At 57.1% G+C, this 65,624-nt stretch overlaps 6 protein-coding genes across 13 annotated transcripts in view; 3 read left to right on the forward strand and 3 right to left on the reverse strand.

Annotated features, from left to right (window-relative positions):
* The first annotated feature begins 332 nt into the window (after positions 1–332).
* GPX3 (glutathione peroxidase 3) lies at positions 333–3,349 on the forward strand. Its single transcript, XM_066329192.1, has 5 exons — positions 333–716; positions 1,732–1,885; positions 2,105–2,222; positions 2,412–2,511; positions 2,599–3,349. Exons 1-5 carry the CDS (start codon positions 348–350, stop codon positions 2,809–2,811), a joined length of 954 nt encoding a protein of 317 aa, XP_066185289.1. The 5' UTR covers positions 333–347; the 3' UTR covers positions 2,812–3,349.
* A 672-nt stretch (positions 3,350–4,021) lies between these two features.
* TNIP1 (TNFAIP3 interacting protein 1) lies at positions 4,022–19,430 on the reverse strand. Of its 7 annotated transcripts, none has more exons than XM_066329186.1 (18): positions 19,412–19,430; positions 12,052–12,222; positions 10,920–11,042; positions 10,531–10,613; positions 10,236–10,304; positions 8,347–8,538; positions 8,083–8,177; positions 7,929–8,004; positions 7,600–7,692; positions 7,289–7,354; positions 6,993–7,124; positions 6,779–6,907; positions 6,346–6,462; positions 5,903–6,028; positions 5,522–5,602; positions 5,205–5,399; positions 4,865–4,955; positions 4,022–4,504 (listed from the first exon to the last, which is right to left on the reverse strand). In XM_066329186.1, the coding sequence occupies exons 2-18, from the start codon at positions 12,182–12,184 to the stop codon at positions 4,440–4,442; spliced, it is 1,866 nt and encodes a 621-aa protein (XP_066185283.1). In that variant the 5' UTR covers positions 12,185–12,222; positions 19,412–19,430; the 3' UTR covers positions 4,022–4,439. The 7 variants fall into 7 exon arrangements, with proteins under 7 accessions (XP_066185283.1, XP_066185284.1, XP_066185282.1 ...); XM_066329187.1 differs by lacking the exon at positions 19,412–19,430 and adding an exon at positions 17,917–18,055 and having other exon boundaries at positions 7,600–7,689; XM_066329185.1 differs by lacking the exon at positions 19,412–19,430 and adding an exon at positions 17,917–18,055.
* Positions 19,431–24,431: 5,001 nt separating this feature from the next.
* Positions 24,432–40,572, reverse strand: ANXA6 (annexin A6). Of its 2 annotated transcripts, XM_066329196.1 has the most exons (26): positions 40,456–40,572; positions 38,059–38,119; positions 35,377–35,461; positions 35,052–35,146; positions 34,780–34,893; positions 34,606–34,696; positions 34,413–34,492; positions 34,280–34,336; positions 34,037–34,130; positions 33,859–33,954; positions 33,547–33,605; positions 33,147–33,269; positions 32,889–32,947; positions 32,384–32,459; positions 31,406–31,487; positions 31,097–31,191; positions 30,539–30,652; positions 30,074–30,164; positions 29,552–29,631; positions 29,301–29,354; positions 27,554–27,571; positions 26,632–26,728; positions 26,243–26,338; positions 25,924–25,982; positions 25,095–25,217; positions 24,432–24,790 (listed from the first exon to the last, which is right to left on the reverse strand). In XM_066329196.1, the coding sequence occupies exons 2-26, from the start codon at positions 38,074–38,076 to the stop codon at positions 24,731–24,733; spliced, it is 2,016 nt and encodes a 671-aa protein (XP_066185293.1). In that variant the 5' UTR covers positions 38,077–38,119; positions 40,456–40,572; the 3' UTR covers positions 24,432–24,730. The 2 variants fall into 2 exon arrangements, with proteins under 2 accessions (XP_066185293.1, XP_066185294.1); XM_066329197.1 differs by lacking the exon at positions 27,554–27,571.
* A 3,536-nt stretch (positions 40,573–44,108) lies between these two features.
* On the forward strand, positions 44,109–49,227 carry LOC136367765 (cationic amino acid transporter 2-like). Its single transcript, XM_066329561.1, has 11 exons — positions 44,109–44,481; positions 44,586–44,741; positions 44,980–45,148; positions 45,401–45,537; positions 45,903–46,125; positions 46,557–46,693; positions 47,045–47,147; positions 47,272–47,414; positions 47,758–47,924; positions 48,489–48,597; positions 48,853–49,227. The coding sequence occupies exons 1-11, from the start codon at positions 44,109–44,111 to the stop codon at positions 49,005–49,007; spliced, it is 1,872 nt and encodes a 623-aa protein (XP_066185658.1). The 3' UTR covers positions 49,008–49,227.
* A 264-nt stretch (positions 49,228–49,491) lies between these two features.
* CCDC69 (coiled-coil domain containing 69) lies at positions 49,492–58,643 on the reverse strand. Its single transcript, XM_066329194.1, has 9 exons — positions 58,499–58,643; positions 53,419–53,488; positions 52,858–53,018; positions 52,585–52,660; positions 52,336–52,409; positions 52,044–52,145; positions 51,760–51,879; positions 51,426–51,523; positions 49,492–51,252 (listed from the first exon to the last, which is right to left on the reverse strand). Exons 1-9 carry the CDS (start codon positions 58,544–58,546, stop codon positions 51,084–51,086), a joined length of 918 nt encoding a protein of 305 aa, XP_066185291.1. The 5' UTR covers positions 58,547–58,643; the 3' UTR covers positions 49,492–51,083.
* Positions 58,644–63,408: 4,765 nt separating this feature from the next.
* GM2A (ganglioside GM2 activator) overlaps positions 63,409–65,624 on the forward strand; it is a 4,984-nt gene continuing 2,768 nt past the window's right edge. Inside the window, exons 1-2 of the mRNA XM_066329195.1 lie at positions 63,409–63,706; positions 65,580–65,624. The exon at positions 65,580–65,624 is cut by the window's right edge and continues 112 nt beyond it. Of these exons, the coding sequence (XP_066185292.1) occupies positions 63,590–63,706; positions 65,580–65,624 (162 nt within the window). The 5' untranslated portion in view covers positions 63,409–63,589. The remainder of the gene's footprint in view (positions 63,707–65,579) is intronic.

A 65,624-nucleotide genomic window follows, 5' to 3' on the forward strand; every position in this document is an offset into this window, starting at 1 on the left:
CAAAGGAGAGGAGCGGGATCAGCCTTCCCCAGCCCAGCCCGAGCAGCCACTGCGGGGGCACCCACCGAACCCCAGCCCGGCGTCCCCGAGGCTGCTCCTGGGGGGGTCTGGCCCCTGCTTCTCGGGTGCCAACACCCCACTCGGGGGGAAATGTCATCCTGCCCGGGTGGCCCGCACAGGACGGGGCACCTCTCCCCCGAGACACCTCTGCCCCTCATCCCCTCTCCCACCCTGGCCCCTCTCCATCCCCCGTCACTTCTTCCCCCCCCTCTCCCACCCGATATCTCTCCCCCCACCTTGCGGGTTTAATCCCGGCTCGGGTAACACGTTGCATAAACCCTTGGCACATGCCGCTGCCCCGTGTCCCCGTGGGTGCCCCGTGTCTCCGCCAGGCCGTGGTGCCACCCCCGGGCGGTGTCCGTCCGTATGTCCCTGTGTCCGTCCCAGAGCCCACACGGTTAACGCGGCCCTGGCCCGGCCCCCCCCGGCCATTGGCTCCCCCCTCGCAGCCCCGCCGCTATTTCTCGGCCGCCGGGAGCGGAGGTGACAGCAAGCGACAGCGGCGCTTGTCCCCGCCGCTCGCCGCGGGCTGTCAGGGGGTGCCGGCACCCCGCACCCCGCGCCCAGCCATGGGGGGCTGCTCCCGCAGCAGCTGGATTTTGCCCTTTTTCTTGGCTGGGCTCGTCCAGCTGGGGCGAAGTGAGGAGAGGGAGAAGGTAAGAGGAGGGGGACACCCCCCGGGGCTTTCAGGGGGGTCTAGGGGCTGTGTGACACCCTCGGGACGCGCCTGTTCCCAAGGCTCTCTGCAGGACTCTCCGGAGCAGGGGTGCGGCACGGTGGCCCCCCTCCTTCCCCCTCCAATCCCGGTGCTTGGATCACGGAGGGATTTTCTGAGTTAGTTCTTGCCAAGGGCCAAGAATCGCTGTCCTGGGGCTGGGGACAGAGGGGGACGGAGCCATGGGTTCCCCAAGTGACCTCCCCCGGGGCAGAGCACGGGGACTTTTTCCCATGCAATGTCCGGGAGGGTTTCCCCATGTTTGGAAGGTGTGGAACCCATCGTGTCCCTACAGCCCAGCGAGCAGGGACATTGCCAAAGCCAGGCTCCCCTCCTTGCCACCGAGACCCCACAGTTCCACAGAGCCTTCACTCCTCGAGCGCAGCCCCTGTGACTTCACCTCTTGCCAGCTCCCAAAATAGCCCCCCGGTGGCATTTGGCTGAGGCTGGGTACCCCGGTGGGGTACCCTGGTGGGGACAGGAAATGCGCTCCTCTGGTTAACCCCTGTGGCCCCGGATGCAGGGGCTGCTCCAGCCCGACCCTTCTCGGCCCGTCCCCCATCCCGCCGGAACCCCCTGCACTGCCCGTCCCCCGGGGGTTCCAGGGATGGTGGGTCCTGCTCACTGCCCACGGGATTCTGGTACTGGCCTTCCCTTACACTCCGGCTGTTTTGCAGCCCCTCGCCCTCCTGCTGCTCCCTGTTCGGTAAACATTTTCCCGGCTTCAGCCAGACCCATGTGCATCCACACGTCCCGCTCCGCCTGTCCCACCAGCGCGACCTTGGCATGCAGGATCCTGGCTGCTGCCAGCGGCATTCAGGGCAGGGGACACAACGCTGGCAGCCGTCCCCGCAGCCAGCAGCAGGGCTGGCCCCATTGCTGCTGGCCGTGGGGATGGGGAGCGGGGTGGCCGACAGCCCCCAGCCTGCTCCCACGGGATGCTTCTCACCCCACAGGTGGACTGCTACCCCACGGTGAATGACACCATCTACAGCTACGGGGCCCTGACCCTCGATGGGGACGAGTACATCCCCTTTGAGAGGTACAAGGGGAAGACAGTGCTCTTCGTCAACGTAGCCACATACTGAGGCCTGACCCTGCAGTATGTTGGTAAGGGTTTAGGGGCATGGGCACCTTGGGGTCAGGGCAGGGCTGATGAGTGCAGCCTTTGGCATGTCTCCATGGTGCATTCTGCTTCAGGGAGCTGGGGAAAGGGTTAATACTGCTCCCCAGGGCCGAGCCTGACTGGAATGGTCCCAGGGGTAGAGTGCAGGTGTGGAGGTGTGCCCAGTCCTCTGCTAACCCACTTCTGCCTCTCCTTGCATGCAGAACTGAATGCACTACAAGATGAACTGAGAGACCAGGGGTTTGTGGTCCTTGGCTTCCCCTCCAACCAATTTGGGAAGCAGGAACCTGGCCAGAACTCAGAGATCCTCCCTGCACTTAAGTGAGTACTGTGCTGGGGGCTGTGGGACACCTCCCCCAGCTCTGCTGTGGTCCCAGACAGGCAGTGGGAGCATAGGCTGCAGCTGCTGCTGGCTCTGGCCCCCTAACAAGGGGTTTGGGGTCCTGTCACCAGCCCTATGCTGCACACAGAGCTGTCCATTGCACAACATCCTGTTTCCCTGCCTTGTAGATATGTCCGGCCAGGAGGTGGCTTTGTTCCCAATTTCCAGCTGTTTCAGAAAGGGGATGTGAACGGGGCCAAGGAGCAGAAGATCTTCACCTTCCTAAAGGTGGGTGAGGCAAGGGGAGATGAGTGGGGCACACCCACCTTGCTTTTTGGAGGGGCAAGGCAGTGATGCACTGGCTCCCCATTGCAGAACGCCTGTCCCCCGGTGGCGGAGGAGTTTGGGAACCCCAACAAGCTCTTCTGGGAGCCTCTGCGGAACCATGACATCAAGTGGAACTTTGAGAAGTTCCTGGTGAGCCCCGAGGGCGTGCCCATCATGCGCTGGTACCATCGCACCAACATCGCTGCCGTGAAGAATCACATCGTGACCTACCTTAGGCGGCGGCAGCAGGGAGAAACATGAAGAGTAGGACCACTAGGGCCTCGGGCCGCTGGCACGAGAGCCAGCATCTCCCCAGCTGCTTCCCATTCCACTCCCTCCCCAGATGTTCCCCAGCAGCCGGAATCACGCACTGTCCCCTCCATTGCTGTCATCTCTGGCACCTCCCAGTCAGCCCAGTTGTGCTGGGCTGGACAATCTCGTGGCAGAGACCTCAGTGATGGCAGTGAGATGCTTCCAATATCCCTGTGTCCCACCTCCACCCCTGGTGGCGACATCTCCTGGCCTCCAGCTTGCCCCCTCCTCTCCACCATTCCGGGCAGTGGGAGGATGCAGGGGCTGGCTGTCCCTGGAGCAGGAGACGACATCTCCATGAAGGCTTGGCCCGAAAGCCCCTGGCTGGGGCGGGCCTGGCCTGACCGTGCCGAGCACGGAGCAGCTCTTCAGTGCATTCAGGCTGCCCGTGGTCCTGGCACGGAGATGTGCTGCTCTCCTGGTTGGGGGTGGCCAGCCCCTCGCCACCCACCATAGAAACACCAAATAAAGGCTCTGCAAATGTGCAGCCCCACTTGTTGGCCAGGGCTAGGAGGGGTAGAGTGGGGGGCACAGTGGGTAGAGTGGCCAGCCTGTGGGTAGCAGTGCCTGACTGGAGAAACTCAATTTTTTTCTGCAGTAACTACAAACATGGACTTATCATCATAGCCCAGTATTTGGGGACAAGATGGGGAGTGACTGCAGAGGACATGAGGGCAAAAGGGGCTGGGACCAGGGACAACTCCCAGTGCGGAGCATCCTGGAATCCCATGCCTCCTGCTGTCATTCCTGTGACAGCCATGCTTAACAGAAACTGGGTTGTATTCGTTTTTTCCCCTCCAGACCTATTTCGTGGAGCAAGACTTGCTATGTGCAATGTCAAAGACTGTCCCCAAGGCCACTGCTGCATGGAAAAGCAGAGGGGGCAGCAGGGTCTTCCCTGCCCTGGCAGAGGTGGAGGCAGAAGAGGGGAGGGTGAGGGGCTGAGCTCAGCACACAGAGGGAGGTGGGGGGCATGCACTTGGGGCAATAGATCCTGGGGTGCCCAAGCAAGGGCTGGGGTCCCCTTGCACTCAGTCTGTGTCTATGGCTAGACCCGAGCACATAGACCAACAGCCCTGGTATCCCTCCCTCTCCCTGTGCCCACGCAGAGGCTGCCCCACAGGAAGCAGCTTTCAGGACAAAACCAGAGAGACTCAGCCACACTTCAGTCCTTAAATAAATACGAAGACACCAACCACCCTCAGGCTGGGCCACGGCTGTGGCCAGCACCTGCCTGCGAGTGTGGGGTCTCCCACCACTGGGAGAGCCCCCGCTGTTACCCGCTCCTCCAGGGGCTCTGGACTGGGACAGCTCCTGGGAAACACTGGGTCCTCTTCCCTGAAGACCTGGCTCAGGTCTACAGTGATGCCAGGCCTGGCTCCTCGTGGGGAAGGGGATGGCTGTAGGGGACTGACCCCATGCTGGCTGCCACCACGATGGCACCTTTAGTCCCTCCTTCATGATTTCCCTGTGGAAAGGCGCTGCTGGGTCCCCCACGTGCAGCACATGTCCTTGCAGAGGCATTGGCAGCCCGGAGGAAGCTCCTGGACACACACACACGGGCACACACACACACCCTACTCCTCTTCCACTGGTGTCGGAGCGTGGCCGGTCCTTGGCATTAGGGCAATCCGGGACCTGCCTGTTCTGAGACACAAGAGAGGGGTGGCACAGGGTAAGTACAGTTCTTCATTCTCACACAAGGCCCACAGAAGGGATGCTAGCCATGGCATGGCTGGTATTCCTGAGCATCAACTGCCATAACTCCATGAGCTGTTTGGGCTCAGCTTGACTTTAGGTGCTGTGGGGATGCTGGCAGGGATGCAGCACGGACCAACCCCATGGCAAAACCACCCCCTCAGCTGATGAGAGGTGGAGGCTAAGGGAAAATGGCCACTGCCTGGAAAGTTGTGCCCCCATCCCTCCCCCATGTGTTTAGCCAACTGCCCCAAGTTTCAGGGTGAAGAATGGGCACCCCTGTCAGGGAGGGTCTGAGCCTTACCCAAGTCCTTGGGGACTGGTTTCACCCCAGCCACTTGTTGTGTGTTCTGGCTGTGAGCCATGGCACAGGGCGGGCGCCAGGGGTACTCGGGCTGCAGAAGGAGGTGGAACAAAAACAAGGAATTACCTGGGATGTGAATCATGAGGCTGCACTCTGCGATTGACTGACAGTATGAGGAGGAGAAGGAAGGGGAGGAAAGGACTAAGCAGTCACATGCCAAAAGGACAGAAGTGCTCAGCTCCCTGCTCTGGGACTCCATGACCTTGGAGGGCAGTGAGTCCCAGACCCACCCACATGTCACCCTCTCCTCCCCCTCCTGCTGGCACAGGTAGAGTCTCACCGGGGGAAAATGGTGGAAGTTCTGTCCTTGAGTGTGCTCGCCCGGCATGGCTGGTGGGTATCGGATCTGCTGCCACTCATCGTAGCCGTGGTACATGGGGTGAGCCATGGGGGGGCTGTACTGGTACTGGTACATGGGGCAGGCTGGGCCCAGTGGCCCTGGCCCTGGCTCGGCATGCAGCCTCTCTCCAGAAGCCTGCAAGGAGCCAGGACAGATGCTGGGGAGATCCCAATGGCAACCCACCACCACTCCCACCACCACCCATTACCTGCAGCCCCCCGCCCCTCTGCCCAAGGAGGGCTTCCTCCCATCCCTACCTGTTTATGCTGTTTCAGCAGCTTCTTCAGCTTCTCCTTCTCCTCCTTCTCCCTCTGGCAGTCATCCTTGGAGGCTCGCAGCTGAGAGGAAGAGGGGTTAGTGCCAAGCCCACCCTGCCACCCTCCATCTTCATGGGTTAGGGATGGCCTAGGGAATTCCTGCACCTGTCTTCCCCCATCACATCCCCAGGAGAGGTTCAGAAAGAGGAGATGCTGCGGCAGTGACGAGCAGCAGAAAAACACCCCTCTGACTTTCCTGTCTCCTTCAGCCCCTACTCTTAGGCATGTACAGGGACTGTGACACAGGGTGAGCATTTCCAAGACACATGGGGTTGACATGGGGCTCCCAGAGTGCTGCCCGTAGCACCCAGCACTGCTCACCTGGTTGTTGGAGAGGACCAACTGCTTCTGCAGCTTTTCCAGCTGCTGCTTCAGCTCTTCCTTTTCCTCATTCATCCTCTCCCTGTCACTCCGCTCCCGCTGGAAGTCTTCCTCAAAAATTTTCACCTGACAGGAAGGAAGAATGTGGGTGCACCTGGCTGAGAGCAGACACCTTCCCCTAAGCAACCCCATCATTGTGCTGCCATCCTTGAGTCCACCAGCCATTCCAAGCCCCAGGCATATGGGCTGGCTCGATGGCCCATGGCTGAGGTCCTTCCAGATGAATGCCTGGAGGATGCTGAGTTGGGTCCCCAACCCCCACCACCCCAGCACTGACACCTGCCCGGCTGCTGGGCTGCTGCTGGCACACAGGGCTCTTTGCTGTGGAGATTCAGGACATGTATTTCCTTGCCTGTCTCCAGTGGCTCCATGTCCTGCCCTACCTGCTGCTTAAGTAGCTCATTCTGGGTCAGCAGCTCCTGCTGTGGCAGCTTCCCTGCCGGCTCCATGGCAAAGATGGGTGGTGGAGAGGCTTGGACATTCAGGGCCTCTTCTAGTGCCTACAGAGGAAGAGGAGGAAGCAGGGTCAGGGCAAGTTCAGTGCCCATGATGTCACCGGAGGACCCCAGGCAAGTGCCCAGCGTGGGAAGTGGGTATAACTGTGCAGAGACAAGAAGGACAACAGACCCTCCTTGAAACCCCCCTTCCTTGGAGCCCAGAGGGATATGGTGGGCCTCATACAAGTGGTGGGCCTGACACAGGTCTCTGCCTGGGCAAGAGTGGGGGATCAGGGTCAGTTTTGGAGTTGAGAGAGGTGAAGAGACTGGAGAACATTAAAAGACATTTTGCAGTGAGGGGTTGTGCCCTGGCCCCCACCTTGTTCAGCCTCTGGATCTCCTTTTCCTGGTATTCCCGCTGCCTGGTGACCGGAGCCAGCTGCTCCTGCAGGAACCGCATCCTCTGCTGCAGGTCCCTCACCTCCATGGCCAGCCTCTCCTTCTCCGCCTGCAGGACCCAGGGTTGGGGGGAGATCAGCCAGGGCAGGGCGACAGGGCTGGCAGCTCCCTGTCACCCTTCCTAAGGGACTTGCCTCCTCTGTTTCAATCCGGGACTTGGCCAGGAGCAGCTTGCGGTCAAAATCCCGTTGCTTTTGCTCCCGCTCTGACTCCAGCTCGGTCACTGCCCTGCGGGCCTCAGCCAGCTCCTGGTGTAGGTCCGTGACCTGCCAGGAGGGAGTGGGGGCGTTGGCCTGGAAGGACCCACACTGGGGAAAAGGAGACACAGGCAGCCCCCAAACCTCCCTACACCATCTCCTCTGCATCCCCACAGGCAGCACCCAGCAGGAATGTGCCCTCCAAGCACCCAGCCCTGGGCACCCAGCCCTACCTTCTGCTCATACTTCTGCTTCATGGAGCGGAAATGCTGATCCCATTGTTTATTCACCTCCAGCAGCTGCAGGGAGAGAGGGATGGCTGAACAGGAGCCCAAACTCTGCTATGAACCAGCTGTGGTGGTCCCCAGCAGACTCCTGTCATGAAAGCACTTTGGGGACCAGCTGGATGAAGATCCCAGCTCCAGCAGTGCTTTCCTGCAGCTCTGAAGCCCTGCCACAGTCTCTCGGTGCCATCCCAGCCCTGTGCCCACTCTGCCCACTCCCCGCCTCCTTAGTGGTGCCTCCCTCCCAGCCTGGTCCTCACCTCCCTGCGCTGGTGCTCCAGGATCTTCACCTTCTTTTCCTTGGCCTCCAGCTCTTCTCTGCCCGGCGCCTTCTCCACCATGGCCCCGCTCTGCTGGACGCGCACGGGGGGGACCCTCAGGGCTTTTGTGGAAGCTGTGCCCAAGGCCGGCTAAACTCGAGCCAGTTCCCCTCCCACTGCCTCCTCCATCCCCTTGAGACCCTGAGTAGTCCTGCTGGTCATACTGAGACAAACTGGGGGCTCGATTAAAATGAGGCCATCTTTGCTGATGTGTCAGCAGGCTCCCTGCCTCCTTCCCAGTCCTCTCCAAGGTGATGCTGCCTCCTCACCTGTTCAGCAGCTTCCCTCTTCCCACTGTCCTGGCTGCTCAGCGTGACCATCCTCCGGAGCTCCTGGTTCTCACACCTGTAGGCAGGAAGAGATGGGTCAGAAAGAAGAAGCTTCCAGGGCAGTACTGTCCCCATCCATATAGCCCACCCTCACCTGAGCTTCTCCAGAGCCTGGTTTCTCTGCTCCAGGTCATGCTCCAGCTTGGTGCGCAGCTCCTTGTTTTCACTGTGCAGTGTCTCACACAGTGTCTGGAGGGTGAACACCGGCAGTGTGAGCACCATGACCAGCCCTCAGCCACCCACACCTCCCACCAAGCCACACTAAGGAGCTGGGTGTCCACCTCAGGATGGGCAGGAGGGGTTTGGTGGGAAAAAACAGAAGGGGGAAAATCTCCATGCAGTGCCAGGCCTCACTCACCTGCAGGAACGATGTTCTCTGCTCATTCTTGTGCACCTTGGAGGCCAAGCGCTTGAGCTCGGAGGCCATGTAGCCCATGCGCACAAAGACCTGGTCCTTACTGGCCTCCTTGGCACAGCCACTCAGCGTGTTCTCCAGCTGCTGCAGCTGTGGCAGCAGGTTGGCATCCTCGTTCGGTGGCTGCTCCAAATCCTGGGAATGGGGAGGGGATCAGTTGTGGTCAGACCAGTTAAAGGAGCATTGTAAAATTCCTCTTGGGGAAAATCAACTTCACGTCCCATCTGTGGCTGTGGTTGGGAGCTGGGCCAGCACCAAGACACTCTGCAGCACCTCAGTATGCTGAAAAACTGTGTCAGCTTTGTAAAGGTCTGATTCCCAGCTGCTGGATATGGTACACCGAGTCCCCGGGTGGAGGAGGACATAGCAGCAGCTCATGGCTTCCCTGTGCCCCTTGGCAGCCTGAGCAGAACACACTCTCAAATCGCTGACAGCAACGGAGGTATCTCCACCCTTGGTCTCTTCTCCACCTGAGCTCTTCCCATCTGCACCAAGACTAAAAATCCCAGCTTCTGAGACTGTCCTCTCTACGTACACCCTGGTCTGTGCTGGAAGGGGTGGTGGTCTTACCCCAACTCCCATGTCCTCTTTCCACTTGTCCTACTTCTGTGCTCCCTGCTGCTGTGGCACGCCAGGCACCAGGAACTCGAGCCCTTTGGCAAGTGACAGCCAAGTGGGTGATGCATGGGATTTAAACAATGTCTGGGAAAGCCCAGGTCAGGGCACACCCACCAGTGTCAGGGTGTACCCTGCCCATGGGGAGTGTCCCCAAGAGGTTTATGATGTGGTTGGTTAACTCCTCCATAGCCTAGGAGGTGCTGCTGGCACAACAGCTGGCACATATGGCACTGCTGGGAGGAGCTGCGGATGTGCTGGCACACCTACACCTGCTCTGCTCCCAGCCCCACTGACTCACCTGCTGCCTGTCAGAATGTCCCAGATTGCACCACAGGGCAGCACAGTGTGTCCCCAGCACCCTGACCCCGGAGTTTACAGCCCCAGACCTGCTGTGGGAGGGTGTGTGTGGGGCACGAAACAGCCAGCTCCTCCCACCCATGTCTGCTGGCAAGGGAGGCAGTGAGGACCCAAGCTGGGAGAATCCAGGTGTGAGCATAGGACTTGGACTTGGCTCAGGAACCAGCTGCTGGTGGCCAAGCAGATCCCATTCTCTTCTCCATCACCTCATAGCTGCACCTCAGGAGTGTCCAGTAAGACTCAATTCCTCAAAGAGCATCTCTGGCCAATGTGAACAGAGATGGGCAACGAGAGCATGTCCTCTTACTGGTACCATGTGGTGCCAGCTGATTTCATTCCCCTTGGGCTCCCCATTCCTTTCACCCCTCCATTCCAGCACACAAACAACCAGAACAGGACAGGATGGGGCAATGACAATTCAGGTGGCAGCAAATGGAGCACACAGAGCTGTTTTGGCTAGGGGAGACCCTGTCAGCATTTAAAGGGCTTGGAGGCCTGGTCCTCCCACCCAGTGAGGTCACCAGCTAAATATCAGAGCATCCTTGACAGCTACTCGAGTTGTTACAGCTCTTCCTGTCATGTGGCATCTGCAGACATTGGTGTCCCCATCTGCCTGGGGCTGCTTCACTGGCCCCTCGCCCATAGGCCCAGCCAGGCCAGATATGTTTGGGGGAAGACCCTTGCCCAGTTTATCCCTCCTCTGTGATTTGCCCAAGGGTTGCCTTGACATGGGTCAGCCAGCCCTGCTGGTGCCTGCCTGGGCACAGAACTGCAGCCCTGCACACCCTCAAACCCCTGACACTGGCTTGACTCCTCACCCACCAGCACCAAACCCTGCAGGCACCAGGGCCACTCACCGCTCTCCTGCTCTCCTGGGGAAACCCCTGCACTTCGATGGCAACGATCTCAAACTCTGAGGAGGATCCCTGCAAGGGGAGGCAGCCAGGTCAGAGCTCCCCAGGGAATGGCAGCTCAAGATGCCCACCACACAAAGAGAGGGACAACTAGGTGTACAGCAGGGAAGCTGACCCCTCCTTTCAGGTTCACCCCTGTTTCTAAAGGCTAAGGTCTGCCTCCTTTTGCTTTAATTAGATGGACAGTGCCTCCCCGTTCAGCCATGCCAGCAGCAGCTTTCACATTCAGCAGACTCACACTTGGGGGTGATTTCCGTGCTTCCACGTCCGGCTGGGCACTGCCTGGGGCTGCCCGTGCAAAGCTGGGGTCAGGGCCGACGGCTGTGGAGAGGGGAGAGGATGCAGCATGAGCCTTTTGGAGAGCAGGGTCTCTCTCCACCTGGCACAGGGATGCTGACAGCAGATCCCTGCAAGGTCAGGTACTGATGGATGATTTCCAGCCCACTTATGGGGGTGGGACAGAAACCTCTTTCTAGAAGAGAGGATGGCAGTGGTTTGATACATTCCAGAGATGACATGGCTGCAAGGAACCTTCATTAAAGTCTCTTGCACGGCCTTTCCCTTCCCCCAAGCTCAGGATTCTGAGCCATCAGGTTATTCCTCTCCTATGAGCCTCACATTTCCTACCTCCAGTTTCCACCAAGTCCTCCAAGGAAGATGATCCAATCAGCATTTTGTTGTCCTTCACGAGGTCCTCTGCCTTCTGCCTCAGCTTGGATGCCTCCACCTGGGACTCTTCCAGAAGCTCTCCTGTTGTGGGCAACAGAAGGATTCTCAGCCTCCTTCCCCTAGGGCCTGTCCTGCTATAGCCCCATCCACCAGCACCAGAAACCCTGTCTGGCTGGAGCAGTGCCCAGAATAGTCCTTCTTCATCTGGAAACAACTATTCTGGGATAAATCCAACAGCAAAGCTGGATCAGTGGCTCACTGGTTTCAGAAATGCTCATGCTGACATATAGAGGACTGGTTACAGGAGGCAGAAGGCGCTGCTGTGGCTCTCACAGGTCTCCTCTGCTTTCCCAGAGGAGACAAATTTAAGCCTGGGTGGTGGACTTAGAGGTCCAACCTCCCCCTTTGGGGTCTAGCATGAACAATGCTATCCTCCCTGGATGAGGAGGGGGCTGCTGTGACACCAGTGAGTCCTTGTCCCAGGTAAGGGCATGGTGACACAACAGGAATCACGAGGCAGGTGGAAATTCAGCTGCAGAAGCAGGACTCAAAGGAGGAAGCTGGCTCATGAGACAGAAAGCAAAACTGGGGGTGTGAGCGGGGGAAGGCTGACAAGGAGAAGAAAGAGGGTGGCACAACTCAGCTGGAACATTTCAACACTGGCATGTTCCTGCTGCCGCAGGGAGCACTCAACATCAGGTTCCTTGAGAAACACCTGGGAAAAGCCTTTGGCCCAACAGGGCTTGCAGGAGGTGGGGATTTTTATCAAAAGCAGAACAGATCCCAGCACCTATGACCTCCAAGGAGCTGTCCTTCCTTCAGCACTTGTTTTCTCTTTCCAGCCATTTATTCTGCCATAAAACACCTCAGAAGTTCAGCAAAATTCTTGCTCCCTCTGCATCACCATGTGAAAAAGCTCAGACATCCTGCTCAACCCTCCAGGACAGGGAGAACTTTGCTGCTGCCCCAGTGCCAAGAACCCCAGCTTCTACCAGAACCCTTCCTCAACCAAACAAGAAATCTCTGGCTTTGTGGGCAAAGGTTTGGCTGCCCCAAAGGCAAATCTCAGCCCCTGGCACACAGCAGTTACCGATAGACTTGATCCCTTGCATCTTCTCCTTCAGCCGGGCATTCTCCTCCACCAGCCGCTCCAAGGCCGTGGATCCATTCTCCTCTGAGCCCCCACCAGGGTCATAGATATGATAGGGTCCTCTCCCTTCCATGCCTGCTCTTCAGTCGCCTACCTCCCAGCCAGGCATCCCTGCAAGGCAATGGAGCACAGTGTCACCTTCCTCTGGCTCCAGATGGTGCCACAGTCCCCTGCTCCCAGCCGTGTGGGGGTCTGGGGTGCTGTGCTGGTGCCCCACTGCTCGCCAGCCAGCCAACAAGTGACCCAGGTGAAGGCACTTCCCCCTCCAGCCCTGCTTGGGGCAAACGTGTCAGGGTGACTCACGGCCATGAGAACTGTCACACGAGGAGGCATCACCAGCAGCCCCACTTGGGGCTGGTTCTCACCCATAAAGGGCACTGGAGTCACAGAGAAGGCTGCAATCCCTGGTTGCTGCATCCCTGGAGAGATGGAGATGAAGCCCAGGAGCATTCACCCACACCAGAGAAAACCTGAGCACTGTCACCAGGTCATTCTGTCAACATATAGTATTTCTGGGGTGCATAAAGGCTTGTGAGGGGCTGTTTGGGGAGGGGCAGTGTCTGCAACTCCAAAAGCCTTAACCAGCAGCTGGGGGGAAGCTTGGGCTGTATTGGGGGATGAGCCCCAGGAGCCAGGCAGGGACCCCCTCTGTCCTCCTGCTCAGCCAGAAAAACTGGCTTCCAGAAGGACAGCTTCCTGAATTGGGCACAGGAAACATCCGGGCAGGTGCTGGGCTGGGAGCAAAGCTCAAGGAGACAAAACATCCACAAGCAGTGTGCTAATTGCTTTTCCAACTCCTTGCACTGGCGGGTGGCCTAAGGCCTCCCCCTTGCTGCAGTCTGGCCTGGGGACAGCTGGCAGGATCCTGGCTCCAGGTCTCACCCATCTCCTGGGGGGATAAAGCAGCAGCTGTGAATCACAGCACAACTTATCAGAACTATCCCCCCCGATGCCAGCTTGTTACATAGAGCAGAGCAGCAGCTGAGAAGGTCCTGGTGCCAGCTGAAGCTGAGATGCTCCCTGGGGGCACAACAGGAGCACCAAAAATTGTTCTTCTCTCAGCCAAGACAGCTGGAAAGCAGGAAGGGGCTGAGAGGAGGCATTTAGAAAGGCCAAGGGGGTATCCTGTGTCCGAAACTGTCTCAACCTCAGACTAATGCTCATGCCATGAGCGATGCAGGCTGCTCTCCAGTTAGGATGACCTGCCTGCCAGGGAGCGGCAGGGACTTTCCAGATGACAACTGCCACCTGGCAACATCCACAACTGGAGCAGCAATTAACGCCTGCCTCAGCGACTGGGAATTGGGCCTGGCCTCAGCAGCACTCTGCTTCTGGGAGATGCACTGGTGTGTCTCATCATCATCCTGTTCTGTGGGTGCTGCCAAGCCCCCCATGGAGAGCCAGTGACATTGTCCCAAACAGCTGGAACTGCCCAACTGTGGTGGTATGGGGTGAGCTGAGAAGAGGCTATTCCTGGAGCCCAGAGCAGCTGACAGGAAGCTGTGGAAGAACCAGGGCTGTGGGTGCCAGCGATGGCAGCACTGTCACAGCCAGTCTTAAATAGAGGGCAGGTTTGGGTTAGGTATAAGGGAGAGATTCTTTACTGTGAGGGCATGAGACACCAGAACAGGGCGCCCAGTGCAGCTGTGGATGCCCCATCCCTAGAAGTGATCAAGGCCAGGTTGGATGAGCCCAGCACGCAGCGCAGTGGGACCCTTACAGCTGGGAAATGCCATCACCTGGCCAGCCTGGCAGAGGATGGGGATGGCGTCACACCTGGCTGGGGACCTGAGCCTGCTTCTCACTGCTGTCCACATGCTGCTCCAGATCTGGGGCTCTGGGAGGAGCTGGGTACCAAACCCACCCTGCAGTGACCATCTTGTGGGGCATCTGAATCTTGCACTAGGATGAGCCCAGATGTGTGTCAGGGAAGGTAGGGAGAGGAGGAAGAAGAGGGAAGAGCTGCCCTCTCCTGTGGTACCATCTCCCCATGTGGCTTGGAAGCATCCTGAAATACCAGTCCTCATTCTCTTATTGCCAGACCTCAAACCTGGAGGTTTTCTGCCTTCTGTCATAGCACATGGGAGGTACCTGTCCCCTGTGCACCCCTGCAGGAATCCCTCAGCGTCCTGCTGCACTGACCACCCTGCCAAACAGCAGAGCTCACTCACAGGGATCCCATATTCTCCCAGATGGATGGAGCCACTGCAAGCCTCTGATATTCCCTATTCTCAAGATTCTATCAAGAACTTCTCTACTCAAGGTCTGAACCCTACCAGGGAGGTTGTAGCAAAGGGACCACAGGAGCTGTTTTCAAACAACAGCTGGGGAGAGGAACTGGACTATCTCCAGCTGACGGAAGCACAGACTAACCACAAATTCACCAACGAACAATAGCCAGCGAGAGGGAGGGGCTTCCACAGCATTCCAGGCCATCACTGGGGACAGGGTGGGTTTTCCTGGGGTGGAGGCACAGACCAATTTCTGCAAGGCACCGCTGGAACAGAGAGGTCACCCTGGGGACATGAGACCAAGTCACTGATCCCAGTCTTGGTTTGTTATGTTGTTGTTGTTTTTTTTCTTAAGAGTTCTGACAGGTGAGATTTAAAGTGAAAAATCTCATTTCGATAAAACCACAAGAGGAGGAGAGAGGGGACCATACACCAGCACCTAACGGTGGTTGGATACACAAAGAAAACACGGACTACCACAAACGCCAGCAGAAACCACCAAACCACCAGAAAACACTTCCCTCTGTGCCAGTCAACAGTTTCTAAGACGCTCTGACAGTGTTTCACAGCCTTGAGGACCAGGCTCAGAGCTCAGACCATGGCTCCCTGGCTGCAGCTCGCTGGCTCCATGCCCAGCTGCTGTCAGAGATTGCCAGACGGGCACCCGTGGGCGTCGCTGGTTCCATGCGGGACACCAAGACCTTTAGGTAGCAAATTTTTATGGCAACTCAGCAAAAGCAGAGAATGAGAGTGTGGGTGGGCAGGCGAGGCTCACGGGCAGAGATGAAAGCAGAGTGGTGTTTAAATAGCTGTGCTGTGGCTTGGGAGTGAGCTGGAGCTGTCACTGCTGTCACCCAGAACAACACGCACCAGTGCCACAGCCATCACTGTACCAGCCATGCAGAAGTGGCAGAAGGATGTGATTCCTACTTTAAAATTACTGAACACTGAAGACACCAAGGCTGTAAAGCCTGTGCAGGAGGGGGCTGGCACTGCTGGGGGTTTGCTCTGGGCAGTGACCCCAGGGTGGGGAGCAGTCTCCCAAAGCTGCAGGCTTGGCAGCTCTTCAATTCCCATCCTTCTCCAGCCCTAAGGAGAAGGGGGTTTTCCTTACTCCAGTGCACAGTATTCACAGGAAGCCTCCTCCGCACCAGGATCACAGGAGGTGAAAGCAAATCCCTGCAGGCTGCCAGCATAATTTTCCCATGACTGGGGCTGCTGGGTCCCCAGCATGCCTCCTCAGATGGAAAGCAAAAGCCACTTGATAGACACCATAAAACGATTTCTTTTTGTTTGTTTGATCATTTTACAGGAAAACACTGTAGCCCCCAGACTGGTTTTCTTCTACAGGGCTCCAGCAGCTTCCCATACAAGGGACAACAATTCCTGGACTGCTGGACTGGTCTCATTTGCAGGAAGCAAAAGCAGAGATGGCCTTAGGAGGCAGCAATAATGAGACTCTTTGGGCACTGCAGTCCACTGAGCTGGGAGTAATAAAAGAAGAGGAAAGCAGGCATTGCAAGGCTCAGGTCTCAAAGTGAACCTCCACTTGCAGTGTGCTCCTTTTCAGCCAGTTTAGCCACAAAGAGAGGGTGGGAGAGGCAAGAACCCTACCCAAAACACAGCAGGTGTTAAAGATGTCCCCCAGCAAGAAAGCCCACTCTCACCCGAAAAACCCACCTCCCGAAGAGGCTTCACAAAACAACCTGCTTCTGATGAGGCTGCTCACAAAGAAAATGAAGCATTTCCCTGGCTCTGCCAGGTTTACAAACACAGGTAACCACGCACAGCTGCAGAGTTTCTTGGGATGGGCCCAAGCTTCAATGCAGGCAGGACAAGCAGCCAGGCACGGTGGTGGTGCTCTGGTGGCAGCACGGCGGGGGGATTTACGCAAAACCCTGTCTTCTGCTGCAAAGACATCTGGCTCATCCTGCCTGCTCCACTTCTCCCTGCAGAGCTCAGCAGCATCATGGCTGCTTGTCACAGCACTCTAAGGCAGAACAAGGCACAGCCACCCCTTTCCTTGTAGCCTTTTTCTTGCTTCCAAGCTACTCCTGTCCAACTTGGTGTGCTTCAGCAGGCAACAACCAAGCCGGCAGTAGATAGTGACACCACAAAGCTATACCAGCAAAGTGCCACCCAAAGTGTAAGAACTGCTGCTTTAAAACAAAATCTGCAATGCCACAAGAGAGGATGGTTCGGTTTCCTCCACCCAAGAGAGTTTTGTACCAGCTGCTGGCAAGCAACAACCCACGGCCCTGTGCTAAATAGGTCTGTCTGGCGTAGGTCGGGCCGAAAGGGCGTCGTGGGATTTCTTGCAGACCCAGGAACGATGCCAAAGGCAGCAAAAAGGCTCTCCTGTTTTTTTCTTGCTTCCTTCACCTCCCCACAGAGATAGCTCTCAAGGACGTGCCCGGTTGGAGCCTTCCTGTCTCCAGAACTCATGCCAGTGCCCCAAGTCCAGTCTCCGGAATGCTTCAGCCGACAGCTCTCCATGAAATGTGCACTCCAAAAGAGATTGTGCCAGCACAACACCTCCCATTCCCCCGAGTGGTGAAAATAACCCATCCAAGTGATGGGAATAACCCATCCAAATGATGGGAATAACCAGCTCAAGGGAAAAAGCTGCATTTGACTTCTTGATACAAGGGGCAACCTGTGTGCCAGGGACATAGGAACAGGATAGCCAGATCTCTGAGAGGTTGTAGATCCCCATGAGTCCCATCTGGAGCTATTCTCACCCAAAAGCAGCAGTGACAGGCAGCATTTTTTCTATTTTTCTTTTCTCTCTGCCCTCCGTCAGGATCTTAGGATGGAACTGAGGCAGGGAAAAGGGGGAGACAAGCTGTACCTCCCTCCCAAAAGAGGAGGATGCTGCCATCCCTGCTCCAGCTATTCCAGCCTCTGGATCATCATCCGATGCGGACACACACGGCTGGACCGGTGGTAAAGAGTCAAAGGGAAAGGAAAACAGCACGGACAGGAGGGTCCCGGAGGCCGCAGCCCCCCGGCGGGGCCCAGGAGCCGGCCCTGCCCGGGGGGCACGGCAAACCGGGGACAGCGGGGAGGCAGCCGCGCGGGCCCGGGGAAACGCCGGGGTTGTGCAAGGCGGGGCGAGGGAGGAGCGGGGCCGCCCCGGGCCATCAGCGCCGCCCGGGGGGCTGCGGGACCCCCACCCGCACCCCGCCGAGCCTCCTCCTCTGCCCGCGGGAGTCCGGGAACACGGACACGCAGCCTGGCCCCCGCGAGGGGCGGCGGCAGCCCCCGCCCCGGCCGGGAGAGGGGAAACTGAGGCACGGCACGATCACCGCCACAGCCCGCGACACCGGGCGGCTCCAGGACAAATCCCCGGGGGACGGCGCGGCCCTGGCCCCCTCCGGGGTCTCACCGCGACCACCCGGAGCCCGAGAATGAGCCAGATAGGGGCAACGCGCAGCCCCGATCCCGGCGGTTCCCTCCGGCCCGGGCCCCCTTGGCTGCGGCGGCGCGACCCCGGTGCCCGGTAAGACCCCGGTGCCCCGCGTAGGGCTCCTGTCCGCGAGGGCGGCAGGGCCCCGCAGCGATCCGAGCTCACCTGCCGTGCGCCTCACGGCGGGGCCGCCGCCGGGATCGCGGTGGGGATCGGGGTCGGGGCCGGGATCAGGGTCGCGATCGGGGTCTCGGTCCGGGTCCCTCCGCTCCGCCACCAGCGCCGGGGCTGGTTCCGCCCCCGGGAAATTCCCAGCCTGACGGACAGGCGGCGCAGCCAATCGGCGCGAGGCGGGGGGTATAAAGGGGAGGGCGGGGAGGTGGTGAGGAGGGTGTTTGTGATGGCGGAGTCGCCGTCTGTTCCTGTGTCTCCTGTGGGTTCCCTGGGGCCGCACGGTAGTCTCGCCCGGCTCTGAGGGGCGGTATAAGCCGGCCTACACGTTATTCCTGCGGGAGGTTGTGCTCGTAGAGGAGCGGCGAGGCCGAGCCCTGCAGCGGCTCCCCCGGCTTGTGCAGACACAAAATGGCGGGGCCGAGGGGGGCCCCTCGTGTGCCCCCGGCGTGGAGGAGCAATGGCTGAGGGGCGGCTGTGCTGGAGCTCTCTGGTGGCCTCGGCCCCGCGAAGGAGGAGCGTGGTGCTGCCGGCCGGCCGAGGCTGACGTTCCTCTGAGGCAAGGAGAATTCCCCACCGAGCCTCGACGTTAATGTTAAATGAGGAAATTCCACGGATCCTTTTCCTCTGTGCTGCTACTGGAATTGTGCCGTGGTGAACCACCGAAATCAGCCAGAGGGGCACCAAGCACAGGGAACACCTGGGTTCACTCTGCGCTTCGGGAGTCGCTCAACAGCTAGATTTTCTTTCTTCTGTTGGTTTTGCCACAAAGCGAAGGTGGTGGGGTTTTATAAAATACACGTGTAAATAAAAGCAGCGAACCGGGAGCGAAGAAATCTCACTGTAAGCAGCTGTGCTGCTCTTTGCCAGTACTCCAGAAATGTCTTCCTTAGGTGACCTGGTGCTGGGTTCATCAAGCTCGTTCACTGGAGATCAAGCTGTTTCCAGCTGCCCCAGTCCTGGCTTCTTATTCAGCTGTATTCACATAGCTCCACCACTTCTTGGGAATTTGATGTTTTGGGTCGTAAAAATGAAAACCTCAGAAACTCCTTTTCCTGACTGCCCTTCACTGGCAGCAGGACGTCACCCTGACAGCCTGGCTGGGTTATGAGAGCTCAGTGCTGGTGAGACTGATGAGTTGTTTGTGCTCATGTCTGAAGTCTCAGCTGGAGATGAGACAGCAGGACCCCACACGTACCCAGTATCTTCCCTTTTGTTCCTGAAAGTCTCGTTTTACCTCAATGAGAGGCCCAATGCTGTTCTGTAAGCCCCCAGAAAACCTGTCTTCAAAGCTAAATGCAGTCCCACAGAACCAGAAAACACCTTGTTTATAAATTAATGCCTCAGCCTGCATGAAATAACAAAACCCTGCTTATTTCTGTGAGGAGCAAAAAGGGTGACTTGGTTTTGCAGCGCTCCAGAAGCTGCCTGCCTTCCCCTCGCTCCATCCCAGGCACTCTAGCACCGAAAAGATCATCGCTTTACTCACCAGGCTGGGTCCTGGAGGGGCTGGGGGGAAGTGAGAGCCCTTTAGAGCAGGAGCTCTGTGCCTGCAATCCCCCAATTGCAGGAAGGTTGGCCCAGCTGAGCTTACTTTTAGGCATGGAGAAGGGGAATTCCCCATGATGGAGGTCCCAGACAGCCTCTGTGTGGTTTTGATATGGAGCCAGGCACCACTTAAAGGGCTCTCCTGTGCCGTTCCTCCCAGGGGCCCATTGTGTCAGGTATTAGTCAGCAAAAAGGGGAGGGGGGGAGCTGTCGTGGAGGCTGTGATTCACTTTTGGACAACTGGAGAGCCTTGTTACATCATTTTCCTTGCCTGGTTTCTGGGCAACTTCATTGGGATTGCAAACATGCTTTTCCTCAGAGAAACTGCTGTGTCTTGCAAGAGGCATTGCTGTTCTTTGTTCCTATCTGGAGTCAGAACAGGTTGCATCTTCCTGAGGGAGCAAGGAAGAGCTGGGTCTGTTGATGGAGGTGCACAGGTGATGGTTTTCCTGGGTTGCAGAGAATCCCTGGAAACCATCCATCAGGAGAACTGGTGGTCAGAACCAAGGCTGGAGCCAGCTGGTACTAGAAGAAACACCAAGGCTTTAAATGTTTCTATTTTATAGAGGCTGACTCTAGCTCTCCAGCTCCTTGCCAGGATGTACAGTGGTACCTGGCAAGGTCTATGCTTGCCAGGTGTGAACTGCAAGACCTGAAGAGGGCCCAGCTTTAGTCCATCTGGTTTGGATGGTAGGAATGTGAAGATGAGAGGTGAGAAGCTGTGGGTCAGGAATCTGTCTGCACCTGGGAACACTGGATGATGGCACACCCTCACTCAGTGCCTCTCCACCTCTCTAGCCAGCTGGTCTTTGCATTTTTACCTGAGGTTGCCAGCTCAGGCTGGCCCAAATGCCAGCGTGAATTTCACTATGAAAATGAAAAGGAAAGGCTCCTGCTGGTCCTTCCTCATTCCTTTGGTCCCACCATGCTCCCAGGGGAGAAAACTCCCCTGATGGCAGCTGTGGTTTATGAGCACGCCTGTGTGGCTGTGAGAGTGTGTTCACAGCTGACACGTTGACACACTAGGGGTTTTGGGTGGTTTTTTTGGCACGGAAGGTTGGGTTCAGCACCTTCAGTTTCAGCTTACTTCCGTGAATGTGCCCTGATTGCTGCTGTGCTGTGGAGAATGGGCTGAGAAGGAGCACAGGCTGTGGATAGGGTGTGGTGGAACTCCCCTCTCCTCAGGTCCTGCTTGTCTCCGATCAGGTCTGGCTTCCTTCAAGCTGATCCCACTCTGGAGTGAGCAGGGTGGCCCCAGTGGTGTGAATTCAAAGTGGCATTGGCTCAACAGCTCTTATTGCCCAAACAATTCCCCTGCCCTCTCTGCTGCTGGGCAAACGGAGCTCACTTGAACCCTGATGGGGCAATAGGGCCAGCCAGGACCAGGTTGTCATGGATGGCTGTGCCTGGAGCTGGCCCTGGAGCAAGGTGGGAGCAGGGCAAGCAGTGGATGCAGCTGGTTTGGCACAGCATTCCAGGGCCCCTCGTGGGCTCAGCTCTGCAGGGCTGCCGATGGATCCCTCTTGGCATCAGCAGCTGGGACCTGCCGTTTGTGCTGTGCCGGTCAGATACATCCCGGTGCTCCGGCAGCGAAAGGAAGCAGAAGGCCAACAGTGACGCTGTGAGAGCGGGGAGGAAGCTCTGGCTGCAGGAGGGGATTTCCAGAACATTGTGATCTGCTGCTTATGCAAATCAGAAACTCAAATTAACCTGGCAGGATGGGAGGGCTCTGGGATGGAGGGCACGGGAGAGGCAGGGCAGGGAGCCTGGGATAGTTGGCTGCTGGGAGGGCAGAAGGGAGTGTGGAAGGGATCAAGATAGAGAAGGGAGGTATTGGGGAACAGTCCCACTCCACCAAGCCTCTGCAGTACCCTGCCTTCACAGGAGGTTAGATCACACCCTGGCTTTCCAGGGATATTGGGCTGTGCTCACTTTGTTGGGCTTACCATCTCACTGAATGAGGGCTCCCTTCTTCCTCTACATCTGGCATGTGAGGCTGGACTCAGTGTCACCCATTTCACGGGAGATCACCACCTCCTGCCATCCTCTCCTTCATCCACAGTCAGCCAGGGATGGGTTGTGGTGGGAGTTGGTGCAGTCCCACAGTGGCGGTAAAACTGTGGGAACCAGGTTTGCAGTTGCTCAGAGGATTTCCTTGCATGCCTTAAGCTTTGAATCATTTGGAGTCTCAATGTACAAAACCAGCTATAGGCACAGAGGGGATTTTCCCCTTTTCCTCTCTTCCCAGGCCGTGTCTCATCCAGTTGCTATGCCTGAGAACAGGGCTCAGCAGCAGTCATCATGTCCTGTAGAGCTGCTCCAGAGATTTGGAAAGAGTCCTGGAGAGCTCAGCTGTTTCCCCAGTCCCAGCTCGCCACCTCCCAAGACTGAAGGCTGGGTTTCTCCCCTCAGAGGAAGGGGAGGACGACAGGTGGGATGGAAGCTGCTCGCCTTGTGTTAGGGGTTAAGGCCGACATCCCATCTGCCTTTGTGGCTCCTCCTCTCCAGGGGCTGGCAGCAAAGAGGATCTGCAGTGGCTGACTCAGAGCAGAGGTCCGTCCCTCTCTGCGCAGCAAACATAGGTTCCTGGGGTTTTCTGGATGTTGCAACCTATGAAATCTGGCCTTGGCTTTGCCTGGAAGTGAGTCCTTGCCCCCGACATTGCTGATCAACATGCCAAGTGTAAATCCCAGACTCTTCCCTGCAGTAGCCCTGAAAGCTAAAGTGTGCATGGCCAGCACAGACCTGTCTCCAGCCCTTACCCTGCTCATAGCCTTGCTAATTTTTTCCCCTTCCTTTCCTAGCCTTCCTTGAAATGCTCACCTCCTTGTTGATCACAGAGGTTAGGCATTAAATTTGTCACTGACTGCTCTCAGATTGAGTGGGTTGGAGCCAGCAGAAGGAGCAGAGGTGTTCCTGGACAGTGGTGCTTTGGAGTGTATTTTCTCTGGAGACCAGGGTGCTACAGGGATGAAGCCGCTTTTTGAGTGAGTCCCAGAGACCATGCTAGTGCTTCCCAAGATCCCATCACCCTCCTGGCATTGCCTTAGGCTAGGTAGCTCTGCTGAGCTCAGGCCAGTTTGTGGTTCTTTGTAGGGCAGACCCAACCCCAGCATGGGACAGGTGCTGAAATAACCTGTGCCCAAATGTCGTACTGACTGTGCCGAGTGTTTGCAGCAATTAAAATACCACTGGCTGTTTTCTGCTCTAGCTGAAACAGCAGCTGCTGCAGGAGATTGATTGCTATGGCACTGGGGCAAGACAGGCTTTTTGGCTGCAGGATGTTTCCAGAGGAGGGGGCTGCTCAAGGAGGAAACTCCATCTCACTCTCCATTCCTGTCACCATACACTGTGTGACTCTGCCATCTTGTCTGCTTTGTAGGAGCAGCCTGCAGCAGGTGCCAGGGAAATTCCTGGCCTTGGGACCAGCGTGGTCTGGTCAGCCAGTCCTCCTGGTGGTGGCATCACCCTGAGCCGGGCTGGAGACTGACCCTGAGGGGCTGACTTGTGGTCCTGTGCCACTCCAAGATATCCAGGCTGTAGGTGGTGAAATCCTTAGCCACTGGTGTATAGCAATCATGGAACAGCCAGAAAATTCACTGGAGTGTTTACGCCTGTGCCCAGAGAACACCTCCCCTGTACAAACCCCTTGAGCATCTGTTTTGGCAACAAGAATGAAGCAGATGATGGCTCGTGTGTTGTGGCCCTGTGCTAACACTAAGCAGGGTTTCCCCCCCTGCTCTGGAGAAACAGGGCTCTGCTGCCCCAAATCTGGCTCTCCCAGGGGTGATAGACTGTCACCCAAGCCTCAAAACTTCCTTGGGCCTCCCTCACTCCTGAGCCCTGTTCCCAGCTGCAGGGAGGTGGCCAGCTCTGCTCCCTGCAGTCTCTGTGCCACCCTTGTCTCCAGAAGCCTCTACTGCAAAGCTTGGAGCTGCAACATGGAGCTGCAGGAAGAGACTGGCAGATGAAGACTGGGGTTACATGCTCCCTTCAAAACAACTTCTGCAGCTGCTCAGTCTTTCCAGCAAGTTCCTGGCCAAGGAAGTGACCATAGACTGCTGCAGGCCTGGGGTACATTCAGCCCCCCACGTGCTGTCTGGACAGGGATGCCCAATCCTATTTACACACAGGAGTTAGACAGAGGAACCCAAATCTCTATGGGGAGAATGGAGAGGGTGAAAAAGCTTCAACTAGACTGTTTGCCCCCAAGAAAGGTTATTTTGTTACAAGGGGATGTTTTACAGGAAGGTATCAAGGGAATTTTTAGTGGGATAATACCCATCTGAGTTGTTTCAGCTTCCCTGGTTTGTCTCTACATGTTGCTGCTTCTTGACCTCAGCTGGTTTTGAAGTGTTGTAATAATATTGTGTTATTATTCCTAACACTGCTTTGATATTTTGAAAGTGAAGCTTTCCTCACCCAGCTGTTCTGAGGAAGACCAGGGTATTCACAACTTTTTGTTCTGGCTTGGAAACAATTGAAAGTGTTGGAATTTCCCGCTTTTGGAAATTCCAGTTCTTTTCTCCTGAGTGTTGGGGGAAGTGCAGACAAACTGTTTGGGGGTGTAGCCTCTATGGCATGTGCCTTTCGACTGCTTCTTCAGCAGCTTGAAAGCACAGGAAACCGCGTGCGAGGACGGGTGGATGCCATCAAGTCTGATTTGTATCTCTGGTTTATGAAAGCATCATCCACACAACGGCATGAACCCTGCCGGGGATTTTCGGAGGCATGAAGTGAAGCCCTTGGTGAAGTCCCTGCACTGCTGCCAGCCCTACATGCATTTTCAGCCCCTTTCTCAGCAGAAGCGTTGCTCGGAGAGGTTTTGTGGTGTCTTCAGGGCCCTCCCTGGAGCTGGGGCTGGGCTCTTACCCGAGTTTGCCTACGGGAGCAAGGAGACACCAAGGCTTCTCAGTCCCACCCAAACCTGCCCCAGTAAATCAACTGCTCTTGCCCCAGGGTCAGCAACAGTGAGGTTTTATTTATCAGATTTAAAATTGTCTTTTCCATCTGGGTAAATTCCTTGGTTTAGTGGCATGTTCGGGTATGAATTATTTTGCTTCAAGACAGACAATCTCCCTACCCAGACCCCTCTGCTCCCCTCCCCGAGACTCCCCTGCTTGCAATGTGGTGCTGCTTTCCAGCGCAAAGTGAGTTGTTCTCTGGAGGGGACTGAGCGTCCCCTGAAGCTCCCGAAGCTGCGGTGACATCAAGGCAGTGGGTGTGTGCTGGCTCAGACACAAAGGGCCCCAGCTGCCACCTAGTCCTCCCCGCCACACAGGGCCAGCAGAGCCTTGCGGTAGTCGCCAGAGGTGTCCTTCTGCAAGAGGGAGAGAGCCATGTCAGAGAACCAGCCGTGGGGAAGCCTGGTTCAACGTGCTGGGCACAGAGAAGGCACAGCTCCATGTCCTGGACACGCTGCAGTTATCCCTGCAGCAGTGGAAGATGCCAGCACATCCTCTACAGCCAGGCCAGCCAACACTGGGGCTGCTGCAGGCAGGTTCCCCCTCCCCAAGTGATGCTCAGCCCTTGTGCTGCTCATGGCTCAGGTCCCCTCAGGGCTCAGGGCCAGGACTCAGCCAGACTAGGTGATGAGCCAGGAAGGGAAGTCCCTATCCCCTCACCTCAATCATGTGGTGCAGCGATTTGTCAAACAGGTCTATGAACTCGCCCCGGATGTTGAATAAGTCAATCTCGCTCCGAGAAATCATGATCCGAGTCAGGGTCCTCTCATCTGTGCCAGCACCCTGCAAGGGGGAGTTTGAACAAAAAGCCCTGCAGGGACTGGGGCTCACAGATGCTCCTGGCATCTCCAGCACAGTCCAAGCTGGGCACCAGGCCCTCAGGAGAGCCACAAAAATGAGGCTGGAACACCTCTTCTGTGAGGAATGGCTGAGGGAACTGGGGTTGTTCAGCCTGAAGAAGAGAATGCTCTGGAGAGACCTTACTGCAGACTTTTAATACTTAAAAGGGGCTTTAGAAAGATGGGGACAAACTTTTTAGCAGGGTCTGTAGTGATAGGACAAGGGGTGATAGTTTCAAGAGAAAATGCAGACTAGTTACAAGGAAGAAATTTTTTATGATGCGAGTGGTAAAACTGGCACAAGTTGCCCAGAAAGGTGGTGGATCTCCCCTCTGTGGAAGCATTCACGGCCAGGTTGGATGGGGCCTTAAGCAGTCTTGAAGACTTACTGCAGGGAATTGGACTACATGACTTTAAAAGTCCCTTCCACTCTAACTGTTGTATGATCTCTTCTTGGACATATGCTGGACTTGCTGCCAGCAGGACATCAGCCTGACACATCTGATAACCCCAGGTCTTGGTTTGAGCTCTCTACTCCGTAGGGGACAGCCAGAGGACAAAGCCCATCCCTTTCAGGGAATTAAAGCAGTCCCAAAGCATCCCAGCACAGCCTTCTCCCATAGCCCAGCCCCAGGAGGGTCTGTCCTCACCTTCATGGACTTGTAGAGCTTGTCAGCAAAGAAAGCTGGCTTGTTCTTCACACTCCGCACTGCAACACACAGAGGGGACAGAAAGTCGGTTTGTGGCACCCAGGGGACACATCACAGCAAGGAGCTGTGGCACCACTGTCTCAGCCATGAGCCCTCCTTGGTACAAGGCACTCTCTAGGGACTCTGTAAGTGCCCCAATGCCCCACTGGGAGTCTCCATGGCCCAAGAGCGGCAGGAATCTGCTGTCACACTGCCTTGGCAGTGACAGCTAAAGGGGCTGCCTGCCCTGCAGAGAGCCCTGTCCAGAGGGAACACTGACCGATGGCCACGAAGGCGTCCCTCACATCTCCCGACATCCGCTTCTTGATGGCGTGCTCCACGTCGTGGTTGGTCATTTTGATGAACTCCTGGAACACTGGAGATGGGAGAGAGGAAAGGGTCACTGCTGAGCTGTTCCATCCCAGCCCTGGGCACCCAGGAGACTCGAGCCTCAGCTGTGGAGACTTCTGGACCAGGTGGGACCAGAGCAGGCTTGGGTGACTTCAACAAGCCACCTCAAATGCCAGGCCATACCATCTCTTCCCACTGCCTCATCCCCAGCACAGCCGGGGAGCCAGGGCTCAACCTGAGCCTTGAGGGGGCCCCCATCTCCCATCCAGCCCAAATCCATGCACTTGTGTTGCAGCTGATGGAGAAATGTGATCCTACCTCTGCGGAGGTGGGGGTAGCTGCGGGTGCAGAGGATGCTGAGGAATCGGGTCTCCAGGGAGTCGCTGGAGTCATTGCTGGAGACATCAGCAAGTTTCTGGGGAAGAACGAAGAGTGAAGGAGGAGAGAGAGATGGACTTAGCACAGAGGGACACAGGTGTCAAACAGCTCTTCCTGGAACAGCCAGTCCTGACTGGGAACCCTTTTGTAAAGACCGTCGCCTTTTATGAGCAGGAAATAGCTGGAGATTTTTTTCCACCTATAAAAGGCATTTCCTTTGCACAGATGTGAAGCTGCACACTCACAGATTATCTTGGAGAAAAGATGCTTTCCAGTTTTTATGGAAAAAGCTCTGCAATGCTCATGGTTAAGACTTTTTTTTGTCCTTTGTGGAGGATGTTTCAGGGGTGACCAACACCACCTGGAGAGGAAATTCAGGGCTGCCAGACACAGAAGCCACTCTGGGCCACAAGTAGTGCTGCCTGTGAATGAAACAGCTGCCATTCCTCTGTGGGCATCAGTGGGAGGCTGTGCTCATCTCATCTATTAGGCAGGAGAAAGCACCCCTTCCCCAATTCTCACTTTTGGGGAGCCAGGAAAGCCAGCCCTGAGTCCCACACTGCCTGGAACACGGGTCCCACATGCAGGCAGTGGGCAGGCTTGGTGCCCAAGGGCAAGGCAGGTGGCTTTCTCCCTCTCCTGCCCCATGCTGCAGGGAAATGCCCTCATTGCAGGTCCTGTCTGTCCCCTTGTTCCCCATCCTGATGCAAGGACACCAAAGTCCCAAGTCAGTGAGCACAGCACGTGTGGTCAGAAAGGCCTGGCTTATGGGGCTGCAATTCCCAGCCCCAGCCCTGCACCCCAGGACTTCAGCATCCCTTCAGACAAGCAGAGGGTAAGGGATGAAAGGGCAGGCACTCACCAGGGTCTCAGCAACAACCTGGTGGAGAGAGAGAGACAGGAAGACAACAGGGTCAGAAGGTGCTGCTCAACCGTTATCCTTCCCTGACAAAGCAAGGGAAGTCTAGCAAAATCCCTTAAAACTACCTGTCCTCAGGTCCTCTGCTTCCCCATGAGCAGGACCTGTGTCCTGCTCCAGTTTGGCCTCTATACCAGTACCTCGGGAGGGTGGTCTTTGGTCAAACAAAGTCCCTAGCCCTGGAGCTAGTCCTGGGCGCCAGCCTGTTGCTCTTCTTGGAGCATCCTTGCCTGGCTCTAGGCTGGCTCCCACCAGCCTGCCCACCTCTGCCAGTGGGACGAGGGGAAGGGCAGCTTTGCTGATAAAACACGGTGTGGTGCCAGGTCAGGTGCCACCTGGCTGGCTCATCCTTGTGCATGTCATGCCTGGCTCTCTCTGTGCAGCAGGGTCAGGTGAGCAGCAGCACATGCAGCAAGGGTGCAGGCAGTGAATAGGCAAAGATGCCTTAGGATTTTAGCTTTTATGTTTTCCGTATATTTGTAATCCAGCAATTCTTTAGTGTATAACTCTAAACTCCATACAGAGTGTTATCTGCTGCTTTCCCATTTTAGTCAGACAAAACAATTCCTCTCTAGGCCTGGGAATCAAGGACACTGCACTGTCTCAGGCCCTGAGAAATGTAAACAGAAGTGAGTTCGGGGGGAGAGCAAATCTGGGGTAAATTGCTTCATTACCTGAAACTGTAATTGGAAGAGTGACCCCCAATATGCAAATGGACCAAACTTATAAAAGTATGAAAACCCGTGACCCATTGTCCATTTTTGAGTGTAGCCCTGGGGGCTATGTGTGCCTTAAATGTACCTGAAGGCCCTTCAATAACTATACCCGCTTTTTATTATCTTAATTTTGTCTAGCTTCTGTTTTCAGATAGTCCCGAAAAGGCATCAGCAGAAGTACAGGCAGAGTGTGGCAGGGTGCAGGCAGTGTCTGGGCAGAGGTACAGGCAGAGAGTGTGGCAGGGTGCAGGCAGTGCAGGGACAGGGACACAGGCAGCACAGCATCCACTCCCTCTGCTGGCGGCAGCCCTGCTGGGAATGCCGTGGTGCTCTCCCATGCGTTGGACCCCCCAGTGCTGGCACAGGACAGCCAAGCAAGAGCTCGGGTTTGACCCTGCACAGATCTTCCCACCCCTGATAGAAAAGACGGAGCAAAGGTCAGAAATACAGGCCGTGGGTCACAGGTCTCCTGGGACCAGGAACTGAGCCCCCATGCCCCACTGCACTGCTTCTAGCTGCTCAGCCTTCCTTTAGTAGTGTCTCACCACAGCCCAGAAGAGGTTTGGAGCACCCCAGTGTGTCAGGGCTGCCCCCTGCACAACACACAGAGGTGGGTGGGTCCTGCAGACCAGCCCAAAGCTGCGTTTGAAGCTCAAGAGCCAAATTTCAGCATCAGTGTGTGCAACTGCACTCCAGAGTGGCAGCTCTTCACAAGAAAGGCTGCAGCCTTCTAGTTGGGAACTCCCTGAGGCTGCTCTCCCTGTGCACAGAGCAGCAGAGCCAAGGGCTTCAGGAATCAGGCATGGGAGCTTTACTTCCAAGGGTGTCATTTCACCTGGCATCTCCCCCTGCAGTTTACAGAGACTCTGGCCCAGTGGCATTTGCTTCCCTGAGAATGTCAATTCAAGACCAGAGCATGTAACATCTTTTTTTTAATGCAAAACCCCTAAGAGCACTGACAATATGGGTCTTACCTTGGCATCTTCGTGTGCCTGTGTGATGTCCTCTGGTCCTTCGTCACGGTTGCCCTGTGGTTGGATACAAAAGTCATGGAAATGGAAAGGGGACATCTCCTGGGAGAGCCCTGAGTGAGGGGGTGGCACACAGAGCCCAGCAGCACTGGCCAGCCAGGCAGTGATGCTGTCTTCTCCAGCCACTGTCACTCCAAACCCCCAGCACTGCTTGTGGCAGGGAGAGGGAAAGACCCAGTGAGAGCTGCCCTTACCAGAGCCAGGGAGACGAGGATCCTCTTGAAATGCCCCGATGTGTCAGAGCTCAGGTCATCTTCCAGGCTCTTTTGGTAGGCTGTGGAGAAGGGATGGCTGAGTCCTGCAGTTCAGCTTCCCACCCACCCACCAGTGCCTGTTGTGCCCGTGGTGCCCATGGGAAGCATGGCTGAAGCACATGCCTCCATCTGCTGAGTTCAAACCCAGGGAACAGGGGATCACCCCAGCAGCTCTCATACCCTGAGCATAAGCACAGCCTCTTACTCCAGGTACTTTGGAGGAAATAGGATCATTGTGAAAGAGCTCTCAGGGAAGGAGACATTGGTAGCAGAGCTGGGGCATGTCACCCTGAGATGGAGAGAGGTGAGGACCAATGCTCTGCTGGAGGGACTAACAGACCTTCACAGCACCAAGCCATGGACCCAACTCAGGGACAAAACTTTGCCTGGGCTCTGGAAGGGCCTTGTACTGTGTGATCTGTGCCCAGAACCTGGGTGTTCCACATCCCTCCTGTGCCCTACCTTCCTGATACGCCTGGTTGATAGCCTTGATCTCCTGGTTGTTCCGTGTGGCCATGATTTCGATGAGGACACTCTCATCTGTGCCAGCGCCCTGGAAGAGAGTGGCATGGTGGGTGCTGCAGGTGCCAACACCAGATGGGGACATGATGGCAAAAAGTCTACATCCAGCAAATGGCCCAAAGGGCTGGTAGGAATCAACATGGAAGTGTCCAAGTACACAGCTAGTGGGGTCCCAACTGGTGTGACTGGTAGATAGCAGTGCATGTCACTGGTTTGCCCATACCCTGGCTCTCCTGTGGCTACCAGCTGGCTGAGCATGCTGGGCTTCAAAGAGGCATGCAAGTCTTGAGCGCAAACCAGGTCCTTGCCCTGGTGCTTTCTGATCTTTTCTTCTCCACAGGAGACAAGACCCTGGGGCAGGTGAAGGTATGAGCATTGACAGGCTACCAGCAGTATGACAATTACCTCCACGGCCTTCCTCAGCTGCTTGGCATCGTACTGTGCTGGTGTCAGCATCAGCCCGAGGATCAGCTTGGCCAGGCTGCCAGACAGCTCAGATTTCAGGTCTGCCATCAGGTCCTGCAAAAGTGATTGAGGATTCAGTCCCCAGCTGTGTCTGCAGGGATGGACCAGTTGAGGCAACACAAAAGAAAAAACGGGAGGAGAGCGTAGGGATTGGAAACATCTGTGAAAACCTTTGGGGCAGTTTAAAGTCACATATTTGGGTGGCTCTGGGGAGATTCTGGCTCTGGACTCCTCTGTGTGGAGCTGAGGATGGGGCAAGTGAAGGAGAAAGGACACCCTTGCTTGGGCTGGTGGGGCACCCAGAGTGGGAGGCTGCTGGAGCAAAGGAGCAAAAGCTTTGCTTTGTGACAACTCTGTTTCCCTTGGGGGAGTCATGGCAGGGCATATGGGTGTGCTCCAGCTGCCCACTGCTCCCTGGGCAGGATTCCTTTCAATAAAGTGCTGATCTCCATGTGGGAAGGGGCAGGAGGAAGCAGGGTGGGATGGAGGCTGCAGTACCCTGCCATAATGAGCCTTGTAAGCTTTTAGGATCTGTTGCCTCTGGGCGTTGCTCCTCTTGGTCACCACCTCTATGATGGCCCCTTCATCCGTGCCTGCAATGACAGCAGAGCCACACTGTGTCACCCCAGATCATGGGCACATCACCACCCCCACAAACTGGGCAGGCTGGGAAGGGAGAACTCCCACAGCTCTGTCCCTATTCCCCCTGGGGTTTCCATGCAGCCCTGTGTGGGCCAGGGCAGATTTTCTGCCCCAGGGGCTGTTGAGGAGCAGAAGGAAGGGCCTAAACTCATGGTCCCCACTTACCCAGGCCCTTCATCGCCTTCCTCAGCACCTGTGCATCCCCATCATCGTTGAAGTCTCCTGCAGGCTGCACAGTTCCTCGCAGCTGTGGATGCAGAGAGGGTTTTATGTTCACCCTCGGGATGAGAGGGAGGGAGGAAGGGATGAAGGGATGGAGAGAGGGAGGGATGGAGAGATGGAGAGATAGGAGAAGAGGAAAGGTGCCACCCAGCAAGCTGAGGCCAAAGCATGTTCTGTGTTAGTGCAAGCACCTGGGGATCAGTGAGGATCTCCCCACTGTCACCCCTTCCTTTAAAGGGCAAACCATAACCAGACCAGCAGAGAGAAGGAAGAAGACAGCAACACACAGTCCCTGGAGTCTCAGGTGTCCTGCCCAGTGTTACACCTGCCTGCCCTAGCCTGTAACATCTCAGCCTGGGCTGGCCATGTCACCGAGAGACAGAAGAGGAGTCGCTGAAAGAGAGCCCACTCCTGCCCTACAGTTCAATCCTCCTGTGTCTTTACAGCTCCAAACACATCTCCATCCTCACAGTGTTCATGCAGGGCTCAGGGTGTATTTTCTGCACATCCCAAAGCGCCCTTTTGTGGGAGCTCCAGCTGCATGCAGGTTGCTGTTCCCCATACTACAGCCATGCCCTGGCCAGCTCTGGGCTACCCAGGGGGCAGGAGTTCTTTGGTGGGCACTGGAGCCAGGGCTGCATGTGATGCATTGCAGAGACATGCAGGACTCGCTGCCCCAAGGGAGGAAGGCCTCAGAGAGAGGAGGGGGTTAGTGGAGCCCACGGGGGGCGGCCAGCCCTGCCATGGTTACATCCTGCGACCCTCGTACCCCCAAACCGGAGAACGGCATCGAGAGAAGCCAGGGAGCGAGAGTCAGAGCAGAGGTGTGGGGCTGGCTGTGCCCCATGGCAGAGAGGAGCAGCCAGGGGTCCCAAGCTGGCAGGCAGCACAGAGGGGTGCAGGGGGGCTGGGGGTGCTGACCTCTACTTTGACCGCACTAAGCTCCCACATCCGATAGGCCACCTGCGCCGCCTCGGGGAAGAACTCACCTGCAGCGCTGCAACGGGAGGGCAAGGACAGGGGACAGTGAGCCATGGGGGCCCTGCACCTGCCAGCAGCCACCCCTCACCCTGTCTTGCTCCTCCACCAGGGGCATTTTGTATCCACTGGGCACAGGGGCAGGAACCAGGTGCTTGCTGTGGGGCTGGATGGGTGGGAATGGGAGGGAATGTGTGGTGAATCCCAACCTCCCCCACCACAGCATCCTCCCTCCAGGGGTTTGGCCTTGCCCTGCAGGGCTCCCATGTGCCAAGAAGGGACCATGACATTGTGGCTGGCCATGCAGAGGGGCCACAGGGCCCCCTGAACCAAACCACAGTCACTGTGGGTGCTGCTGGTCCAGGTGCTCCACCAGGCTCTGACCCAGCAGTTGTATCCAGCACCAAGGGGATGGAGAGGGACAAAGGGGGGTGACAGGTGGTCTTACTCATCATCCCCTCCACACAGCTTCAGCAGAGCCTTCTTGTACTCCCCAGACGTGTCCTCCTGGAAAGGCAGATGGAGACAGAGAACCATGCAGTAGGTGGTCAAGGCAGTGCCATGGGATGGGCTCATGGAGAGGGGTCTCCCTGAACCCTGTCCTCAGAGATGGACACCCAGCACAGCCCTCCCAGGGGCACTGGCATCATGAAGGAGGCAGCACCAGCAGCTGCTCAGAGGGTGAGTGGGGACGCCCAGCAGTTACCTTTATCATGTTGTAGAGAGATTTCTCATACTTGGTCCTGAACACCTCCCGGATGTCCAGCATGTCGATCTCGCTGCGGGACACCATGATGCGGATCAGCGTGTTGTCTCTTGTGCCCAGACCCTGCAATGGAGCAACCCCCAATCAAGCCTGGGATGGCCAAGCAGCTCTGCTCAGCCCCATCACATGTGGGACCCTTTATTTGATTTCTACCCAGCCCTGGATCTGAAGGAGTAACTCCTTTGGAGGGCAGGGCAGAGACCCCAGGTCACACAAGTCCTGCCTTCATGGAGCTGTGTCACCCTGCCCTCCAGCAGCACCCCATGGCAAGGGGACCCCTCCTCTGGCCAGATCCCTGAAACACTAGGGGGAACCTGTAGAGAAGGGGGAATCCACTCACCTTCATGGCCTTGTACAGCCTTTCAGCAAAATACTCTGCTGTGCTTCTGATGCATTTCACTGCAGGGAAATTGAGGTGTGGTGAGGGATGCCAGCACCCAGCTTCACCTGCGCCCCCACTGCCCCAACCTCTGAGCACCCACAGCCCACAGGAATGACATCCAGCATCTCTACCCGTCCTGAAGGAGCCTCCCTGAGCTCCCTGATACCAGGTACAGCCATAGCCCTGACCCTGCTGGCCCTGCAGAGCCCTCTCAGTCCAGGAAGGGCAGTGGTGTGTTTTTTGCAGGATCCCCATGTGGGGCTGGCTTACCCACAGCCAACATCAGCTTCTCAAAATCACCAGAGAGCTCTCCCCGGATGCTCCTCTCAATGGGCTTCCCAGCAATTTTCAGATATTCATCAAAGACTGTGGGATGAGAGCAAGGAGATGCCTGGAGAAGCTGCCAAGATACATCCAGGCCCACCCTGAGCTCACAGGTGATGCTCACCCAGGCGGAGATGCTGCCTGCTCCTCCGGCCAAGGATGTAGATGAACTGGGCCTCATCTGTGCCCCATTTCAGCTCCCCAGCTTCCAGCAGGTCCTTGTGGGATGGAGAAGGTGGCTCAGTCTGACTCAGGGTGCTGCCCTTGGCACCAACCCACCTTTTGCAGCCTAAATTCAGATGTCCCAGTGCCACCAGCCCCATCCCTGCCCAGATACCACCTATCACAGTGACCCATCAAGCCTCACCTTGGCATCCTGCTCCACCAAGTCCTCACTCACCACATCGTCCTCTTCCCTGGCACCCTGTGGGAAAGAGATGAGCTCAGCCCTGCAGGGCACAGGCACCCACCACCTACAGATGCTGGACAGATGGACATACCTGAAGCAAAACAACGAGCATCTTCTTGAAATGGCCTGATGTGTCTCCAACGATGTCAGCTTCCAGGTCTCTTCCATAGGCTGGTGGAAGAGGAAGGGAGGAGGTCAGGCCTGGAGAGCTGGGTCCCTTCACTTCTGCCCCTTCTGTGGCCCAAGGGGACACAGGGCAGCCCCTGCCCTTTCTCAGCCCTCACCATCTTTGTAAGCAGCCACCAGGTCATGGATCTCCTTGTTGGTGCGGGAGGCGAGGATCTCGATGAGACATTTCTCATCTGTGCCGACACCCTGTGGGCAAAGACACAGCCCCATGAGCTGTGGGGCTGGCTGGGGTGTCCTCAGAGGGGCCCTGGGGGGTGCCCACCCCCTACCGAGATGGCATCTTTGATCTCTTTGGCATCTCCATAAGGTGGGGGCCGCATCAGGCTCACGATCAGCCGCTCAAACTTCCCCGTCAGCTCGTACTTCAGGTCTGCAATGAGGTCCTGGTGGAGGGGGAGAAAGGGGCTGGGGGATCCTTTGCTCCACAGCACCTCCAAGTGGGTCCAGGGCATGGTGGGTCCCTGCATGGGCTGGGTGGTGGCAGCCACAGCCACTTGTGTTTGCAGTGGGGACATGGGCCAGGGAGTGCTCCTGGCTTTACCTTCCCATAGAGGGACTTGTAGGCTTGGCAGATCTCCACCCGCTGCTTGTTGCTTCTGGATGTGATGAGGTCGAGGATGGCCTCCTTGTCACTGCCTGTGGGGACAGCCAGGAGTCACCACAGCCACTCTGCTGTGCCCAGAGCTGCTCTGGAGCTGGGGCTGGGAGGAAAGGAAACTCCAGGAGAGCTTTAACACACTGCTAAAGCAGTCAGTCAGCTGAGAGAGGGAGTGCTGCAGGACACCTTCTCCAGCCATGCAAGGGTCGACCAAAGGAACAGGGGACACCAAAGGTAGCCCAGAATCAGTCTGGAGGAGCATCCATACCAAATCCTTTCATGGCATTGTACAAGGCCTCTGCATCCTGGTTGGCGTCAAAGCCCTGGAAATCCTTCACTGAGCCCCTGTAGACCTACGGGAAAGGAGGGGAGAAGGTACAAGAGGAAGGAGCAGCTCCAGTGGGGGAAGGAGAAGTTGAAACTGAACAGGATTGAGGTGAGATCTGCTGTGGCTCAGGTTGTCCAAGGCAAAGCTCAACCTCAGACATAAACAGTTGTTTCCTCTGCAGTTTGCCTCCTTTCCTGTTTGCTGTCCCTATGGAGGGAATTAATTTTCCACTGCTTGTTGCATGCAAGGAACCACTCTGGATGCTGAGGATGCCCAGGCTCTGCATGGCCTTCAGGCAAGGAAACAAATTTACAGGCACAAATGGGCTGCTAAGTGGAAAACACTGAGAAGCTCCAGAGCTGCCAACAGTTTGTCCTGCTCCAGCATGCGCTCCCATGGGGCCCAGGCTGATCCAAGGGGTTGGAGCAGAGACCCTGGGTATTGGGAAAGGCTTTCCTGAGAGCCTGAGAAATCCTGGAGGTTGATACAATCCACTTCTATCTGCTCTTCTGCCACTTCCAGACTGCACAGAAGGGAGCCCAGGAAGACACCTCCAGAGACATCAGGAAAAAGGTGGGACCAAAATCCCTCTTTCCAGGTCAGCTCAGCTTTGCCCAGGGAAATTTACCCCATGGGAGCCTGGAGCTGGACTCTGAATGAAATCAGCACCACCCTGGGTGGAAGCAGATGTGAAACCATCCTGGCTCCACATAAGGAACCGGGATACATCCCCACCAGAGGCACAGAGTGGGAAGAACTGAGCAGCAGCATTTCCTTAGCAATCTTGCCGAGAAACGGGAGGGCTGGGAGCTGAACTGGGGCTGTCAGCTGTGTCAGCACCCTGGGAAAATGAGCATCTCCCCTTGGCTCTGCTTGTACCACGTGCCAGCTGGGTATGTGCACCTCCCTGGGCTCATCTGCTCAGGATCTGCTGCATGGCTTCTTTAAGATCCTCAGGAGCTGTACAAAGGCCCAGGCCTGCTGCCAGCATGGACATCTAAAGCCAGCATATCCTCGGAGAAGATGGGCATTCATGTCTCTGACCCAGGAAATGCCTCCAGGAATGAGCCCAAGGAGATGGACTCAGGGCAGCTCCACACCCACCACTCTCCTGGGTCCATCCCAATGCCACGGCACAACAGCTCTGCTGCACATCTCACCCAGCACCTTCAGAAACAAACCAGCCTCTCTCCTCCTATTTTCCAGAGATTAACTGGGCACATCCCACAGGCCCTCTTGGGAGGAGCTGCTGACATTGGTGTCCCATGTGGCAGGGACCAAGAGGAGATGCTGCCCTTCCAGGGAACCAGGCGGGCACAGGACAGATCGTATTGCAGGTGATTCATCTGGAGAGCTGGATTTAGCCCCACTTCCCGGCAGCTCCCAGACCCTCCTGGCTTGGAACAAGCTGCTCCCACACACATGCCTTGCAGAGATGGAAATAAATTGCAAGGCAAAGGAGGTGCCTGGAGGCAGCAGGAGTGAACAAGAGTGGCTGGAGGGCATTGGGAAGTCAAGACGTTGGCTGTGGTTAAATGGAGAGGAAGAGCAGGGTTGTGTTCCTGTCTGCTGAGCCATTAAAGCATGAGCTGCCTGCATTGCTGGGGTAAGGGAAACTGAGGCAGGAGCTCAGTGTTCTGCATCACCCCACACTCCCTGCATTCACCATGGGAATGAACCACAGGCAAGTGCAGGAACATCAGTTAGGATGGAAACAACATCCTGCCCACCGCATACTCTTCATATCCCCATCCCACTTTCCATCCTGTTTCAGCTGCCGGGGGCCTCCCGCCTCCCCTCCTCCAGCCTCTGAGTCATCCTGGCCTGTCCGGGACCTCCCAGCTAAAAATAAGCCACACTGGGGCCAGGAGGGTAGAAGCAAAATTCCCAGCATGGCTTCGCTCTCTTCCACCCCATGGCTGCTTGGGGTCCTGGACTCACTCACAGTGCTCACCTGCACTGTGCCTCAGTTTCCCCACTTCGAGCAAACACTGCCTTAGCTGGGCAGGAAGCTTTGGGTAGTAAGGCTGGGAGATAATTGCTTGATTTCTCCAGGGAATGGAAAGCAGAGCCGGGCATCAGCAGTGGAGAAGGGAGGCTTTGGGCTGAGACTCCTCCCCTGCCAGCCACAGCTGCCCACTGAGGCAGGATTTTCCACCCACACTGAGATGTTTTCCTGCCTGCAGGGGAGCACCTGCTCACCCAGCTGCCACACTGCGCCAGCCCCAGTCTGGAATGGGAAATAATCCAGGCTAGGGAGATGGGAAAGGCCCAAACAGGGCTGTATGCCTTGCAGCATGCTCAAGCAGGAGTTTTCTCCATCAAATACCCAAATCCCCAGTGCAACATCTCTTCTCCTCCCCTTCCCACGGCCCCGCTTCTCTTCCCTATCCCACTGTGCTCCCAGAAGGATTTTTGCTCCTTGCTGTCCCAGCACTTCCCCCATCTGCATCATATCCAGGCAGCACTGGCTGGAGAAACAGGAATGTAAACAGGCTCTGGGCAGCGTGGAGTCCATACACGTCACCACATCCTTGCTGCTGATGGAGAAACTGCCCCAGCTCTGGAGTCTGCCCTGCTGCAGCCCACGACCCATCCCTGCCGCGTGGAGGTCACCCTTACCTTTCCTTGAGGTGCCATGGCTTCCCAAGCTGGAAATCACTGGAGAGAGGGCAAGGAGGAGCTGTGGAAGAGAACAGAAAGGTCTATGTGAGCCAAGGCCCCTCTCTGCAGGTTGTGTTAGTTAGGGGAGGGTTTGCTCCCTCCAGGGGTGTGGTGCCCATGGGAGAGCAATGCCAGGTGCTGCAGGGTGGAGCAAGGAGAGGGGCTTTGCCAGCCACCCTGTGGTTACTGAGCCTTTGGTATCTGGCACTGAGGGGACCCCACAGGCCAGGGGCAGCACAGAGCCTGCAAGCTTCCTGCCAGACCAAGAGAAACCAGAGGGCAAAAAATGTGCTGAGTGTGTGGAAATGGGCCGAGCATCCTCCGCAGGGCTGGGCCTTCTCACTATGTCCCTCAATGTCTCTTCTGCTCCCCTGCAGCCCCAAGGCCTGGGCCATACCAGCTTTAGCAGCTGCTAGGGACATCTCCTTGTCACACAGTGCTGGGCAGCCCCCACAATACCCCCACAGCTCTTATCTGAGTTTCTGTGCAGCGATCAAGGCCACCATCAGCCTCACACATCCCTGCAGAGCAGGAAACACAGATGGGTTTCCAGGGTAACTTCCAGGTTGTTTTCTAACACCAGCACCATTTATAACTGCAACCCAAAGCGGTTTGGGCTCTCCCCACCCTCCCAGATAAAGTCCCCCAACAGCCATTTGCTCTGAAGAAGCTGGTAGAGGGAGAAAAACAGCTGGAAAATGGAGCCCAGCCATGAATGAACCGCTGAGCGTCAGCTGAGGCCAGCCATGAGGCACAGCCCCGCCTGGCCCGTTCACCCTCCCTCTGAGACACTGAGACACGTTGCAGAAAAAATTCAAAGCAGAGCAGGGCCGCCCTGAGGGATTTCTGACCCCAGAGGAGTTCGGTTTCATGCCATGGAGCGAGCAGGAGAAATCACATGAAGTTCCCTGCCTTAACTGCACATCGCTGCAGGAGCACCCATGCAAGGGGAAGCCCAGACCTGCAAACCATCTGTGGAGCTGGTACCCTGCTTGGGTACAGGAAGCTCTTAGCACCCACAGGCACCCTGGTTGAGGAGAGACAGTTTTGCACAAACCCAGAGCTGCTTTCACCTCCCTTCCCCTTTCCAGCTGGGGAGGCTGTGAGCCTCACCCCCTTCACACGGCTCCTGGCTGGGGGACAGCCCTCACATGCCCCACACGCAGTGGGGCCGCACTGCGGCCAGATGCTGGGTGGCTGCCAAGGGATCCCACCCCCGGCACATGCAGCCTCTTAATGCCACTTTGGAGCCTCTACATGAAGCTGTGTACCCTCCTGGGAGTGGGGAAATCTGAGCGTGGCACAGCCCTTCTCCATCATTCCATGCATGTGGCAGCAGGGCCGAGACCACCCAACTCATTTCGGCCGTAGCTGAGAATCGCCGACCACACCCAGTCCCCGACCTGTCCTTGTAGTGGACAAGGACCCGTCCTTGTCCCCCACTGCTGCTGACACCTCTGCAGAGGCTGGGAAAATCCCCGGACAAAAACACCCCATCCACTGGGCAGCAGTGGCCCAGCATGGGGTACACCTGCCCCCCACTCAACAACGGAGAAATGTGGGTCATGGGGGTCACATGAGAAATCCTAGATGATGTTCGCAGCCTTTGTGGAAGCCCCTGTTTTGCCAGCAATGCTCCCCTCCAGCCTCTTCAAAAGCCTCCCACATGTCTGAGCTCAGGGGCTGCACCCCAGGAACCCCACTGCCATGAGGGGCTCCCCCACCCAGTGCCCTGCCACCCGCTCTCCTCAAGCTAAGGGAGTTTCCCCGGGTTAAAAAACCACCGGCATCCATCCTCCTGGTGGGGCTGGGGACGTCCCCAAAATGCCGGGCCCCACCCTACTGCCAAAAAACCTCCGGGCCTTCAGCAGCGCCGAGCCTCTGGGCTGTCGTGGGGTGCGCTAACCCGTGCAAAACCTGGCGGGTACCGAACCAGGGGGATCCTCACCTTGGATCCCAGCTGGAAAGAAGAAGGATGGGTGTTCCCGCGGCCGCCGCAGCACCAAAGCATGGACTAAGGCGCATCCCGGCCGGGACACACCCAGCGGGGCCCGCAGCCCCGCCAGTGCCCACCTCCAAAAGCGCCCACCGGCAGCGCAGCCCCTGGGGGGCTTGTCAAGAAGGAAAGATTTTTCATTAAAAAAAAAATAAAAGCCCCGCAGGGATTCCCCCTGCAGCCACCCCTTGGAAGGAGAGAGCCTCCTCTTGCACAGCTCACCGCCCAGCCCAGCCAGGGCTTTCCACGACTTTCCTCCCCCCAGGCCATTGCGGAAAGAAGTGCCCGGCCCCGTGCGGCCCCGGCCCGCAGCCCCTTTCCCGCAGCCCCGCGGTGCCCGGCCCGCAGCGGGCACTGACCGGCAGCGCCGAGCCTCTCGGGTGCGCTCACGGGAGCCGCCGCCGCCGCCGCGCCCGGGGTGTTCTTGCGGCCGAGCGCTCGTCCTTGGCGAGCAGCTGTTTGCTCACGGCGAGAAGTCACCGCCCCCGAGTCCCCGCCTGCCACGGCCACATCCCACCCCCGGTGCCGTGCCAGACCTCCGCCGGGTGCCCGCGCTGCGGCGGCGCCCGGTGTCACCCGCGAAATCACCCTGCGCTGCCCGGCTCTGGGGAAGGGGTCGCCTGGAACAGGAGCCTCACTGGTGTTTGTAGGGCACTGTGCCAGCAGCGGTGACATGCACACTGCCAGGCAATACCGGCGATTGCATTTCAGCTACGGAAATGTCGCTTTTTCTGTCCCCCGAGCTGTGGTTTCCTGGTAAACGCCAGGCGCAGGGTACACCACTGGCCTCCCGGTCCTGCCGCCAGCCACCTCCTCCTGCACCACATCACGCCTTCTCTGCTCCTGGCTGGGAAATCTCCATCCCTGGCTCTCTGCACAAGTCGAAGGATGGAAGAATAGCCAGACCTTGATCCCCTAGGACCTGCTTAAGGAGGGAGGTGCTGGCCAAGGCTCTACAGTGAGCACCCATGGGGCAGGACCCGAGCTGCCACGATGAGATTTTCCCCCCAGTCTTCTCTTCGCATGCTGCAGACACGGATGAGATGCAGGCCGGGTCTCTCCAGGATGCTCCTGGCAGGCTGCACCGTTTCCCGCAGTGCCCCAAGGCCCTTTCATTCGCTGCCTCACCCAGGTGTAATCCAGCTCCTTCTTTGCCACCACCCTTTGCACAGAGGCCACAGCAGGGCTGGAGGGGCTGGTGGGGCTTCCCAGGAGCCACAGGCAGTGGTGTCTGACACCAGCTAGAGCAGATAAACCCACAGACCCCTGGAGATGCTGAAGGCTGCTGCTGTGTAACCTTTCCAGCATCCCATCCCGGTGGTACCCACTGGCTTGAGCATCTCTCTGGGGCTTCCAGGCAGCTGAGCTGCTCAGTCCTGCCTGTCCTGGGCAGCACAGGCCCCAAGCTGGGTATGACATACTGGATGGCTGGCATGCAGCCACAGGGCTGTGCTCCCCTGGAGAAGCCTGGCAGGGTGAGACCCTCACGGCCTCCTAGCACTGGCTGCTCCTTCCTGGCCTTTTTTTCCCTCGGGGCAATGTTCCCTTGGGCTGGCATTGGTATCTGGAGACCTCGCTCATGTGAGATGGCGTGGGTGACAAGCACGGCTTTGTTCACCCTGTGCTGCAGTGAGGGACAACAGCCCTGCTCTCCTCCTGGTGCCCCTGGCTGTGCCATGGTGTGCTGAGCCCCCTGCCCCAGAGGTGCTCACAGTGCCCAGCAGCTCACAGGGTCTCTAGATATGGGGCTGCCCCACAGAGCCAGGACAAGGCTGCCTTGTGCTTAGAGTGTACATCTATGCTTTAGATGCTCTGGATTCTTCCTTGCTTTCCTCCTGCATGGCTCCTGCTCCCTCCCTCTGCTCTTTGCAAGATGAAAGCCAGAGGATGGGCTGAGCCACAGCCTGAGAATTTTTTGTCACGAAATACTGTAAGCAGATTCAGCCTGAGTGCTACCTACTAAATAAAATCAAAGTTAGCTCTTCATGCCAAAGCATCTCTTCCAACCTCTCCTCAGAGCCCAGGCTTGATCCTCTTCTCCCAGGATGCTGATGACCAACTAAGTCACCCCATCCCTTCCTCCATGGGCTCTCCTTGCCAGGAGCAGCTGTGCAGAACAGTGGTGCTGGTGCCCGAGGACACTCATGTGCCTTACTGGCCCCAAGGAGCCTCACCTGGGACCCCCATCCACACAGCCCTGTGCCCTCATTTAAGCCCAGCCCCGGACTTAGCCCTGCCCCTGCTTGCACTCTGCTGCTCAGCCCCTGTGAGCTGCACCCCAGGAATGCCCAGATACCAGGGAAGTGCAGACAGCCTCAGGATTTTGTTTCCGGGAGTTACAGCTGGACATACTGATGCAAACATCCCATGGAGCTGGGTCTGTGCTCCTCTGCTTTGCTGCTGCAGTCCATTTAGGGGACCTGTTCACTGCCCTCTGTGCTCCCCAGGGGCAGCTGGGGGCAGTCATAGCTGTAGGTGCATGCACCCCTAAACCCCAACCCAGCCTTGTTACTGCTCCTCTCTGCCTGAATTTCCTCCTAAACCAGCTCCACACAGTGAGATATGGGTCCTAGTGCGAGGAGCAGGGACAGAGGGAAAAGGTTCCCCCTTCCACCTGCCATGGGAGCTCGGAAAAGTGAATTAAACTCCCTCAATAATGTCTCTGAGCCTATTAGCATTGCAGGCTGTGTGTATGATTTGGAAGGCGTTGTGGGAAAAATATTTGTGCATAGATTTCCTATTGTGCAGCCCGGCGTGGTGGTCAGCGGGGGAAGGGCCAGGGTGCTTCCAAAAGGGATTTAAGGGGAGAGCGTAAGGGGGGCTTGCCTGGTGCTCGTTGTCCCCACCAGCTCGCCGCTGGAGCAAAGGATGGCTGGGGTGAGTTTTGTTTGCAGGAGAAGGGAAAATCACCGGGGCGAGGTGCCCTGGGAGGGGCTGGGGTTGTGCAGTGAGTGGGCGCTGCTGGTGGGGCGGGAGAGCGTTGGCTTCTCACTCCCAGGGCACAGCATTTGTCCTGGAGATTTGAGCTCCCTGTTCCACCAGGAGCACCTCATCCTGCGGGCCAGGGTGCCAGCAGGGTTGTCCCTTTCCCTCCAGTTCCACGCCACAGCAGGGATCATATGTCCCCTGTGCCACAGGGATATGCCACCGAGCTGGGTTTCCAGCCAGGTCCTGTACATGTAACTGGCAGATTATGGCATTTGGAATGTGTGGCACGGCTTTTGCTTTGCTGTGGGACAACTTGGAGATCCTGGCAGCACCATGGGATGTGAAGGCAGGTTCTCCAGTCCTGGAGGATGTGAAGGATCAGGGAAAACACAAATCCCAGGCATGCCATACCAAGCACACCTTCTCCCAAGCACAGATCACACAGTTCTGGGTTTCTGCCAGGCTGACATCCCCACTGGTGCCCCCAGGAAGCCAAAGCATTACTGCTCAGGCTGATGGCCCAGGTGATCCAGTCTCCACCTGAGCTGTGCCACTGACCCACAGTGACAGGTGCTTTGGGAGTGTCTCCAGCTGAGCAGGTGGGTCCTTCCTGGTGGACTTTAAGGCAACTTCCAGGAGCAGACCATCTCCCATCCTTCCTTCTCTGGCATGGGTTCTGCATTTCAAATAGTTTCAATGTCAAAGCTGGGATAATCCTGGCTGTGTGTCCCTGCTGGGGAGGCTGCTGGATCAACAGGACTTTCTGAGCTGGTAGGGGGACAAACACGTGTCCTTGTCCCCTCTCACGAATTCGACAAAGCCAAACAAACCTCAGTCATGCACAGCTCCACTTGTCCTTGGGGATGAGAGAAGAGCACAGCTGCTTGAGCCCCATCTTTCTCCAAAATGGGCTGTTTTCCTGGCAGAGACAGAGAACAGGCAGCACCTAGAAAGTCCAGGAGCAGTGTGTGGATGATAGGAGCTGTGAGCAAACCACTGAGGCTGGGTTTGTGTCCCATCCCCAGGGCGGTCAGTGCCCGTGGGGGAACAGTGTCCTCACTCCTGCTGCTTTCCTCTCTCACAGATGCCGTGCAGGGGCCACGTCCGCACTGTCCTGAAGCTGCTCTCCCGCAGAAAACGAGTCCCAGGCAGCACAGAGGGCTCCGGCCTCCGCCGCTGCCTTTCCACCCTGGATCTGGTTGCCTTGGGAGTGGGCAGCACGCTGGGGGCTGGTGTCTACGTCCTGGCAGGGGAGGTGGCCAAGACCAGCTCTGGCCCCAGCATTGTCCTTTCTTTCCTGATTGCAGCTGTGGTGTCTGCCCTGGCAGGGCTGTGCTACGCCGAGCTTGGGGCCCGTGTGCCCCTGGCTGGCTCTGCCTATCTCTACAGCTACGTGACAGTGGGCGAGCTCTGGGCCTTCCTCACTGGCTGGAACCTGCTGCTGTCCTACATCATTGGTATGAGGCCCTCTTGATCCCTCCCACCACTGTGCTGGTGGCTTTGCTGGGTGTGCTTTGAGACCTCCCAGGACCACCAGGACACAGCCATCACCTCTCCCCAGGTACAGCCAGTGTTGCCCGGGCCTGGAGTGCTACCTTTGACCAGCTCCTCGGCAAGAAGATGGGGAGGTTTTTGGGTGCTCATGCAGCCATGAGCTCTGTGGGGCTGGCAGAACACCCAGATGCCTTTGCTGCTGGCCTGGTGGTCTTGCTGGCAGGTAGGATGCCTCCCCCTGTGCCACCCTCCATCAGGTATGATGAGCTCCTCAGCCCACCGTGGGCTCTTAGGATGGGGCTGACCCCTCGGAGGCTTTGCTATTTCCCTGAGCAAAGAATAGGGAATGGAAACGGAATCTGGGGAAATCTGCAAGTTGTCCTGAATTTACTACTGCCCTTTTCCACCCTCTCCACTAATGTCTACCCTGGTGTCATCAGTTTTCATTTTTTATTCTCCAGGGCTTCTTTCCTTTGGAGTGAAGGAGTCAACCATGGTCAACAAAGCCTTCACAGCTCTCAATGTTCTCATCCTGCTCTTTGTCACAGTGAGTGGCTTCATCAAAGGCGACACGAGCAACTGGAAGCTCAGGGAGGATGACCTGCCACAGGCAGCTGCCCACGAGGCTGGGTATGAGGGGCTTCACTCTCCCTGTGCTGCCTTCAGGCTGGGGTGGAGAGTCAACCCCCCAGTGTTTTATCCCAGGAGATACCTTTTCTCCATTTCTACCTGTTGGCAATGTGTCAAAGAGACAAAGTCCTAAGCCCTGCTGGGTCAATGCTGCGGGTTGAGTGGGTTGGATGGACTGTTCAGCTTGACCCCATCCTGGGATCCCACGGCACTGACCCCCCTGCAGTGCCTGACTCTTCTTCCTCCTCCCAGGAACCTGTCCATGGCTGACAACATGACCAGTGCCTTTGGGATGGGAGGCTTCATGCCCTATGGTTTCACTGGGACCTTGGCTGGAGCCTCTGCCTGTTTCTATGCCTTTGTTGGATTTGACTGCATTGCTACCACAGGTAAGTGAGCTGGGGGTACTGCTGGTGGGACCCATCCTGAAGGCTGGGGGGCTGTGGCAGTGACTGTCCCCACAGCTCCAGGAACTAATGTAATGGTGGGAAATGGGCACATTCCCAGCTCTGTGCTGCAGCCACTCTCTCCTGCCCTTTCCAAGAGTCCACATGGAATGTCTGGGCTAATCCTGAAGCAGAGACATTCTCTGTCCCAATATCCCTGGAGCCCAGAATGTCTAGTGGTTCTTCCTAGAAGGTCTCTGTCCTCTCTTGGGGGGTATAGGATCTGCTGTCCAGCCTGAGCTGGGCTCTTAGCATGCCATGCACATTAAATGAGCATCTGTTCCTACAGCTGAGCTTGTTCTCCCCAGGGGAAGAAGTGAGGGACCCACAGAGATCCATCCCCATGGGCATCATCCTCTCCCTCCTCATCTGCTTCCTGGCCTACTTTGGAGTGTCTGCTGCACTCACCCTGATGATGCCCTACTACCTCCTAGACACCATGAGCCCACTGCCAGTGGCTTTTGAGTACATTGGCTGGAGCAGTGCCAAGTACGCCGTGGCTGCAGGGTCACTGTGTGCCCTGACCACCAGGTGAGGGGCATCCTCTGATGGTGGTTCTGGGGTTCAGAGCAAGGTACTTGGAGCTGTAACACGTCCAGGAGATATCCCCAGCTCCTTCCTGCTGAATTCCTCCTTGCCTTTCCTGCTTGGCCAATATCCTTTCCACACAAACCCTGGTGTTCCCACCCTGGCCCTTCCTGTAGAGCAGCCAAACCCGTTGGCATAGCACTGAAGGAAGTGGTCAGGTGGCAGCGTCTCCCCAGGAGTTCTGGCATGCACAGGTGACTGCAGACAGATGTTCTCTTATGCTGTCTCTCCTCTGATGGTGAGGAAGGTGATGGTCTTGAGAAGGTTATGGGTCATTCAGACGAATGGGACCTCCCTTGGAGGGGCAAAAGACAGGATGACACCTCCTGGATTCCTCCCCTCTTCTCCCCCATCTCCTCCCCTCTGTCACGCAGCCTCCTGGGCTCCATGTTCCCTATGCCACGGATCCTGTATGCAATGGCTCGAGATGGGCTCCTCTTCAAACCTCTGGCCAAAGTCAGTCGCCGTCAGTGCCCGGTGGTGGCAACTCTGGTGTCTGGAGGAGTGGCAGGTGAGTGCTTGGGCTACCCTTAACTGTGAGCAGGACTTGGTGGGTGTCCTCTTCCCCTCAGCTTAACTGCAGCTGTTTGAGCAATGTCTGTTCACCCAGAGACAGATCTCCCCATGGTGGGTGAGGACCATTGGGCCTCCATGGCGACCCAGACTCTGGTTCAGCCTCTGCACTGCTGGGCAGGAGGTGACAGGACGCTTTGTCCTAGTGACCAAATGGTCACCAGTTCATTGAGGTTCTGTTGCAGTGGGTGTCAGGGGGACATGGGGAGGCCAGGAGAGTATGACTGAGGTGGGCACAGCAGCACTGCCAGCTCTGCTCAGAGGCTGAAAGGGCTTCTCTTCCCCACAGCTCTCCTGGCCCTTCTCTTTGACCTGAAAGCCCTGGTTGACACCATGTCCATTGGCACACTGCTGGCCTACTCGATGGTGGCTGGCTGTGTGCTGCTGCTCAGGTGAGACTGTGGGGACAGGGGACAGGGCTCACCCAGCTTCTGATGTGGGCCATGCCTGGGACAAGGCTCAGGCCTGGGTGCACTGCAGGTTTATGTGCACTGACATCCAATGTCTGCTCCTCAGGTATCGGCCTGAGCCCAGCCCTTGGGGCACTCCTGCAGGGAAGGTCCCAGCTGTGCAGCTCTGGTGGCACCACCTGGTCCAGCCTCCCCCCCAGCCCACCCCTCGCTCCTCTGCTGTGGTGGTCTGGGCTCTGACAGCTGTAGGTATGTCTGGGAATGATGGATGGGCTCTACAGGGAGCTGGTGTGGGGGGACCCAGGGGGGACATCCCTGCTGCAGCAAGGGCTGGCAGGTTCCTGCCCAGTGAGAGCCACCATGATGCAGGCTCCTTCCTGCCCTCACCCCACTGCCACACAGTTGGCTGTCCCAAAAGGACCTCAGGAAACCTCCTGCTCCCTCTGCTTCCCAGGCTGGAGACAAAAGCTAAACTGATCATGAGAAGCCACCCAGCTGTGTCCCCTGGTTGTCATTTGTCCCACCATGGCAGCCTGGGAGAGGGATGGCCCCAGCCCAGGGAAACTGCCCTGACACCATGGTCCCTCTGCAGCTGCCCTGGCCTGTGTCCTGAGCTGGGTGAGCACTGCTGGGCTGCCCTGCCTGCAGGCTGGGGGTGCCTGGTGCATCACAGCTCTGGCCCTGCCTCTCCTGGGGATCCTGGCAGCAGCTCTTCTCATCTGGAGGCAGCCTCAGAGCCAGGACAAAGCATCCTTCATGGTGAGCACCCAGCCCAACCCTTGGGATGTACCCAGGAAGAAGGACCTGGGGCACAGAGAGCAGGCAGGTGCTGCAGCCCTGTGGGGAAAGGTTGCCATTTGGGGTGTTCCCTCAGCTTTAGGTCAGGCACATTTTTGCTGCATCCACATTAATAAGGTACTGTTGGAGGCAGCATGTAGCTCGTGGGGTTTTCCATAAGGGACCATGAGGATTCTTCCCCCCATGACCTGAGGGCTGGAGGGGCATCTCCCAGTCCAGCCTTGTGCCTGCTGGGGAATTAGAGCTGCTCTTCAGTAAAAAGATACCTGGCCTTAACACCCTGGCGTAGTTTTATGAGTGCTTTGCTGCCTCTCACCTCAAATCCAGCAGTACCTCCTGCCCCAGTGCAGGATCTGCCAACCAAAACACCCTCTATGAGCATCCCTCTCCAGCACAGGCTGCAGGCCCAGCTTGGATCTCTGAGCCTCACAGCCAGGCTGGGCTTCCCCTTGCCTGTGGATAACTAGCCAAAGCAGCAAAGAGCTGAATTTAGCTGTGGAATTCATCCTCAACATCTCCCTGCAGGTTCCCTGCCTGCCCTTCCTGCCTCTCCTCAGCATCTCCATCAACGCTGTGCTGGTGGCCCGGCTCAGTGTGGCCGCCTGGCTGCGGTACCTGCTCTGGATGGCCGTGGGTAAGCACAGCCACTCACGGGCTCCCAGAGCTGGCACCAGCCCATCTGGGTGGAGCTCTGGAGGTTTGAGAGCCCGTGGCACTGATGCTGCCCTGGATGGTGGTGGGGAGGGAGGAGATGCTGGCCTTTGCTGTCCAGCAGTGGTGGGAACACCGTGCCCTCTGGTATGTGGCCCAAAGGAAGGGGAGAGCACTTGGTGGCTGGGAGGGGGAAGAAGAGAAACAGTCCATACACACCTATTCTGCCCTTTCCCAGGTTTCCTCATTTACTTTGGTTATGGGATCTGGCACAGCACTGAGAGCCACTGGCCAGAAGGGACAGATCCCCGGGAGCTGCCGGGAAGCAGAGCCAGGGAGGTGGCTCTGGAGCCCCATGGGACTGCCCTGTGCCCATCGGCTCCAGGGCAATAAAAGGGGGTGGCCAGTTCCTGAGCGCCTGGCTCCCTCCATCCTGTGCCCAGGGGGCAAGGAAGCCCCTTGGGCTGTGGGTCCTGTCCCACAGAGGGGGCCAGCCCTGCCAGAGCTCTAGGACCTGCTTCCCCAAACCTGGTGAACCCCCCTGAGCAACCCAAATCCTCAGAGTGAGCCCCTGCAGGAGTTCTGTTTGGAGAGGATAAAGCACACAAGTGTTTTTGCTGCTGTTACTGGGCTGTGGCTTTGTTTTTTCCTTTGAAACCTTTTTTTTCCTTTGAAACCTTTCCCTGTAGCCCCCCACAGACCCCTTGCCCTTGCCCACCCTGCTTCTTCAGCTGCTCACAATGAGACAGAGGCTTCTCATGCTACCCTGTCCCTCTATTTTGCCTGGGCACCCAGCCTGAGCTGACCTATCATTCCCCCCATGACTGCCAAGGTACTGCCTGGTCCAGTCTTTTCCCTCTTCATAGTGTGCAAGTCCTTTTCTGCCCTCATTTATTCCTCCTCCTCAGTTCCCAATGTCCTCTTTCCCAGAGTCGGGCACATTCTTCCAAGTCCCACGCAGGATCTGCCTTTGGGGCTCTGGGACATAGTACCAGGTGTCCAGAGCAGGATCCCAGACTCCACCAGCCTCATATCCATTTGTCCAGAACTCCTGATCCCCTGAGCCATGTCCAGGCAGGATTTGCTGGGGCATCCCCTTCTGGTGCTACAGCACCTGGGGGAGGTACAGATGATGTATGTGGCAGGCCACGGTTCTGACACAACCCCACGGTTCTGGCCCATTTCCCCCTCTGGCCACCCCATAGAGGTGTTTGGGTAAGAGCTGGACCCCACATCCACGTTGCCTTCCTGGCTGCCTGTTCAGCTGCTCTGTGCCTGATAAGGGTCAGCACAAAGGACGGAAGTGGCTGTTGCAGTGGCCCTGATGCTGGGAAGGGTCTGGGTCTGCCCTGAGCTGGGAGCCCATTGAAATGAAGGAAAAGAGGGAAGGAGCAGGAAAATGGGGATTGGACTGTAGGGCCTCATCTGGAGCTTCCTTGTTGAGTCTTTGTGGTGCCAGCTCCCACCCTTCCCCTTCTGTATGGGATGTGGAGCCCACACACAATGTGGAGCCCCACTCTGGGACACTCCTGCACCAGTCCCCCAAACCATTGACATGGGATTCCTGAGGCTGCTGCTGCTTACAGATTTGTAATCCAGCCAGCAGCACACACAAACACATACGCAAACACACACACATACAGCCCTGGGCTAAACAGCCCTGGGGAGGGGACAGGTCTGTGACAGCCGCAGAAGAGCAGTGACACCCACGACACTCGTGCACCCAGGGGAAAGTGCTCGTGTGCATCCAGCCCTGACCCACAGCCATGCTGGCAGCACCTTCCCTGATGGGGATGCATTGGCTGGAGCAGAGCGATGTGACCTGCCAAAGCCTGATACACCCTGGGAGGATGCTCTGCTCCCTGAATGTGCAGCTTCAGCCTTTTGGGGGACAAGATGGTGCTGCTGATGGGCAGCAAGTAAAGCTTGAGGTCTTTGTGGCAGTGAGCTGGGACATGCCTGAGCTGCCAGTAGCTGGCAGACATTCGCTGAAGGTGCAGAAGGTGATGGGAATAGGAGGACATGGGTGGGAGCCCTGTCTGCTGAGGTTAACACCATGTCCCCAGTGCCCTCATCCTCCCGGTGGCCTCCCCATTGTCCTCAAGCCCTGGGGCAGCACTGGTGCTGTTTATACTCAGAGCCAAGCGCTGGGTCAGAACCAGCCCAATGCAAATCTGCATGTCCTGGCTGACCCCTTTCCCCCCAGACAGCCCCTCACCACAGGAAGGGGTGCAGGGACTGCACGGGTGGGAGGCCAGAGTCCCTCTGCAGCCCCACTCGGGCTGGGGAAATGCAGGCATAAGTGTCCCGTGAAATGCTCCATCACTCAGGTCCATGAGGCGCCCCGAGGGCTCGGCCAGCCCGGAGCCCTGCCCCGACTGGGGGGCACTTGTGAGAGCAGCCCTGGGCTCACAGGGCCGCGGGGAAGCCCCGGCAGTCCCCCGGCAGCAGCGCACGGTGCCGCCGGTGCTACGTGGCGATGAGGGGCACCTCGCCGGCGGCCACGGGGAAGGGGGTGCCGTCCCCGGCGTTGAGCACACGGTACAGCAGCTCCTCTTTCTCCCGGCGAGCCTGATCCAGCAGCTGCGCCTCCTTCTCCAGCGCCCCGCGGGCCGCCTGGAGCTCCTCGGACAGCTGCCTGCGGGCAGAGGGCACGGGCTGCCGGAGCGGCCGGGCAAAGCGCCCGCCGGCCCCTCTGCTCCCCACAAAGCCCCCGGTGGCACCACAGGCTGCGAGGTGTTCCCGCACTGTCGCCTGTCCCTCGCATCGGAGATGCCGCCCGTGCGCCGCGGGGCTGGGACCGGCGCTTACCTCGCCATGACCAAGTGGTTCTGGGTGCGAACTTGCAGGTCCTCGTTCTCCTGCTGGAGAGTTTTCACCTTCTCCTCCAGCAGAAGGTTCTTCTCCTCCTGGAATGGGGTATGAGGGTGTGGAGAGAGCTGGGAAGCACTTCTGAGCCCCCTGCCATCCCATTTTGGATGAAATGCTGGCCTGGGGGCATTGCTCCCACATCCCCTCCCCACGCCAAGAGAGGAAATGGGCTCCATCTACCCTTGCTCCAGCTGCAGTTTCTGGGCAGAATTTACATGGGGTAGAGGAGCTGAAAAGAGGAAAGCCCAAGTGTGACCCCCCCCTTTCCACCCACCACGGTCTCCAGGTGCAGCAGCTTCTTGTCCAGGCCGTGGATGTGCTCATTCTTCATCTCGATGACGAAGTGCAGGCTCTCCAGCTCCTGCTCCCAGAAGGGGCTGGGGCTCCCGTGCTCCTGCAGGGACATCAGTCGTGTCCAAGGGACCTCAACACCTCCCCAGGACAGGCTTTGCTCCCCCCTGGTTCCAGCCCCACCCTGCCAGGGTCCATCAGAGTCCCACCCTTGACTTTGGGTCAGCACCCCATAGCAGGTCCCCTCCCTGAAACCCCTCCCTGCACCTGGATGTGCTTCTTGTAGTCTGTTCTCAGGAGTGACTCCTCCACTCGCTTCATCCTCTCCTGGAAGGATTTCAGCTGGGAATTCAGTGCCTGAATTGTCTCCTAGGAAAACCAGGGAAGAAGCAGAATGAGAAGTATCTGGGATTTCTTTCTGAGCCTGGGGACTGCTGGCTTGTGGTACCCAAGTAACAGGGCTGGAGGAGCTGGCATGTCCCATGAGCACACCAGGGACCAGTAGATGGTCCTCAAGCCCTCCACAAGCCCCCCCTCCCCAGGGATTTCTCTGCTGTACCTGTAAGGCTGCCTCAGACCTGTGATGGGACTCTGTCAGCAGCAGCTTCTCCTGCTCATGTGCTCCCTGGAGCTCTGTGGGGGAACATGAGCTGAGTGCCACCAGTGTGGGGACATTGGGGCAGGCCCCACCTGAGCCTTACAGTGTTGGAGAGCAGGGAACAGCATCCCAATGACCCCACAGGCAGCCAAAGGGACACTGGCAGTAGCAGGGAAAGGGGAGGGGTGTGCAGGGAGCGCAGGCATGCACCTTGCAGGGTTTCCGTGTGCTCTCTCCTCAGGGCATCAAGCTGCTCCTTCAGCTCCAGCTCTTTTCTCTTTTCCACCTGGGAAGCAGTCAGATGAGAAATCCCAGTGTAAGGGATGTAGAGCTTCACTGCCCTGGGCTTCCTCATCCTTTCTTAGACCCGTCCTTCTCCCAAAAATGGGGGAGCCCCGCCCAGCACGTGCCAGGGAAGACCTGGCTGGTGACATGGTCCACGCCCAGCTGCTGCCTCCAGCTGCACCAGCCCTTCCAGCTGACCTGGATCTCAATGTCCTGGGAGATGCTCGCAGTGCCTGCCTGGCCAGCATCCCGCAGCTGCTCCTTCTCCTCCTCCTGGCCTTGGAGGAATCTTGCACTGTCTGTCCACTCCTCTGGCCGTGCCGCCTTCTCCCCATCCTCAGGAAGCAGGGAGGCATTGGCTGCAAGACAAACACGGCTGAAACAGCACGGGCTGCCTCCTGGGCTGCCTGCACATCCTGGGTAGCTGAACCTGCCAGTGCCATGGACCGGGTACAGTGCTGCCCTCTTCCCACTGGAGATACACCTCCCTCCATTTCACTGGTCCAGATTAGCACTAATTGGGATGGTGCTGGCAGGCTCAGAGAGGACACAGAGCTTCTCAGGACTCCTGTTCTAGGGATGACCTGTCTGACTGAGAGGAGGGAATGCTGTTGTCTCTGGGATGCCCTGTTTGCCCTCCTGCACAAGCATGCACCTACACCATCCCCACCTCCCTGGTGCCATGCTGGGGCCTGTCCACTGCTTCCTTAATATCACTCTGAGAAAGCAAAGCAGGGGGAAAATGCTTTTTCTGCTCACCATTCTCTGTCTTCAAGGCTGAGAGCTCCTGGGAAGCTGGTCCCCTCTGCTTCTGGGCTTTTAGCTGTCTCTGGCAGAGAGAGAGGGGGCTGGAGCAAGTGGGAACAGAGAGGGGCAGGTGGCTGCAGGCAGAGAACACCCTGCACTGAGCCTGCATCAGCTCTGCTAAAACACAGTTCCATGGAAAGCAGTAGTCGCTCTCCAGCCCCCTGCCCTCTCCCAGCTCTGAACACCCATGGGTGTGCATGTACTGCCCATCAGGCAGCCTCAAGCTCATGCCAGTTCCCTGCATCCCAGACAGTTCACCATGTGGCATTCAGCTGGAAAACCTGGGGTATGCTCACAGCATCCCACTGACATGGTGCTGGTGCAAAATGGGCTCCAGCAGCAAAACATTTGGTGGGGGAGAGCAGACAGCACTTGGCAGGGCTCCAGCTCTGACACTCCCTTGCCACGCTCCTCCTGTCCTGAGATGCTCAGCTCAGTCTGGTCCCTGGCACCTTGCAGCCCCACAAACACACACCTCTGCCAGGGCCTTACACAGATGGGCTTTGACACAGCTGGAGCAGGAGTGAGAAATGAAAAATAACCATAAATCAGAGGCGATACAGCCCGTGTGCAGGGCTGGCAGCAGGCGAGAGCAGGCGGCGGCCAAGCAATGACCTCAGGAGCGCAGGAATGCGCTGCACGGCCCCGCGCTCCCGCACGCTCCCACTGCTGCCACGGCGCTGAGATAACCCAGAGCCGGGAGCTGCCTCCAGCAACACAGCTCCGTGGGATGCCTTCCAGCCCTGCATGGGTTTAATTTAGTCACTTGGAGGGAAAAAAAAAAAAAAAAAAAAAAAGTGGATATATTTTTATCAGTTGCTGAAAGATAGAAAGAAAGCTCATGTGCTCTCAGGGCTTGGCCTCGCTGGCGCAGGGCAAATCTGGTCCCTGATGCCCATCAATAAGCTGAGCTTCTGGTTAGAGCATAGATGCGTGAGGGGTGATAAAATTCACCCGAAGACACGCTGCTGCTCTCCAGCCCCCGCAGAGCTGCCCCTAAAAGCGCCGACCCTAAAGGCAAGCAGCCCTGCTGCCCGCGGGGACCCGCAGCGCCCGCCGCTCCCCGGCCCGGCCCCGCGCACAGTGGCGCGGCCAAATACAGCGCGGATTAGGGAGCCTGGCTTGGGAAAAAAGCACGGGAAAGCAAACAGACGTCCTTGTCTCCGCCTCCCCTGCAGCCCCCCTTCTGGAGCTGGAGGGCGGCGCAGTTCCAGAGAGCAGGAGAACTCCAAGCCTCTGGGAAGCCACGGCTTTATCTTCCCTTCTATGGCATGAGCAGCCGCGGCGTTGAACGTGGCCCAGGCGAGGGGGCGAGGAGGCGCCCGGCAGGCCGAGTTCACAAGGCTTCTTCTCCTTGTCCCTACAGCTCACCCTGAAAGCGTGGATGCTGCTGAATCCTGGAACACCTCAGTGCAAATGGTCCCCAGGAATCCCCGCCTGTCCCCTGACACACCTGATGCCAGTGTGCATCTCCCTGATATTTAACGTGCCCATGTCCTGTAATGGGTTTTGAAGTCGGGAGATGGGGGCCAAGGGGAGTGATGAATGAGACAGTCAAGGCTCTGCAGTCCTGAGGGCATCACAGGAGTCCCAAAAGGCCTCATCCCATAGACCCACATCCCATATCCCCCTTTTTTTCATTGCAACAAGCAAAGGCATTGTAGGAGAATCCCCCTGATACAGGGGGGTGACACAGACCTCAAGGGTTTTGGATGATCTCAGCAGAGCTGAGAGCAGGATGCTGTCACCACCTCCAGGAAGAATCCCAAACCCCCAAACCAAGCCACCTCTGCTGCATTTGTCCTGCTCACTGGCAAAAGTGATGCTTAAGGACAGAGAGCCCAGGGATGGTCACCTCCATAGCACAGGCAATGTCCCCAGCAGATACCCAGGGAATCTTCACCTCTCCCCTACACCCCAAATCCAGCAGAATGGGACCTGAGAGCTCCTCAGCCTCTAAAGGAAGATGATTTGAGACACCTGCACTGAACTCGGAAATAGCTGAAGCGAGCAACAGGCTCACCAGCATCAACTGACAAATCTAAATACTTGCCTTGAGGCTATGAGTGAGGCACCTTCATACCTTTGAGAGCCATTAAAATAGCGTCTAGAGCTTATTTTAGTCATAAGCACTCAATTGTCCTTTGGGATAAAGCTCCACCTCTGGGGTGAACAGCAAAAATTTGGCTGAAGGCCTTGAAATGTGGAGGGACTTTCTGCTGTCACTTTCAGGGAAGCTTTGTGGCACCCGAACTTCTGGTACTGCCTAGCGCATTTTGGAGAGGTGGAAAATCATCCTGGAGTCCACTGTGTGTGGAAGGAGCAGGTTGGGAATTGCTCCAGCTGGAACAGCTTTGGCCAGGGGAAGAAGCAGCCTGATACATCCTGCAGGTGGGGGCCATCCACAGCGTAGCTTATCCTGTAAGGTCTGGGAAACCTCTGCCAAAAATACCTTCCAGCTATGAAAAAACCAAAAGTATCTACATTCTTAGAACTAAATATTTCTAATAGTCTGGAACAGAAATGTTTATGGATGGATTAATAGGGATTTCCAACAGGACCTGAGTCATCTCCAAGGGTGCTGGGGAGGGGAGCACCAGTGCAAAGCAGCTGGCACAGTGTGGGCAGCCGAGGTGGCTGCAGCCTCTGCTTCAGCTCTTAGCGTGAGGTGTGGTTTTGGGCTGTATTTTTCTTCCTCTTTTCCTGTTTTACAAGTACATTAAGCAATTCAACCATGTAACCTAGCAAAGGAAATCACAAAGAGTCAGGAAATGAGTATTTAAATCCTGACTCTGCTCCTGGGGAGGAGGCTTTGCTTTGTGGCTCTGGAGAAGGGGGCCAGGATTTGGTCCATGACTGTAACACCTCCCAGGCCCTGCAGCAGATGCTTAGTGCTGCCAGAGCAATGCTGGCACAGGCCCGTGGGACTTGTCTTTAACCCTGCTGCTGTCTTTCCTCCAGTGATAGTAATGGTTGTGTTAGGAGGTGATTATCACCTCTCCTACAGTCAGATCTGTGCCGAAGACCTTAGGCAAACACTTCACACTGTTGACAGCCCCGAGTTTTGCATTCTGACCCTTCCCTGACACCTGGTGCTACCTCAGTTCCTAGCACTTCAAACTAAACTCTCCCCAGCCCTGGAAGGCGGCCAAGCCTCAGCCCTGACCTTTTGGGAAGGCAGCTTGGCCTCTCCCATGCCAGGTCACACGAGTGGTGATTGTGAGTGGCCAAACATGGGTGGATGGAGCTGAAGGGGAAGGAAACCCCAGGGACAGCGCCCATAGCTCAGGGCTGGGTTCTCTCTGTGCCTCCCTTATCACCCTGCTGCCCACAGACTGGTGCCAGGGAAGGATTGAGGCTGCCAAGGCACCTCCCCCAGGGCACACAGTGGCTCCTGGTATGTCATCCAGCCAGCCCAGCAACAGCTCCTCAAGGTCACCTCAAACCTGGGACTGGCCTCAAAAGCCTCTGCAGCCCCCAGCCCCATTAGAATCCCCAAACCCATGAACTGCACATGGCTTCTGGCTGGGCTTTCCCCTGAGGGTTGAGGTCTCCTCTAACCCCAAGTAACCTCAAGGGGCCAACTCTGTAAGTCCACCCATCAGCAGTGGGAGGTGAAGGTCTCCCATGCTGTCTTTTGGCACTCTGGACATGACAACATGACCAGGAGTGGCCCCATGCCTGCCCTTGTGCCTTTTAGCCACAATGGGGATTTTGAGTGCTACTTTCAGAATGACTTTCAGTCACGGCAGCAGGGCTGTTTTATGGGTAATCACTGTTGGTGAGCAGTGACAGAGGGCTGAGCTGAGGAGCTCAAGAGCGGGCAAGTGCAGGAAGGGAGGCATCTGCAGGCAAATGACAAATTTCCGTGTTTCGGTAAATGTGGGGCTCTCAGCACCTGGGGCCTTGGGGCTGTTGTTTCTTCCTGTCCTACGCCCGTTCTTGAGAGCTCTCAGAGTCACAAAGCAGCTCAGAAATATCTGATCTTATGACATAGCAAAGAGTGGGATTTTTTCCATGATGTGGGGAAGAGACCAAGCCTGCAAGTGCTGTAAATAAAGGCACTTGTTGGCTGCAGGGCTGTGTGAGCTCCGTGCCTGCTCCCCCCACACATCCAGCAGTGGCTTCTGTGGTCTCAGGTTGGCTGGACTCTCACAACTGGATCTGCAAAGGGCCACCCATACTGGGGGCACGCCAGCACCACGGGGCCTTTCTGCCTCCCCTCCTTCCCCTGCCACCCTCCAGTGATCACAACACCCAACACCAGCAAGCACAGCACATCCGACAGCAAAAATATCCCCCGAGGCCGATAGTGTGGCACTGGAGCAGCATGAGCACATCAAAGAATAACAATAATAATGACAATAACAATCAGCGGATAATTTCAGACCTAGCCAAGGAAGTCTTCAGTACAGAGCAATGTGCTGAGATCTTGGGGGACTCAGAGTGTTCCCCTACAGGAGTGATGCCTTCAGCACAAGGGGACACAACCTTTGGGACGAGGGAGGATGCTGTGGGAGGCTGGCAGAATTCTAGCTGGGGTGACCCATCCCTGTCTTCTATGGGACCAGCATTTCCAACAGGCATCAGCATCCCAGATGCTGCACCCCCTTAATTATAGAATTCCCCTGGTGTCGGGGTGAGCCTGGAGAGGAGCAGGAGAGTGCAGGAGAGTGCAGGAGGATGCAGGAGGGCGGGTGGCTGCCAGCTATCATTGTCCCCGCTGCCACCTCCCCCACCACGATGCCGATGGGGTCCCACGCAGCCGGGGATAGCCACACCGCCCGGCCCCACCGCTCCCCGGGGCAGGGGGGACCCCACGCCGGGTGTCCCCAACACCTCTCGTCCCCAGAAGTGCAAGCAGAACTCCCGGCAAACATCAGCCCCACGCGAACCCCAACTCCATCAAACCCCGACAGCACTCGGTCCCACAAGAGCCCGACCCCACGGAGCCCCGACCCCACGCGAACCGCAACCCCGAGCGAAGCCCATCCCAAGCCCAGCCCATCCCCGAAGCCCCCGGACCCGCTACCTCGGCACCGACGGGGCAGCAGCGCAGGGCGCTGCCGGTGCAGCCCATGGAGCCCCGGCGGGACCCGCTCAGCCGCGGGGCGCGGGGCGCGGCATCCCCCGGCGAGCGGCACCGGTCACGGACGGGACGGGATGAGCCGCCCCAGCTGGCAGGCAAAAAAAAAAAATTATTAAAAAAAAAAAAAAAAAAAAAAAAAAAGTAATAAAAAAGTCCGGCAGCTGCTGACAGGCAGCGCCGGGAGAGGGTGCTCTGCACCCCCGAGCCGCGGGCAGGGCCCCCGGCCGCAGCCTGCCCGCCCCCGGGGCTGGCCCTGGGCCCCCTCCACCCCGGGGTGTCCCCGCCCTGGGCCGGGGTGCTTCGGGAATGCTCTGTCCCACGGGTGCACTGAGGATGCTCCGTTGTGGGTGTGGGGTAAGGGGAGCAGGACCCCTGAATTGGAGGTGTCCTCTCCTTGGTGAGGAGAAAGGGGAACAGGACTCCTGCAGCAGAGCTAGGGTGGGAGCAGGACCTGCTGCTCCGGGGGCTTCCACTGCTGAACTCACCCCAGCCCCTTTAGGAGTAGGGATAAGGATGAGAAAGCAGAATCCATCTGGCTTTTGCCATCACCCCATCAAGTCTCAGTTTGTGTGGGGGTACTTGTGGAAAAGTGGAGAGTTTGGGGTGTTTTTCCTGGCAGGAGCTCTGCTCTGGGGGTCGTTGTGCTGGCTGGACAGTGCTTTCAGTGTGATCCCTATTGCCTGAGGGACTGCACCCTGGGAACCCTTCTCTTGAGCATCCCAAACACCCCAAATGCCGAGCCTGGAGCCAGGGTGCCCTTTTCCAGGAGGAAATCCTACACTTTGTAAATGGGTCCTGAACACGTAGGTAAACACATGGATTTGAAAGTGTCCCATCTAAAAAATAATGTGAGGAAAGGCAGGTTCTTCCAAATGTTTTGATTTTGATGATTTTTTTAGAATGCTTTTTAAAAAACTATCTTTTTATGTATTTCCAAATGACCACACATTTTGACCTGAAAACCAATTAGTGCTCCCCAGAACTGCTGAAATAGAAGTGTTTGAACGTGGTCACGAGGCCATGCCTGTATGGAAACATTGCAAGTTTTTGTCAACAAGTTTCTATTCTGACATTTTCCAAATATCCCCTGGGAGAAGTCCAAGCAGCCTGCGGCTCTGGGGATGCCAACACCTTGGCATTTCGCCTGGGCGGTGAGGGAGTGGAGCTGTCTGGTCGTCCTGTCACGTTTGACTTGGAGGTGTTTTTCTTGCCCTGGTAACCCTGGGACAGGGGAAATTGTGAAACACCACTTGGATGGGAGGGTGGGGAAGGCGAGGGGCAGGCCCACGTTGCCCCGAGTCTCCCGGGGACTGGTGGGACCAGTTGCCTGCGTCCTCTTGGGTGGGTGCTGCTTAACCTGAGTGAAGTTTTCGTGAGTCACAGCAGCTTCTGGCATCAGCTCCCACTGCTCAGAAACCACCGAGAGCGTCTCAGTTCTTATCTCTCCCAGCACTTTAGAGTGGGGCAAGTCTCCTTCCCTACATGAGAGTACTTACTTGGGCTGAGCAGATCGTTTGTGGGATAAAAGTGCAAGGTGCTGGTCTCCACCTCTCCAGGGTTAATTAAAAATCCCGGTCCAGACTTCAGAGACTGAAGGCTTACAGAGGCAAGCACAACGCACATTTCCAGACTGAATTTGCATCGCTGGGACCGTGGCTGCAAAGAGAAGCAACTGCGTGGGCAGCTGATGAGGAGTCTGTCCAGCTGCCATCACGTCTTGCTGGTGCACAAAGGTCCAGTAGTTCGCACATGTGCTTATGGAAATTTCTGCCTCTAACTGTGGGGTGCTGAGGGAGTGCTTGGGGACGCCCCCGTGCCACAAAGTGGGGCTCCAGGCAGGATTTCTCTGGACAGTGGCGGACAACAAACGCTTTGGTCACATCAGGCTAAGGCACCGAGCCAGCAGGGCAGAACTGGGGCTTGGGGATGGGCCTGTGCAGCAAGGCCAGCTCCAGCACCCTGATCCCCAGCCTTTGCTGCAGGCTCTGGTGTGACAACCCTGTGCTTCTAGAGATCGCTGACTCCTGGAGACACAGCTGCCCAGACCATGTTTCATCCTTCCTTCAGCCCCTGGGTGCATCTCTGAGGCTGCCCACCTTTTTGCCTGTGCTACCCCAAAGCTCTCTTATTCTAGCTTGATTTTAGCAATTCCTCAGTTTCTCCAGTCTTTCCTGTGGAAATTGCATGGGATACATGCCTGTCAGGCCTTTCATCTCAGCCCTGCTTCATCCTCCTCTGCCCCAACACACTGAAAACTTGTTCTCTTTTCAGAGCAGCACTTAAACAGCCAGAAACTGCTCTGTTCAGCTGCTTTTGAGCACAGCAGGGGCTTTCCATGGCATCCTAGGGGTAACCAGAGCAGCCCGGGGATCTGGGCAGCACAAGGGCCTGGAGGCTGCATGTAGCAGCCTGGAGAAAAAGGGGACTGTGGCAACCAGGGGATTTTTGCCCAGGCAAAGACAGGAAAGCAGAGGTGGTGTGGTGGCCCCACCTGAGGCAGCTTCAGCTTGTTTTGAAGTTTGCCCTAATGTCTTTTTTTGGTGTTATCTTGATCTCTTCCCAGGAATAACAGCAGCTGGAGACATCTCCAGGGTTTTGTCTAGAAAAGTGAGACGAGGAGGCTTTATCACATGCTCGGCTGAATTGCCGTAAATGGGATAACAGCTGGAAAGTCGAGTTAATTTGTACCAATGGTCATTTAAAGTGTTTGCCAAAGCTTATGGATAAGAAAAGCATTTGTGCAAACTGTTTAAGTGTCTCTTGTGGCTCTCTCTCTCTGGTTCCAGCTGGTAAGAACTGGGCACAACAGGATGGATACAAGGCAGTGTCAGTGCCAGCCCTGCATGGTCTGTTTGCAGAGTGGTTCTGTGAGTGCAGATGGGGTCATTATTATTATTATTATTTCTTTTTTTTTCTTTTTTCTTGTTTGTGCATCTTATTTTCAGAAACCCAGTCTGGAAAAAAAAAACCAAAAAGAGAGGTGGAGGATATTTTGCTGGAAGGTTTTTGGGTGATGAGCTGGCCTGTGGTGATACCTGGTAGAGCTGCAGCCCAAGCAGTGGACAGAGAGTGGTCGTGGTTACACCCTTCGCCCTGCTCATCGTTTGCAATCTGTTTGCTTTTGTAAATGAGAGGTAATGAAGTGCTGGCTGCTTTTATTCAATGCAAATCCAAGGTGTTTAGCCAGGTCTGCTGAGACCTCGTGATTTGATTTTGCATGTGTGAGGTGGCTGAAAAAACCCTTTGAATTGGAGAAGTTCTCACTTGGAGAGAACTTGGTGTTGGAGCCCCAAAAAAGTCACAGGCTCTTTTAGTCGGAATTTAGGTCACACATACTTCTGCCTTGAGGTAGTGCAACGATTTCAAGTCATTCCTGTCCCTGCCTGTGCTTTTCCAAGCAAAAAGATGTGGGTTAACCTGTTCTTGCAGTTTTTTATTCTCTTTTTTTTCCCCATGGCAAAATGAAGTGGAAAAGGATGGGAATAGAGAAGTGAAACCTTCAGTCGCCATGGCCGTAAGAAGCAGAAAAGCATGTGATACCAGGGGCTCGAGGTGAGGGGCTCTGCTCCCCTCCTAGCTCCAAAGACAATGCTCCTTCTGTGCCCGTGCCTCTCCCCGTGCATCCCTATCCTTATCCCTGTCCTCCGGCTGCTCCAGAGCCTCAAAGTGAAAACTAATCCCAGGGGATAACTTTCCGCTCCGTTCCCGGGTGGGAGGAACGGGCTATTTATTCCTCACCCTTAAGCCTCGGCAGTGGATCAGCGGCGCAGTTGTCGCTGCCGGCTCGGGGTGGGCAGCAGCATCCACCACGTCCCCTGCCTGCTCCCACGCCCTGCCTGCACGCTCCGGCCCGGCCTCGCTGCTAAATAAGGACGAAAGGCTAAAAATAGAGCCGAGACGGGGGTTTGGACAAGACAGGGAACCCTTCCCAGGGCTGCGAGCAATATGGGGAGGCCAAGCAGTGTCTGCGTGCAAGCAAGAGCAGAGCTGACTCTGGGGAAGGGTCTCACAAGGGGCTCCTGACCGTGCTGTCGCAGGGGGGAAGGTCTGGGACCTGCCACACTTGTGTCCCTTGTGCTCAGCTGGCTCAGTCCCCTCTGCAGGATAAAAGCATCCGTCCACCAAAATATATGTGGGAAAATCCATGCTTCTGTGCCATCGTGATGGAGGGGTACTTGTGTGGCCATTCCAGCATGATGGGGGTGCCTGGGGCAGCTCTGTCTAGAAAATGATCCGCAAAACGGAGGGTAGGTTTGGAAGAGGGGATGATAGATGCAATATTTTAGACAGATGTGTGATAGGGGTACTGTGGCAAACTGCCCAGCCAGGGGGGCTACCCGATGCCAAGTGGCCCCTCCCCTCCTGCTCATACACATTGGTCTCGAGGGTCTCAAATATCTGAAATATCTCAAATATCTCTGCTCCTTCAGCTGTCACCTGCCCTGTGCCGAGCGCGGGGGGAGCGTGGGGGTCCCGGGTACTGACCAGAGGGAACCGACCCTCGCACAGCCAGGCCACCCCCAAATTGAGATGTGAGGAAAGCCGCAGCCCTGGGTGGTGGGGAGATAGATGGTCGTGCTCCCCCATCGGAGCGGGGTGATGTGTGTGCCCGAGGGTGGCGGATGCAGCCCCCGCCCCCCCGCTCTGGGAGCCTGGGAAAGCGGCGCTTCCCGTCCCAGCATCCCTGCGAATCCAGTCCTGCGCTTGGCAGCGAAACCGGGGAAGGGAGGGGAAAAAGAGGGAAAAAAAAAAAAAAAAAAAAAAAAAAAAAAAAAAAAAAAAAAAAAAAAAAAAAAAAAAAAAAAGGCAAAAGGGGAAGGGAAAATGTGAGCGTCCTCGGGAGAGGGAGGGGAATCTGGAGGTGGGCCGGGCTCGGAGAGAGGGCTCATCCCCTCCGCTCGGGGCTTCATAGACCGGCCACTGCCAGCCCGGTCCCGCCGAGGTCCTTGCCCTCCGCTCGCCTCTCCGCCGCTCGGAGCAGCTCCCCGAGCTCCCCGGAGCCATCCCGGACCGTTCCCGGCGCATTCCCGGAGGATGCTGTGCGCGGGGCTGGCGCTGGCGCTGTGCGCGCTGCAGCTCGTCCCGGCCGCGCTGGCCGGGCCGCAGCCGCCGCTGCTGGTGGAGCGCAGCGGGGCCCGGCGGCTCAGCAAGGTGAGGGGGGACCCTGCTGCCCGCACCCCGCATCCTGCACCCTGCACCCCGCATCCTGCACCCTGCATCCCGCACCCCGCATCCTGCATCCCGCATCCCGCATCCCGCACCGCTCGCGCACCGAGGGGGCTGCCGGAGGGACTCGGCGGGGCGGAGAGGGGGAAGACTCCGTCATCCCGCTGAGATTGCGGGAGACCAGAAGCATTTCCAGCCCCGTCAGGGTGGAAGATCGCTGGTGGGTGGGTGTTTGTGCTTGGGCAGGGGAGCGGGGACCCTGGGCCCGCTGGGGTCCCGCAGCTCCCTGCGCTGGGAAGCAGTGCAGGACGCTGGGGGCAGGTCGGAACAAGAGGGATCCAGTGTTTACAAACACTTCTCAGAAACCCAGCGGCCTCGTCCTTCGGCTGATCGTCTCCCGGCTCTCATTTTGCTGCTCCATGAGTTTTTTCCAGTCCTTCTTCCCTATTCCCACAGAGTGCTGGGCCGGGCTCATTAACACGCGCTGATTAAGACACAGACGATTACCACGTGTAACTCTCACGCGGTATGGAGGGAAATATCGCAATTTATTTTCCAGGAAAGCTGCGCTTGCCCGAGGGAGGGAAGAACCGGTTGGGAAGGCTGGAGGGGGCTCGGTGGGCAGCAATCTGCAGCCTCACACTGACGCTCAGCTCGCTGGAGCCTCTTTGCCTGCAGACCCTCGGGCTGGGGGCTCCCAGCTCTTGCTCAGTGTCGGGGTGCAGCCTACCCTTGTCCCGGCTTGTCCTGAGCCCCGTGTCCTGCCTTGGGCTGCTCCCGACGGGCGAGCAGGATGGTGGGATGGGCTGCTGAGCTGCGTGGGCTGCGCTGTGCCCGCTGGGGCTGCCGTGTGGCACCAGGCAATACAGCCTCCACCGGTTCTGCGGCTGCCAGCAGGCAGGGAGAGCCCCACGTCATGCCACGGGCACACGGGATGCTCCGGCCAAACCTGCTCGGGGAGGGAGCTGGAGCTGGTCTCTGCCACTTGCCTCTGGCAGGCACAGAGGTGTCTGTTGCAGAAAAGTGCTGCTATCCCTCCACCTTTGACTCGCAGGGTCTTTAATGGTGGTGGCTGGAGAGGTTGGTGGGACTTGTAGGAAACGGGAGATGTCATGACTTTTAACTCAGACAGGATACATAAGTGATGCCCCTCATTCGGGTGACATCTCCTTACATGTGGATTTTCATTATCCCATAGGGCAGTGCTGCTTCCCTGGCTCATTCATACTCTGGATCAGGATTTGTACACCTTTGTAGCTCAGGATCAGGCCCCTGGGGTGGGTGTACCAGGCAGAGGATGAGCCCGGCTCACCTGGTCCCTGACTGTGATTCCTGCTCCTATGTGAAACCAGGTGGCTGGAGCTGGTGGATGAGGGCTCACAACAGCAGGGCTGGTCCTGGATGAGGTGGGAGGCTGTGCCAACCCCACAGCCCCTCCAAGGGGATCCCCACACCCCTGCCCAGCATCTCCCCTGGACAGCACAGCCCACCACCTGGTCCCAACTTGCTCTGACATGTCCCCACACATCTTGCTTGGTGCCATTGGCATGAAGGATGCATCTTGGTCACATGTGAAGTGTGAGGCAGAGCTGAGGCAAGTTTGGAAATTGGAGCCTGGTAATCCTCTTTGGGTGTAAAGTACATGCAGAGGCACATGGACAGAGGGTTTCTACAATGTCCTCAGCCTCAGAGAGCTAGGAGTTCAAGAACTGGCATTTGAAGGGACTCAAGGTAATTTTCTGTCTCTTTGTGTGCAGATGTTTGGCAGGGGTCAGAGGTGCAGCTCTGCATAAACCTCCTGCAAACACAAGGCAAGGCTTGCCCTGCCTCTAACTCCTCCTGTCCCTTGGTGCTGCAGGTTGGTGGCTTTGCCTGGGAGAACTGTGGGGACAAGAGGGACCCC

The sequence above is a fragment of the Sylvia atricapilla genome, chromosome 14 (assembly GCF_009819655.1).
Source record: "Sylvia atricapilla isolate bSylAtr1 chromosome 14, bSylAtr1.pri, whole genome shotgun sequence".
NCBI lineage: Eukaryota > Metazoa > Chordata > Aves > Passeriformes > Sylviidae > Sylvia > Sylvia atricapilla.

What these genes read in the sequence shown, in the direction of transcription:
- TNIP1 (XM_066329186.1), bottom strand. Translation starts at nt 12,184, where the DNA reads ATGGAAGGGAGAGGACCCTATCATATCTATGACCCTGGTGGGGGCTCA. An exon ending in AGATCCAGAGGCTGAACAAG is followed by an intron (nt 6,463 to 6,778) that starts GTGGGGGCCAGG and finishes CTTCCTCTGTAG; the next exon opens with GCACTAGAAGAGGCCCTGAA. An exon ending in ACTTCCACCATTTTCCCCCG is followed by an intron (nt 4,956 to 5,204) that starts GTGAGACTCTAC and finishes CTCCTTCTGCAG; the next exon opens with CCCGAGTACCCCTGGCGCCC.
- ANXA6 (XM_066329196.1), bottom strand. An exon ending in GAAGCTGATGTTGGCTGTGG is followed by an intron (nt 33,606 to 33,858) that starts GTAAGCCAGCCC and finishes ATTTCCCTGCAG; the next exon opens with TGAAATGCATCAGAAGCACA. An exon ending in CAACCAGGCGTATCAGGAAG is followed by an intron (nt 29,632 to 30,073) that starts GTAGGGCACAGG and finishes CCTTCTCCACAG; the next exon opens with CCTACCAAAAGAGCCTGGAA.
- LOC136367765 (XM_066329561.1), top strand. Translation starts at nt 44,109, where the DNA reads ATGCCGTGCAGGGGCCACGTCCGCACTGTCCTGAAGCTGCTCTCCCGC. An exon ending in CCTGGTGGTCTTGCTGGCAG is followed by an intron (nt 44,742 to 44,979) that starts GTAGGATGCCTC and finishes TTTATTCTCCAG; the next exon opens with GGCTTCTTTCCTTTGGAGTG. An exon ending in CTGGGCTCTGACAGCTGTAG is followed by an intron (nt 47,415 to 47,757) that starts GTATGTCTGGGA and finishes GTCCCTCTGCAG; the next exon opens with CTGCCCTGGCCTGTGTCCTG.
- CCDC69 (XM_066329194.1), bottom strand. Translation starts at nt 58,546, where the DNA reads ATGGGCTGCACCGGCAGCGCCCTGCGCTGCTGCCCCGTCGGTGCCGAG. An exon ending in AGCCTTGAAGACAGAGAATG is followed by an intron (nt 53,019 to 53,418) that starts GTGAGCAGAAAA and finishes TTTGTCTTGCAG; the next exon opens with CCAATGCCTCCCTGCTTCCT. An exon ending in GCACACGGAAACCCTGCAAG is followed by an intron (nt 52,410 to 52,584) that starts GTGCATGCCTGC and finishes GTTCCCCCACAG; the next exon opens with AGCTCCAGGGAGCACATGAG.